Source organism: Trachurus trachurus (assembly GCF_905171665.1).
Source record: "Trachurus trachurus genome assembly, chromosome: 6".
Taxonomy (NCBI): Eukaryota; Metazoa; Chordata; class Actinopteri; order Carangiformes; family Carangidae; genus Trachurus; species Trachurus trachurus.
In genome coordinates this window covers 10,940,434-11,012,522 of record NC_139897.1, presented here as the reverse complement: position 1 = coordinate 11,012,522, position 72,089 = coordinate 10,940,434, and the positions used below count along the sequence as shown (strand labels likewise).

General features: G+C 42.1%; 2 protein-coding genes across 3 annotated transcripts in view; one reads left to right on the top strand and one right to left on the bottom strand.

Moving 5' to 3' along the window:
- Positions 1-9,350, top strand: part of alx4b (ALX homeobox 4b) — a gene marked incomplete at both ends in the record, with an annotated part of 15,509 nt that extends 6,159 nt beyond the window's left edge. Inside the window, 3 exon segments of the mRNA XM_083973261.1 lie at positions 8,388-8,407; positions 8,409-8,516; positions 9,030-9,350. Coding sequence (XP_083829387.1) covers positions 8,388-8,407; positions 8,409-8,516; positions 9,030-9,350 — 449 coding nt within the window.
- A 28,506-nt stretch (positions 9,351-37,856) lies between these two features.
- On the bottom strand, positions 37,857-70,798 carry tspan18b (tetraspanin 18b). 2 transcript variants are annotated; one of them, XM_083972893.1, is made up of 9 exons: positions 70,549-70,798; positions 50,205-50,287; positions 42,520-42,615; positions 41,269-41,463; positions 40,913-40,987; positions 40,287-40,385; positions 39,880-40,056; positions 39,128-39,211; positions 37,857-38,527 (listed from the first exon to the last, which is right to left on the bottom strand). In XM_083972893.1, exons 2-9 carry the CDS (start codon positions 50,205-50,207, stop codon positions 38,480-38,482), a joined length of 777 nt encoding a protein of 258 aa, XP_083829019.1. In that variant the 5' UTR covers positions 50,208-50,287; positions 70,549-70,798; the 3' UTR covers positions 37,857-38,479. The 2 variants fall into 2 exon arrangements, with proteins under 2 accessions (XP_083829019.1, XP_083829020.1); XM_083972894.1 differs by lacking the exon at positions 39,128-39,211.
- Positions 70,799-72,089: the final 1,291 nt, after the last annotated feature.

The window sequence follows — 72,089 nt, the reverse complement described above, 5'->3', positions numbered from 1 at the left end:
TCTTGGCTCCCAAAAGAAAGCAGTGTGTGATGGCAGTGTTCATCAGAACAGCGTGCAGAAGAGACAGCTCAGCATGCGGGAATACTGGAAGATGTTAGTGGCAAAGGATTCAGTGTGGTTAGTGTGGCAGAAAAAAACGAGAGAGAAGGGTTTGGAGTGGGAGACAGAAAAAAGATGTCGAGCAAAGGTGGAACTGTTCTAGTTACTGTAACGCAGTGTAAACAGGCTTTATGCTAAGCTAACTGACTGCTCACAGTAGCGTCATATGTACTTTGAATTCGACCTTCTCATCTAACGTTTGGTAAGAAAACAAATAAGCACGTTCCCAGAAATGTCAACCTTTTCCTTTTTAAGGTGGAACGGCCAGTTCAGATGCCTATGTAAATGTTGGCGCTATAGTTCTGCATAAAGCTTAAAGTCTCAAACTATTCCACCCACCATCCCACCATTTTCCCATCCCCTCATCTGCGCGCCCAGCTGCACCCTTTGCCTAACAGGATATATGCCTTGCTCAGGGGCATAATTGCATTTTCTCTTACAGATGCAAATGCCAAACAGGAACCCGGACTTGACCTGTCTTACTTCTTAACATTGCATCCACGCTCCTGCCCAGGGGTAGAATGAAAATATTGCACAGTACAGCTTGAGCGTAAGAGGCCAGTGCAAGGGGGTTGGTGATGTCAGAACATCTGCCTGCGTGGAGACTGTAAGAGGGTCTGACAGGTGGGCCACAGCAATATGAGGTCGTGAACTCCAGCTGGGCAAGCTGTGTTGTTCCATTAGCGTCTCAGTCGGGGCAGGTCTGAGCCAGAGAGCAGGGGAGGGCTGCCGCAGTTTTGAGGGGATGACTATTGACATCTCATTGTGACACTCTAGCCAAAGGCGTACTAATCCATGAAAACAAACATGCATGCTGCAGACAGCCACCGCCTAGCTTCATCACTCCGAAACTATTCAGTCATCAAACTAACCGCTGAAACACTTGGACCAGAGAGTCGTCAGTGCCACAAGGTGTCAACTCTCTTTCACCCCATGCACGGGATTTCAGGGAAATGGCAGGAGGTCATTACTGACATCACTCATTACAAGGATAGGAAGTGACAGTAAAATGCCCGCACATAAATATTAAGTTAACCATCCTCAACTCGATCTACTTCAGAGACAAATGTCGTTGGACTAAAGTAATGCTGGTGTCACACCAATCTGTTTGTGCGGAGGAGACCATTATGCGCTGGTTTCAGACCGATACAGTTTGGACAGGGTGCTCCCCGTGCCCATTCGCAGGAAAGGCAAACAGAGATCCTGACAGAGTGCACTGTTCTCACTGGCCCGCAACCAGAGCCCTTCAGCTTATTTATTCACACGGCTGTTTGTTTATTGAAGGAGAAGGGACAGCTTTCTTCATCTCCTTAAAGGAAACAAAAAAGCTGGCATGCGCCGACAGAAACAGAGCGAGGTCTGTCACAAAATGGACGTTCTTGAAATTGAAAGTGACAAACACAATGTTGTTTACATCTGAGGGGCAAAGCTGTGGCGTAAGCGCGGTCACCCCCGTACACAAGGCCCGCCATACAGGGCGGCGAGATGGAGTGTTTTTTTTTTTTTTCTCCGTGTGGCTCGGATTTCATGTGATGTGATTGAGAGATGTGAGGGAGAGGGGCCGCGACGGTTGTGTCAGGGGTCACGCCGACGTGCGGTGACATACCTTTCAAACAGAAATAGACGTTTCTTCTCGGCAACTTCGAGACTGGCTGCATGCAGACGAGGCCTTTGAACCTAAAAGTAAAACATTACAGAGATGATGTAAGCTTTAAGTAAATGACATTTCACTGGGTTGTTGTCACCTGATGATGACCAGGCACGACCACCGACTTGAAAGTGAGGCACTGTAGCTCTATTCAGCTGCAATATCCCAAAATCGGCCACTTATAGGACTGTTATTGACAACATGTGACTCTTTGTTCATTTTAGAAATGGTTGGTTTTGATAGCTTGTTTGAAAATAACATTATTACGGTAAGAATATGCTTTGGATTATATGCAAAGCCACAATCAAGAAGGATCCTTTGATTCTTCATGCTTAATATGGAAATTTTATGAATGGTACATTTAAGCCGAAACCAAAATTGTACTTTTAATAAACTTTAGAATCTAAAGTATGTGTAATGAAGGTTTTGAGCAGTTAATGTTATACTATAACACAAGTGGATTGGCAGCTTTCATCAGACCAACTTCTTTCAAAGCCTTCACCTTCAGTTTGTAATACAAGCTTCATCCATCATGGTCAATGTTCAGAAGCCATAAACACAAGCTGAAGCAATTTTTCAGTGAAATTACATAACCACAGAAAACATCATACACTGTTTTCATGTATGAGGGCTCCTGATGAGCAAACTGAACTTCATGTGAAAAGAACAAAATACAATAAATCAAATCTTCTATGCTTCTCTTTCTTCTTCTTGATTTCATACAGGAAAAGACAACAGCGGCCTGACAGAGTCTGAGCTGGCCCCAAGTGTCGATCCTCCTGGGATGGAAGGCAGCTACCTGAACCTAAAGGAGCCCGGCGTGAAGGGACCAAGCGAGCGGCCAGGCTCTGACCTTTCCAGCCCTCTGGACAAAAGCGAGGCTGAGAGCAACAAAGGCAAGAAGAGACGCAATCGCACCACATTCACCAGCTACCAGCTGGAGGAGCTGGAGAAGGTTTTCCAGAAGACACACTACCCAGATGTTTATGCCCGTGAGCAGCTGGCACTGAGAACAGACTTGACGGAGGCTCGTGTACAGGTGAGGACGGCAAAATAACAAGAGGTTACATGCAAACAAACCTCTCTCTACACTTACATAACCAAACAAGTTCTTGTTTGGTTACAAAGACACAAAGACATGGTCTGAAATCTGATCTCATTTGTCTGTGCATTCAAAAATCACTGTTAAAATAAATCTGCCATATGATCTGACATTTCTATGTTTAGGGGTTGGTTAGGTTTAGGCACAAACCCAATATCATAAAGTTAGTGTAGACTGTGACTTGGCGGGTTGGTTAAGGGCACAGAAACATTACGTTTAGGGTAAGGTAGGGCTAGGGGAGCTTTGTTGTCATGTTTACTCAAACAAACACACAGTTAAGGATCAAGTTCAAAATCAAGTTGAGTTTTGTTGACACATCCGTCAATCTCAAGCTTCTCACTACAGGGACAGAAATCTTCATTTCCTCTTGTTGAAATGACTCCAGCCACTAGAGGGCTTTGTCACTTGAACGTAAACTTCTGTCATCTTGAGCTGAAGTTACCAAACGCTGTTGTTCCGTCTTGGTAAGACAGCCTTAACATGCTGTGAGCTGTGCTGTATGACTGCAGTCGTCCATGTTTGCATGCAAATAATCACTCAGGGAACTGAGAGAAAGGGCTGGGAGAGCGAAGACTGGCATGTTGACAAAGATTGTTCGGAACAGCAGACAGCAAGGTCTATTGTTCTCCATCTCTCTTTCTGCCTGCCAGTTTTAGATCAGAGTGGGATGGGTGGGACTAAGGGAATACTCTGCACTTAGCTCTTACATGCTGCAGGCTCTGCAAAAGGGTCAGAGGCCAAGGGTTTCTCCCCAGCACTACCATGTTCAAACTATTCGCTGCACAACTTTGGAAGCAGGGAGGGAAAACACATGGAAAAAAAAGGAAAGTCATCAAAGCTATTTGGCAAGGATATAAAAAACACTTTGAGATGCCAGTTTCAATTTCCACGCGTTGTCCAAGACATAGTCAGGGACAGAGAACCTGGCCTGAACCTTGTGGTGGTACTGTAAAGTAAGTACATTCATGTTGTGTTCACACAGACCCATCTATTCCCCAGATGAATATAATTAACTCATCTGACAGGCACACAGCAGACTCTGTTGAGTCACTGTGAGGTTTGACCCATACTTCTAAAAATCAGACCCTAAAAATGCATGCAATCAAGACTAAACCCCACAATTTCAACTGAAGGTCCATCAAGACAAAGTCCAGGGATATCCAATTGTTGAATACAAAGGGGCACAAAACTTGGCAAGCGACTGGAGAATCCTTTTCATCTCCAAAATAACAGCCACTAAAATCCAGAGTACAGATGTTTTCTGCCAAAATGCCAATGTCAAGGTCCAATGGTTTCATCCTCAGTTTGATGATAAATGTCTTCATAAACTCTGCTGCAGTGTTCCATAATCACATCTGTGACTCCTGCTGCCACTATTTTATTTAGTACAATTAGCTCTTGGCCTCAGACTTGAACTTCACCATGCTGCCTACTTTTTTATGAAGAAGGAGGCTGTGAGTGAGTGAGTGACTGCTCAGGCAGTCTATCAATTGCCGTGGTCCTGGATGACAGAGATGAGGTGAGACGGCTGGACTTCAAAGCTGCTTTTGGAGTTGTGCACTCTGCCCTCCCTCTCTCCCTCTTCCTCTCCCTCTGCCTGCTGGCTCTGGAGCATAAATAAAGCTCTTTAATGGCTCTGTAAGCTGCCTTTTGCTGTCAACGTCTTTAGCAATTACTGTATCACCGCCAAGCACTTTGAGCTCCAAGAGCAGTGAGCCACCTTCCTTGCAGATGTCTGCTAGATAAAATAAACAAGACTAGTAAGTGTTTGCAGTTGGTAAATATCATACTTTTAGGCGTCATGATCAGTATATAAAAATGAGACATTGTGATTCATTTTGATCAAAAATTTAAAAAAAATCGTCCGAGGTAATTGAGATTCTGCTTGTTGAAAGACACTGTTAGGCTTCCTGCTGTACAAACTTTTATAAGTTGGGGAATAGGAGACATGGAGCTGCAAAGGACACATCTGACTTCATAATGTTCCCTGAATGATCTCTCTGCCAAACTATTTGGCTTGGGTCTCATTTCTACTGCCGTTCAAAGGCAGAGCTACATAGAGCAAAACGTCTGTGAAACACAACACACTCGGTACCCAGAAATCACGACAAAGGACATATAAGTGTTCGGACATTGTTTGCTTGTTTATGAAACATTTCCATTAAGTGTGTGAGAGTCCACATTAGAAGGCATTTGTTAGTGACTGCCTTTTAATTTTGTATATGACATAGCATGTAAATGTATGTGTTTTCAGTGTGTGTACTGTGTGTGTATGTGTGTGTGTGTGTGTGTGTATGGCTGCTCTTGTCTGCACGCCTCTGAAAGGTCAGAGGGGTTAGCTGCGGAAAGCCAAGGGCTTAGGCGTCAGGAAATTAAACATGAAATGAAAACAAGCTCCAGTTTGAACATTCTCCCATCTCACTTTCCAATATCCCCACTTCCCCTCGCTGACTTAAAAGGAAGGAGGGAGGAGAGAGACATGGGGTTGACTGTGGGGAGTGGGGTGGGGGATGCTGGGTTGGAAGAGGCTGAACTTTAACAGAGAGGAGGGAGAGACGGAGAGATAGAAAGATGAGTAAAGGAGGCGAGTGGAGTTATCATGGTCCATCACAATTAAGATGGCGGCTCTGTATCTGACGAAACCTTATATTTTAAAAGGATATTGGAGCGTTGAAATAAATGTACAACAATGACCTTACAGACAATTAACCTTAGCCACAGCTTATGTGAATGTATTACCATTACATTTTTGGAAAAATATTGGAACGATAGAATAATATAGGCCAATAAAAGTCCTAATAACATTTTTATTTGGTTCTTGTTATATAAATTGAGCTTCCATTTTTGTTTGAATTAGGAAAAAAGTTGCGTACGTTGGGAAGCAGGTTAAAAATCCTTTTGAATGTGCAATGGACTGAAAATGTTTCCAGTGAGATGGTCAGTAGGTTTAGCAAATTAAGATGCTTAAGTCAAAGGAAAACCTGCGGCTACATCAACCTCACACTCACACTATATCTGTGAGCATGTTTGACGCTTGTCAGTCTTTTGTGTCGAGGATTATGTTTGGAAACTTGTGATGTTCTGAGCTCACGAAACCAAAGAACCACCAAAGTAAAGACATGACAAACCTTAAACAATAATAGACCCCGGGGCCTCAGAGGAATATCACACAGACTCCACACCCCCCCTCCAAACATATGATATAATTCAAGGGGCAACAACCCTTCACCTTGACTTTGGGGTTCAGCCACAACCAAAGATATCATCTTACCACTGTGAGCTGTACTCTAATCTCGCCAGCTGACCTGAGGAATGTCAGAGTCAGACGACATTACTTTACGTCAGCTTCTCACAAAAACACAAGCGACAGCTACACGTACCGCAGGAGGCCCTACAAGGTCCTCTCTTTAAAAACCAACTCATGGTTTTACCCTGGTTGAAAAACGGGGCTCATACGGTTTTACCTCATTTGATTTAAAAAAAAATCTTTGGTGAAAAACAAATTTGGTGTTAATAATATCATGCATATAGTGTTCACATGGTAGTGTGCCACAGCTCATGTTTGTCACTAAACTCTATTGTGTTTAAGTTGACAGAGAGAGATGGTCGGAGAGACAGATGTGAGGGGGGATTTGAAGAGGTTGACTGAGGGGAAATTGCATGTCAGGGACTGTGAAAACCACAGGCTGATTGGGCTGGGAATCAACCCACAATCCAAGTTCAAACCCCAGTGTCGAAGTGGGATCGCTCTCTCTTTTCTCTTTGAAGAAGTTTCCCCCTTCCCTCTTGGGAGGATAAGATTCAGACAACCAACAAATAGATACAGATAAACATGTGGAGACTCCCAGTCCCGCCCCCCTGCTCGTCTATTCCATTGCATAGAAGATGTGAGAAAACTCTCTTTAAAAAAAAACAGATCAACACAAGTTACAACTGATTACGCAAGGAACACACAGATCTGTGGGTCATCGAAACTAACAATTACTTTTGCTCCACTACCAATTACCCTGGCAGTTACTTTCCAGTTAATCCACTTGATCTATTAAATGTCACAGGAGAGTCACAGGGCAAAATATCCATGATAACATCAACTAACAAGTTAAAATGTTTTTGTCCAAGCAACAATCCAACTACCAACGAGATTCAAATTATTGAATTAAAAGACCAAGTAAATTAGAAAATATTCACACCTGGGACCAGAGGGGGCATGTAATGAGTGAATCTTACATTTCATTAAAAACCAAGTTTAACAATTGAAGTACTGTGATGGATAAGTTGTTATAGCTTTAATCTATATCAAACTGCAGTACGCAGATGTGTGTTCATTTTTATAGCTCAAGTTAAAGTAGAACAGAAACCCAAGCTGCAACACCAGTCAACAAGTTGACGTTTCAAACCATGAGTGTTCACTAGTTACATGATCTTTCTACTCTTCATTCATTTTGATATTAGCCACACACCTGTAAAGTTTTGTAACTAGATATTGCACAGTTGCAATATTATCAAAGTAATAAAATGATACACAGACATATAAATACAGAATTAAAGGATCATGCCAAAAGATGAATACGCCTTACCAGAAGGGGGTGGTCAGTATCAAGTACCATTTTTATCTCTATTTGTCTAGTGAAGTACAGATTTACACTTACACATAAAAAAACTCAACAAAACTCCCCTTTAATGTGGAGAAAAGGTTTGAAGCCTGAGGAAGAACTCATTTAAAATATTCCTATACCAAACATTTTTCCTAAAAATGCTCCTTTTTCATAACCTTCCCTCACCCATCAGTCCTGCTTCCCTCCACTGCCTTTTACAGTTAGGGAGAAGTGGCCTAAGTAGCCTGCGCTCGGTCTGTCAGCAAGTCCTGAAAATGCACCCTTTCTGCAAAGTAGCATGTCTCTCAATCTCAAGAGGACAAATCACCCAGAATAAACTCCCCTGTATGCTACATACAATATTTAATGAGCCCAAAGACTGAGCCAAATAAGCAAATTTTGGGTCAAAAGTTGAACTATTTGTTTCACGGATTGTACAGAGGGATTCCCCACTGTAACCCACAGCACTGACATGTGGGGGAGAGCACACCTTTCTCAGAGTGATTTATGAATGGCTGCGGGCCCAGATGTGGATCTGTCGACGCTGGCAGCCTGAAGGGAGGCAGACGCCTGTGTATCAAAGGGAGGAGCTGAAATGCGCAGCACCAGGGGAGACTCACCATTTTTACATCAATAGCTCTGTGTGGACAGCACTTTAAAGACACGTCAAGTCTTAAAATCTGGCCCTGGACTTTCATGTGCTGCAGAATTTATTTGCTTCACTATCTTCATTTTATGTGGTTCAGTCTCTCTCTGTCTTGCTTAACGGAGAGGATGGCCCCATTTTGTAAAAGAGGAAAAAAAAAAGGACTGGGGGGCTCTACTGTATGTGATTTGAAAACTGTGAGACATATTTATTTACGTAAAGATGACATTTAAGTTTTGCTTGGAAGTGGCTGGGCTGTATTTTGAGGTTTTTCCTGATGGAGCATTTTCTTTGCAGGTGTGGTTTCAGAATCGCAGAGCCAAGTGGAGGAAGAGGGAACGTTTTGGCCAGATGCAACAGGTCCGGACGCACTTCTCTACTGCTTACGAGTTGCCTCTGCTGACTAGGCCTGAGAACTATGCACAGGTAAAAACAAAAAAACAAACAAACAATACACATCCATCCAAATCACACAAGACAGACTGCAATATAAACACTGTCACTTGCTGAGGTTGCTGTCCATGCTATTATCCCACAATGCAGTGCACAAAGGAAATGTTGGAGCTGCTCACAGATGGAAAAAATTAAAATAAATTGTGGATGGTTGGGAGAATGCAGCTAAAAAGTCTTGGAAAACAAACAAAAAAAGTATTAACTCTCAGGAAAAGCATTTTTGATGTGTTTTAGTGAAGTTAAATTGGCAGTAGCTTCCCATATAGTTGCACTTTGATTGAAGTCCAATGTCACACATACTGTATCCCGTTAGCATTCTGTTTCCTGTTTCCTTGTATAAAACTGTGGAGTATGTTGATAGTTTCTCTACTAACTGCAGACACAATTACAGCTGAGAATGTACTGTATAGAATGAAAGTGCTCATGGTACTACGTTAAGTTCATCATGAAGTTTGTTATTGTCACATTGCCGCTCTTGTCCTACAGATTCAGAACCCTTCGTGGATCGGGAGCAGCAGCGGAGCGTCCCCGGTGCCGGGCTGCGTCGTGCCTTGTGACTCTGTTCCCTCCTGCATGCCCCCTCACCCTCACGGTCCTGGAGGCGTCTCCGACTTCCTGGGTGTGCCCAGTCCGGGGAGCAGCCACATGGGACAGACGCATATGGGCAGCCTGTTTGGAGGCCCGGGGATGGGCGGGGGAATCAATGGCTATGATCTAAATGTTGATCCTGACCGCAAGTCCTCTAGCATAGCTGCGCTGCGTATGAAGGCCAAGGAACACAGTGCGGCCATCTCTTGGGCTACATGATGTCCCAGCCCAGTTCTACCCCGCCCCCACTGGGCCCCCTTCTCCGGAGCAGCCATCAGCGAGCGCTGTGGGAGAGGAGGGACTTTTTCCTGAGAGCACTAACGATAACACAGGTCAAATGAACAGGGAGAGACTGTGGAGATAACAGAGGCCTTTACAGCGGCCAAAGCAACCAAGATAACAACTGTGACTGTGACAATCAACAGATACTGAACGTGAGAGAAATACAGAGGTGTGACTTAGTAGATGTTACTTAGATGTTGTGTTCATTCTTGATTCCTTGATCTCTCAGGTCTCATTAACATATGGGGTTTGTTCTCCAATAAACTGGGTATCATTCACACTAGTGATCGATTTCAGTAAAATAAGCAATATAATAAAGATGGTTTACAAAATACCTTATAGATTACAGGGGTTCAGTGCCAAATCCAGCCATATCACACATATTCTGTTTTACAGGGTTAAGCTTGATTCATACAATTTAATTCCTTTAGCTTATTTTGTATACTACCCATCCTGACCCAGTCCACATTGTTGGTGTGACTGCCACTTTAAACAAGTTGCTCATACTGTAGTTTGAGTACTTCTATGAAAGTTCAGTATTTGAATTTCAAAAGCCATTTAAAAAAAAAGCAAGGCTACTGAGGGCAAACTCAGATGCAAGTGGTCAGAGTCTTTTGTATCAGAACAAACCGTCTAAAACAATAATGTTGTCTTACTCTGAGTGGGACATTTAAGACTGAGGCTGAATGCAATAAGTGAACAGTCTGACCTGTGCCAGTTTAGTCTGGGAGGAGGGAAGGCACTGGATTGGCAGTGATTTCAAACCAACGTGTCATTTCCTCCCCCAGGGCTGCCTCCACAGGTCCCCCCGCTAGGCTCAGGCCTCAGGTTACAGGAAACAGTGCGTCCACTGGCAGACGGGGCGCAGCAACGCACAGCAGCAGCCATCAACACCAACTAACCATGCCAGCTTCAATCAGCCAACAACAGGAATAGACACACTGAATTAGCATCAAAGTGAAGCCGCCCTGCCCCGCGAACACCACGGCACATCGCTGCGTACATGGTGAGGACACACTGCACACAAGCTGTAATAATCAATCCGTCGTTTAGACACGGGTTCAGCAGAGATGACTCTCGGATTCGTAGCGTGCTCACAGAATCTGTCGCATGCCAGAGACTGCGGGGCCGAATCAGTGGCCCTAATCACCCCGAGGAGCATTCTGTAATGTTTAGGTAATGTGATGACATTAGAGCTGGACTGCAGGAATGTGGTGAGTATGTCCAGTGATTGCATGGGGTGTCTCTGTGTCTTACCCCAGTGAAATAAGCTTGTCACCAGAGCTGGGCTGAGCACGTGGAGGCTAGAGACAGGCTTCATTAGTTTTTTGGCTGATCCCTCCATGACGCCCGCTGGGTTACATATCCGTTTTCTTCCTCCTATGTGGATGATGGCAGTTAAGTCTGGTCCTGCTCCTTATGGCTGGTTGATCACTGTAACATATGAGTGCTTGTTACAGCCCTCCTGCTTGAGAGCAGGACTGCAACTACTACTAGTATATTCAGTATTGATTCCACATCTACACATTATTTTCTTGATTAGGTGATTAATCCTATAAAATGCCAGGAAGTATTTAAAAATTAAAGTTTGTTTGTTTTTTAAACCCAACGTGACCTCTTAATATATCTTCTGTTGCCTAAAATAGGCATTTAATTTCAAAGTTTTCTTTACGTAAAGATGAAAATAATAACTTCTGTGAGCATCTAAAATTCTTCGGGAAAACATATTAGTGTCCAAGTCCTTGCCTGACAGCAGCAAGTAAGTTAGGTGACAACACAATGATTAGTGTTCATGCTCATAGTAAATTCTACACGGAGGCTATTTTGGCAGTAGTCAAACAAGTGGCATTGATCAAACACACAAAGGCTTCTACGACTGAGCCAAGACTCTTCAGTTAAGAAGAAACAGTTTGAATTAATGTAGATTTTGTTGGCAGTGAGAATTGAAAAACAGAAAACATCATCAAGATATCGGGATAAAAACAAGATGTGGTCATAATAAATGTATGCGTGACAACATGTGTGATTGAATTCCTACTTTGTCAAGTTGACTGTGCGTTTGCCTTCTCGCTGGTCCTCCCCCAGTGCTCCAATCCTCTGCAGTTCCATCCATGTTGATACTACTGAAATAAAGCAATTGAAATCCATGGTTATAATGTCGTGTTGTGTGAATGTGGACAAGATCAATGATGTTGTTCTTTTGCTTGTACATTTGTTTTGCTTATTTGTCAAATGAAGATCCAGAGATAAACCAATGAAGTATTACAGTAATATTGCCAAGAAGTGTAAAATTATGTTCTGTGTGTTATTTTGAAGAGTTGCTCTGGACTTTTACTGAGGTTAAAATTGCTTTCTAATTTTCATATGGTTTCAAGCAGCTTTTTCTATATTAATCAAGTATTTCTATTTCTGATTGTGACTTTATATAATGTGCCATTGCAATAAGTTATTGCACTTACAGTGTTGGAGAAGTTTTTTTGTTTCTTTCTTCTTTTTTTTTAATTTGTGACTTCCAATGGGACAGGAGTTTGTTGCTAAAGTCAGAGGTGTTTGGTTTGTGTCCCAACAGTCAAGAACTGTCTCCTAAGTCCGTCCACATGAAGCACCACAAACAGCACCACTGAGATCTGTTTAAGGCGCTGGACATTTGTTTGTACAAAAGTATCTTGCTGTCTTTGTTTTTGACAATGGTTTTGAAGTGATTTTGAAATAAATGAATCTCCAATGGTTACGTGTTTCCACTAGATTCTTCTATAATGGACTCTCAATCAGACACTTATTCTAACACATGGTCCTACATGAAATAGGAGCTGTTTTACTTATTTCTCATCAGAAATTTCTGAATAAATGTTTTAGCTGGAAAAGGTGATTTTACATACTTTACACATCAGGATTTAATTTTTTTTTTTTTTTTTTTACATCAGTCAGTGATAGTTATTGAGTTATTTGCATCTTTCAATTACATCTGATTAAACAGCACCCACATGATAAAGCATGATTATATTATGCCCTATATATTATACACACACAATAACTTCCCAAACAATGTAATTTTCACTCAAAGCAATAGATTTCATTCTGAGATAGCAGAAAACATGGACACAACTTTCTTTGTTCCAATATAAATAATCAAAAAAAATAAAATTCACATTCACATGAATGTTGAGTGTTTTCTATCACAAGACAGGACGCACTGCTGCCCCTTTTCAAAATATCAGTGATATCAAATGTGTCATTTTTATGGTTGTGTTTTTGACATGAACGAGCAAACAACATACCGTGTTAAACAGTGAGTTTTAGAGGCACTGGTAGGCAGATTTTATTATGTGTGGACAGATCCAGGCTAGCCCTGTCCCCTGTTTTCAGTCTTTGTGCTAAGCCAAGTTAAGTTTACAGCTGCAGGCTGTAGCTTCATATTTAATAGACAGATGTGAGAATGGAATCAATCTTCAAATAAGCCTGTTCAGTGAAACTTCAACTGTTCCTTGAATGAGTAGTTACAAATGATGTTCCTTCTGAACTTAGGTTGTTGCTAAATTAGTCTTAAAGATCACCCCCATTTGTTTTCCACTTCTTTGATGTTTTGATATCCATAAAAAAAATATATATTTGTATTAAATATTATCACAGCAGAGTTCTTCTCTCTCACACTTCTCTCTGGAGCTTTGTATTGGTTTGTCAGACGATCCTGTGACTGGCTGACTGTATTTCTGAGTGACGCACAACCAGGCCAACCACATGTAACAGCCTGCAGTTGTAGCCTGGTAAAACTCATGAGTAAATGTTAATGGCTATGGTCAGTCAGCACAGAAAGTAGCCAAACAGATGGCACTGTACACTACACTAAAATGCTGCGATATTTCAGAGAAAATAAACATGAACTGCTGCTCGCTCATGTCATTCTCCCTGGGAAGGCTGTACAATGATATAATGGTTTCCTGACATCCAACGATTGTGTGGTGTTTCCTCAACATTTTCCTGTCCTCGGTGATGGAATGAACTGTTGGTGTTGTGATGATAATAACGTTTAAAAGAAATATAGAAAAAGCTTGACAGCGTATTGGGTGGGCTCTGCAGGGCATGGCTGTATATTTGTGACCAACAGAGGGTCTGACAGCTCATTTTCAGGCAGGTTTTAAGCTTCTGTGTGCGTTTTACTGTGGACTAAGCATCTCGATGATAAAAAATTAGATGGAAATCTCACTTTTCACAATGAAGGGCTATTAAAACAGCCTCCCTGTGTATTGCATGGTCGCCTTAGTGATGTAAAAACTTTACATACAGTCTTGCCAACTACCAGAATAAGGCCAATGAATGTATACAGATACTCACAAACTGAGAGGAAATTACATTAAGAGCTTAATACAAAAAAAATGCATTGGCAAATTACACAAATATTTCATGTATCACTGACTCAAGATGAATGTGCATGTGTGTGTGTGGTTAAACATGGATGATATGTGATCCCATTCTTTTTTTCACATCAGCAGCTTCCAGATGGGATGCTCTGCCCGAGCCATTAGACCCAAAGTTAAGCCTAATAGTTTGAATGGGCCTTAAATACCTCCAGGTGGTCTTTGGCTAACGGTCTAGCTATAGCAGGGGTGAGAGAAAGCTGTCATGCAATACAGTATGCACCATCATTTTACACAGATGTTCTTTGTTTTTGCAATACGAGCTCAATCATGCAACAAAACAGTCTTCACCAAAACATTTTCATAAGCGCATCAAAAACTCTGTAATCAATCCAGCCTTTATTTCAAACTTTGTGCTGAATATCATCCACAGAAGGCACAATCACTAAGGACAAGTCTCTCATGTAAGACAAAGGGAAGGCATGGCCAGGAATACAAAAACAACAAAAAAAAGAGATAACATGTGCCAATTCACATCTTGCCATTGCTGTGGTCTTTGCCCTGCAAAGAATGTTGGAGCCCTCCCATCTCTGCTCGCTCCCAGCAACAATTGCCGTCTTTTCCACAGTTGTGCAAGAGTTTTACTGGAGAGCTCTGATCGCATGAGAATGTGAAAACTCAGAAGAAGCCTGCTGTCACCCACTGAAGCTTCCAGCTCGAATACTAGAACTGGAGATCATCAATAAGATTGCAATGGAAAGGTAGAAGAGCTGCTTCAGTGCAGGCTTGTACATGTCAGATGAAATACTAATCATACAACAGCCCTCTCCTCTTTTACAGTAGCCAATGTTTTTCAATGACAATTATGGCAATAACAATAAATATAACTTCTATATGAATTTTCAAAAGAACATTAGAAAGTTTTTACAGCATCAAAAACTATTACGAAAACAACCAAAACCAGCAAGATGTTTGTCTGTCTGTCATTGCTTTCTGACTTCTGTGGCTTGTCTGTGGTTTTAGACTGGTTCCTCTTGTAATCTTTAAGCAGACATAAACATATCCTTTTAATTTTTAAAAAGGCTAAATGATTTCCTAAACATCTTGGCACTGTAGTTTCTGGTTAAATTTCCTCCAACAGGACTAAATTGAGCATTTGTTGAGGTCTATTTAAGCTCCACATTTGACGTGCCAGTGAGTATTTACAGTGGCAGGACAGTCACATGCGGGATTCAATCAAAATAAAGGACAGTGTCCATATGAATGAAACAGCAATAGCTAGTGCATTGGTGTAGTGTACCATTATATTACTTTTGGAAAACAAGGGGGCTCTATATAAGTGAGTGGATTTCCATGAGAAGTAAGAAAACTACACAATGTAACCAGACAGGCTTATTCTTTAATAACTGATGATAAATCCTCTGGGACATAGCCTACTAATTATGACCCCTGTGAGACCACAGTACTAAAGCAGAGGGTCTGGGGTCACAGGACTGATAGGAATCAGAAACCTAAATGACAAAATGGAGCAACTAGTTAAAGAGACAGAGTGCCCCTGCACCCTCCATCTGTCTCAAACACGGGTACATGAGATAAATAAACACTTTCAGGGAGGAAGAAGAGCAGCCCACTGTGCCCTGAACAGCTCTCATTAAACCTAATGGGTCACGCTGCTCCATCCAGGCTCCACTGACACCCTTAATAGAAGCCTGCACGGTTAAGGGACCATGAAGACCATTAGGGCACTTCAAAGTTCACCCCACTACATTAGGGCCCTGCTGATATGGCAAAAGGGGACAGATCCAATTCCTCATTCACTACTTTATTTTTCCATCGGTTGGCCTGTCAATCAGCCTGCTCCATAAACAAGTGGATGCTTGAGCAGCTCATTAAGGGCCATCATTAGCAAGGCCAAGGTTGTAAATCAGAGCTTATATCAGCTTTCAGCAAGAGAAAAAAATCTTATAGGTTCTTATATTTTAGAGCTGACACTTTGGCTTACACTGTTAAATGATCCCATTGGTTTGAAAATAAAATAGCTGCCTGCACTGTAAATCAAATCTCTCCACTGACTTCTGGACCAGTGGAGGGACTCCTATGAACTCCAGAGGACTGGAGCCAAAGGAAAATGACGAGCACACTGACCAGTAAAAGAAGAAAAAAAAATCCCTAGCACACTCAGACATGTAAATTCGTGCAGGCCATGTTTGCTGCTATGAAACCAAAGTCTACCTCATTGAAATAACTTCAAGTGACATCTTGTTGTAAATCAAAAGAGCCAGCAGAGGCTTGATATATTGATGCTGTCCTAAGGGGCATAAAAGAGCAGTTTCCTGCTGAGCGCCATAAGTCAGCAGCACAGCTCCTCAGCACGGCTTTGTGAGGAGGAGCAGGCGGCTGAAGAGAAAGAAGGAACACAACATACATCACTTTATCCAGTAAAAAGTCCCTCATTACAAGAAATGCCAGTAAACAGTTCACATTTAGCTACGCTTTTGACACACATAAGAAACCAATCCTAAACAGCACGAGTGTACAACTGATCTGAAAGCAGTGACATCTGTTTTTTTTAGCAAGATCTGCCAACAAAGTGAAGACAGAAGAAGGAGTCAAGATGGTGTTGTCTGAGAAAAATAATGTTATTGAAGTAACGTTTGCTGGGACACTGCTTGCACATTTTACTGTAGGTCGTCTACACTCTGAGGGATCTGATGGGTCACTGTGTCAGTAACAGGAAGTTAAGTAGAAGGAGGACTATGGGCATGAGGGGAGCGTGGATACCTCATTTCCCTAAGTGCCTTCTAATGGGGTCTCTGGCAAATCAGAATGAATCAGTGTGGGACATTTATTAAGGTCTGCAGAACAAGTAGTCTTCTTTTTCTTCACTTAATGATGGCGTACACGAAGGACGTACTGTTTAAAAGATGTTATAACTTGTCTTAGCCACGTCCCAGCACTGGACCAGACCAAAAGGAAACAATATGATTTGGCAAAAAAGAAAAAAAAGCAATAGTTACATGATTCATGAGCTATTATAGAGCATTACCTCGAACTTGGCTCAGTGTGACTCTGCTGTGTTTTTCTCTCAACGCTCCCTGTCACCTCCTGAGAAGAAATACACTGATTCTGAACAACAGTAACTAGTCTATCATCTCCATTCAGCAGTGCATGAAATTGTTATGAAGCTGCTATCTGAGAGTTGCCAGTTTTACTTTTCTGTATTTTTTTTTTTTTTTGATTCAGTGAGTAACCACAGTGAAATACAGAGGGGAAGAAGGTTAAGTTGTAAATTCAAAAAATAATAAAGGTTAGCAACCCCTGGTTTAAGATGCGATAGAAAAGCACTTTTGTAAGCAGCAGGCGTAGAATAAAAACTTTCAACAAGCGCGCTGTGAGTGTATCAGAGCGAGGGTCTTCCCATGCCTGAGAGGGTATCAGCTTACTTTGTTAATCTGTGGTCAGTCTGCAGCCTCTCCTCTATTTTCCCATCAGCTGGCATCAGAGCCACCAAACAGCTGATGGCATGCCAGCTGCCTGACAGGCATCTCTGCGGTCCGTTACCATGGGAACAGCCTCATGACGGCGCACATCATTTGCCGACTCCCACTAATAAAACTTCAGTTTATTAGAGTGTGGAATTGTCTAGTGTGGCTTTTTGACATGCTAACATAAACAGAGAGGGAAAGGATTTAAAGCGGTACCGACACACGAGAGTAGGTTTGGGGAAGGCTAAAGGAGGTGAACGGTGTGGACGCAACCGCTGGGTTACAGGGTTAAATCAGCACTCGCGCACTGTTGCAGAGCAGAGTGTTGTTAAAGTAACAGGCAAATATAAAAGTGCATATTCTCAGAAGCATTACATATAAGGCTAGATTGGTTTGAATTTATAAACGCAGTTATGTTTTGTATTTACTAGACACATATGGTAGAGCAAAATAATATGACTGATAAAACAGTCTTGACTGTCAGTTGGCATGCTGTGACAATGAAAACACACCACGCTGATGCCTCTAGTTTATACTTTGCCCATGTGCAGCCTTTTAAACTTTAAGAGTCAACATACTGAAACCAGCAGCCTTTCCGCTGACTCCCTCCACACACTCTTCAACTTCGTTATCAGCCTGTGTTTCTAACCCCCTCAACCTCTCAGCTCCAGAGCAGCATTTTGTCTCTCTCTTCTCCGCAATATGCTTCCAATTATGAATCTTGTGAATATGGGGGTGGTGAAGCATCCTTCTGATTTATCGTGCACTCAAGTCCGGCCTTGTTCTGTGCATTTGCACTAGGAGCCCTCCTGCGGCAGAGCTCAAAGGTCAGACACACACAACAGTTGACCTCTCGCGGACTTATGTGCACTGGATCACGGCGGACCTGATTGACAGGCAGAGATGACAGCTCCAGGCCAAGGCCACAGGGCGAGAAAATCTGGTGTGCAATGAGAACCTAAGCACTGCATTAGCCTCCAGCTGTGAGGAAACTTTGCAACACAGAAACACAGGGCGAACAGAGAAAGTGAGAAGAAAAAAAAAAACTAAAGAGATAACTAATGGGGAACAATGAAGCGGTCTCAGTCACTATTTGGCTGAAGGCGAGATGCTTTACATTTTTCTCAGTTACATTTCTCTTACAGTTTTCTCCGCTGTAACCATAGAGCACTTTGTGGTCTTCTCACATGGGATAGCTCAGGCCATCTATTTGTAGTCATCAGTTAAATCCAAGTCCTGCAGACTGAAAACACATGCTCCACGAGTGAGTCACAGAGCGCTGAAGATCTCTCAAGACGGCGGTGATGCTCGGCCTGAGAAACGACCCATCCCTACAGACTAATTTCCTTGCCTTTCCAGCTCACTTCCTGTTTCACACTGGGTCATGGGCACCGTACTGCGTCATAAAGGCTGACTGGTCGAGTCCAAGGCCACTCGTGCTGTGGGACTCGGTAGCAGTAGGACAATTCAGTTGTTCTTTACCACAACAACACGGCCCGACTGTTACAGTGGGCTGCTCACCCCATGTTTCATATCTCAAACTGTGTTGCTGAGTGAACTGTTAAGATTCTCACATTTTCACTGTGGGTTTTTGCCGTCCCATCGCAGCAGATGTGGATCGTCTGCCGCTGGTATGGTTTCTGTTGAACGGTCCTGAGGGGCGTCTCCAGGCCCTTTAACTCCCCACCGGACCTAACACCTTTCACACTGGATAAACACAACACAAAGGAGAAACGTAGGTTTTATGTCGGAGGGTGGGTTATTACATGCAGGAAAAGGGGACTCTCTAATTCCCCTGGGCGGCTAAGCACTCATAAATCATCAAGCAATGAAAGTTTCCTCTCCAAACAGGGGGGGCTAAAACAAACTGAACACGGAGCCCCTCAGCCCCACCTCACCCACCCCCCATCCTTCACTCTCTTCTCCCTTTTTCCTGGGAGGAATTTTTATGAGGAAAGAAGAGATGAAGTGGTGCAAGACTACACTGGAGCAAAGAGGTAAATACGACAACATCAATCCCTTGCAGTGACCCCAAACTGGGAAAAAATCAAACATTATTTTAAGTGCTTTTACACAAGTTCCTCTCACAGCAGCAGAACGACTGCAAATCCCACCACTGTAACTGGTAACATATTGAGAACAAAGAAGTGCTCTCAAATGTATGTTGTCCTGTGTTTGTTCTTCCGCTAAGATTCGTTACTATAGACAGGGTCCAAAAGTTTGTCCAAGTATTTTTCCGGTGGCCACAATTAAGATGGAAAACGCTGACATAATCAGAGATACTCTGAGAGGAGTTTAACCACAAACTGTCGATTCATATCACAAAATCTAAGCAGGATAAATCCTCTATTTCTGATATTCTCCAGTGAAATGAAAGCAGTCTTTAACATGTGTGATATAACAAACAGATCGAAAAAAAATCCTCACAGTATGTCAACACACAGTCTTTGTGTCAGATTGATTTTTACCAGATTCTAAAACTCAGCTGCTTTCAGTTTGATTTCATGGCTCCAAATTTGATTCAAGCTTCATCATCAATCAATGGCTGCACTATTACAATAATAATAATTTAAAAAAAACACATACACATACACACCAAAAAAACAAAACAAAAACAAAACGACGACAGCATATTATCTGCCATCACAATCAGAATCAAGTTTCCAAACAGGTTTTTTACAAACAATAGGAGTTGTTTTGGTGCATTATAATAAACGCAGTATATGATGCCAATAAATATAGCTATGATGCCCCTATGGGTTGCTCCTCAGGGGTATTGTGTTAATACCCCTTGTTGTATGTGATGTGACACGAGCGTGCTGGAGAGAGTAAACCACCAGGATCAGGAGCTGACCACCAGTAACACTTAGCAGCTGTTAAATACTCAGTGAGATCCTGACCTGCACCAAGGCAGACACTTCAAATGGGAGGGAAGGAGGGGGGGGGGGGCAGTGACAGGCCGACTGCTACTGGTGCTTACTTTCTGATCAGCAGGTCAAACACAAAATGTGCCTAAAATACCAAAGACACACTGTTTTAATTTGAGGGTCTGGCCTTATAGTCATGTCAAATTTGCTTCAGTCAACACTTGGAGTTTGTAGGATAAAAATTTCAGCCCTCTTGAGAGTCGTTGCATCGGAGTTAATGTTGACAGAGTCAATGAAAGGGCAACATGTAAGATATGTATACAGATGGTGTTATGTTTTATTAGTGTGGCAAGCACCTACATTTACAGTATTTCTCATTTTTAATCTCTGAAAGTGCAAATCTATACTTCATTTCTAAATACTTCAAAAAACCACCACCTAAATTTAAAATAATGATGAATAAATATTTGCTGAAATCCTCATGTTTACACCACAAACGGCCTCAAATACAGAGGCCCCTTCTTGAAGAAACTTCTCAGGAGCAACTGGTGGATGGAGGAGCAGTAGTAGGAATGCTACTGCCCTCATGTGGTGAATGAAATAATAGCTGTTGCAGTGTTGGCTTGAGAATATTAACATTTCAAGCTGCCAGTTGCAAAACATATGAATATTAGTTTTTATTTTTATTTTCAGTGAGCAGATGACAAATGTATCTTTGAGGGTCAGAGTCAGAGAAAAGGCACAGATAGACGTCATTTTTGGTTTCTCAGAAGTGAAACATAATACGTAGGCTTGTGAGATTCTGTAATTGAGTTTTTTTTGTAACATCACTGGTTACTGTCTTGTGACTAGTCTTGATTGCCCACGGCGTATGGTGAAAAAAAAAACAGCTGCACTTTTCTCTTTTTATTTGAAGTGACTGTAATGAGCTTCAGTGTATGGTAATGAGGCAGGGAAACTGTGAGAGGTCACCTTGAGCGTCACATATCTATTCATACGTTTCCAAAGTCTAACAATGTTAGCGAGCCTGTAAGGAAAACTGGAATCACACATTCTGCCGTGTTGATTAATTCTAATCTGATCTAATTCTAATTCACTAGGCTATGTGTCCAAAAAGTTTATATATATATATATATAACACAACTGGGGTAAACATGAATTTATCCCATGTGAAATAATGAAAATAAAGAAATGCACTGCCATAAATGATGATCATTCATCCAAGAGAATTACTGAGTCATTATGTGGAATACTTATACAGTTCCAACAGTAATGTTCATAAGTCTGCATAATAAATTATTGTGGTCTACGATACAAAGAAAAAAAAAGCTAAATCTGAGTTTGTAAGTAGCAAGGAGTGCTTAAAAAGGCAAACAGACAGAGTCACAGCCTTCTCTTGAACCAAATAACTGACACCATTGATGGCATCAATCCTACATGATAAACTGATGTAAGCTTTTCTCTCATTAGCCTAATGAGAGATGCATAGTTTAACAAAAAATACATCTAACTGCAGCCCACAATGTCAAACATCTCAGTCTCAAGCAGTCTGAGAAACATCCGTTTACAGGGTAACAGTCACTCACCTGCTGCCACGTGCATACAAACATAGCTCAACCTGCGTTTGCCATCAATGTTGTGGATGTTGTAATGATGATCCACAACTTATATTATTATTTAGACACCTTTGAATTCCTTCACTCAAAGCAGCATGCTGTAAAGAAGCTGGTGCTCACTCTGCTTTGTTTTTAGTTTGAAATGAGTCCCAATTTAGCCAGAGTGCAGCGCAAATGAGCCAAAAACTACACTGCAACTGCTGTGCAACTGCTGAACTTAGGATGTCTACCTGGAGATTTACTATTTAAGCCAGACTCAATGTTTGCCTTTAAGAAACCAACCCCATGGGTGCTGCATAAAATTAAAGATGGAAAGAACATCTTAGCAGAGATGAGTGGAAACAAGCTCCAACTGAGCAGTGTGAGGGGGTTGTGGAGAAAAGGTGGCAAAACATCTCTGCATGCTGGCAGCCAGGGCAAACGATGGAGGGCAACCAGGAAAGAGTGAATGAGTAACACCTGTTTGCTTCACTGGGAAGCCTATGTGCTGATATACATATATCCACTAGACTTGGTACACTAATTTTAATGTTACATTCCAGCTACTTCAGCCATGCGCCCACAAATATCCATGCTTCTAACAAGTAAGAAAAAAATGAATGAGGCTCCACAGAGGCAGAGCAGTAGGCTGCGTACCATCTAACACCTTCTCCAACACAACTCTTTTTTTTAGCCTGATGAGGGAGCTCTTAACATCTCTACGTTGCAGAGGCTGACAAGCCTGCATGACAACGCATGCTCCTTTTCCAATTCAAATATCATCTTAATATAAATAATTTACATTGAAAAAGAATTTCAGATTTATTGTAGTGTGAGTTAAAGGTGATACCTCAAAAGAGAGAAAAAAAAAAACAGAGTCCCCCAATTGGGGGACTTTAAGACATGCAGAACAATCACAGAGCCACCACTGCACAATTATGAAAGAATATAGTCATATTAAACAGCAGAAGCTGGGCTACAAGGCTACAACGTGTAAAAAAAAAAAAAAAACATGTTTATATGACTCAAACACAGCCCAAACACTACTCAAACAAACAACTAAACATCAAACTTCATGAAGCACCTCTGTGTGGACACAGTCGCCACATTTCTGGCTCTCTACTGTACATTATGCAAAACACATTAGCTACCACTCATCTGAAAGAGCCGCCAAACCTGCTACAAACATCGGGACGTTACGTAGCAACCGCGGCTAACACAGAAGCTACACAGAAGCACAGCAGAGGGAGAAGCCAACAACGAGCAAAGTCGAGCAAACACAGACACTGCTTGGCCAAAACATGGTCGTACATTTCCTCTTACCTTTGCTGTTTTGCCGTGAAAAGGTTGTTTTATGGGTAAATCCCATAAATCACACAATCATCACAATATTTCCAGTTGAACCAAAGATATTCAATAAATGTTTATAAACCGTCTTTGGCTCAGCTCTGGCTCATGGCTGCTAGAGCACTGTAAAAGAGAGTAACGACAGGCATTGGTTCAATGGAAGCGCCTCCTGATGGCGAAATATGGGTATTGCAAAAGAACGGACAACTCTGCATTGTTTGTGAATGAGCAAGTGTGGTATTTTCAATAATTTAAGGGCATTTATAGATCACCCACGTTAATAGCATCATTGAGGACCCTTTACAGATAAACATTAACACATAGCTAGGCGAGTAAAAAAAAAAAATAGTTGTCTACATTAATGTTTCAATCTACATTTTTGTAATAAACAAATTATAAGTATAGTTTGATATGACCAAGACACCTAAAAATAAAAACACGGCCGTTTTTATCAATTTACAAGCATGTGGGCAACACACATAGCCTACATTGGAGTGAATGGGTTTTCTGGGCGCTTTTGCAATACCCATATCCTGCCACTCGGGGCGCAAAACCCTTACCAAGGGAGTCAATGGTGTACTTAATATAATACATCCATGGTCGCTACTCTCTTTTCCAGTGCTCTAATGGCTGCCAGTGCTGTCGATCACACCCACGTGGGTCTAGCTTCATTCTATTGGCTCTAATGGTTCGAATGAGCCGTCAATCACTCAAATCGACCAATCCGCTGCAGAGAAACAAACCCACCCAAATAATAGTCCAGGCAATTTAGCTCATTTTGGACCCAAAAATAGAACTGATTGTCACAGAAGGTTTTTCACCATACATCATTTCTATGAGGTGTCCAGAACAACATACTAAAAGTCCTAAGAAATCCTAGTTGGGGAAATATGTTTAATTTGCATCATTATTTACTGTTTATACAACAGTTAGTTCCGACCGGTCCCAACCGAGCAATTTGATTGGACAACGAGACATTCCATAGTGCTGATATACAGTATAACAGCACTGGGACTTTTCACAGACATAATCACTCCGCTGTTCAGCTGGACAGGAGCTAATCAGAGCTACGCTCCTCATTCAGGAGCTGCCCCATCTCTCTGCTGCTGCTGCTGCTGCTGCTGCTGCTGCAGTAGTTTTAATCGGACCTGAACATTAAAACCTGGACCTGACCTGGTCCGTCTAATTGGAGATAAATCTCTACTAAACCCGGCTGGAAAAAAAATCGCCGCGGGGGCAACTACGTTTTGACGGTGATGTGTTTTGATCATAGACTGTAAAAAAAATATATATTTGATATTAGCATTAGCTGTTGTTAGCCACGTAGCTCAGCTACTTAGCTTCAACTGTGTTTATATTGATTACATAGATGATAAACAAATGTAATACGGTATCGATAACGTCTCTGTGTCTTCACGCTGGTCCTGTTGCTCCGGTGCTAATCAGACACGGGCTCAGAACCAGAACCAGCACTGGAAGCAGCTCGGTGGAGAAGCTTGTAGCTTATGGTGCGTTCCAGGCAACCCGTAACTCGTATTTTTCCGACCTGTTCCTATGGTTACCTGTTAGAACGTACAGTCAAACTCGTAACTTCCCACCTGTGAACTCGTACTAGATCGATCTACTCCCAGTTCCTAGTTCGTAACTCGTAACTTGCCTGGAACGCTACAAACTCGTAACTGGTGACTTGAAGTCGTGACTTACGGGTTAAAAAGCCTGCCTGGAACGCACCATTAGCAAGCTAGTATGAAATGTTTACGTGTTGCCTGGCAACAGCCTTGTCTCCCTTCCAGTTGCGGAACTATTTCTGTTGGCGGAGCCAAAGAAATGATTAAATAAACAAACAAATCATAATCTCTTGTAGTTTATTACGGTTCTAAAATGCGCTCGTAGCACGGTGTGATTATCTGCGGCACTCGGCCGCGAATCACAGCCGTGCTGATATACAGTACAACAGCACTCCCTCTCGTGTGATATTGCTTAAATAACGTCTATGGTGCCGACAACAATACACCCAATGGGGCTATTTTTTTCCTTTATTCCTATCACAATGAAACTTTACATGATGAAAGTATCCATGAAATGTAAAATTTTTTGTATTACAAGTTTCTTGGAAAATGAATTTGAATATGCAAATGAGCATTACACTAATCAAATATTCCCAAAATACACCCAAATAGGCTTATTTTTTTCCTTTACTCCTACCACAATGAAACTTTACACAATGAAAGTAGACATTAAAAGTAAAAAAATTTGTATTACAAGTTTCTTGGAAAATGAATTTGAATATGCAAATGAGCATTACACTAATCAAATATTCCCACCCGAATAGGCTTATTTTTTTCCTTTACTCCTACCACAATCACACTTCACACAATAAAAGTATACATGAAAAGTAACATTTCTGTATTTCAAGTTTCTTGGAAAATTAATTTTAAATATGTAAATGAGCTCAACACTAATTGACTTATGGTCAAGAAGCCATAAAGCTGCAAGCAGCAAAAACAGGGGCCAAATAACTTAGTTCTTAGTCCCGCTCATATGTTGTTGAACATAACAGCATATTTAATATAACATCACACACAGTCATTGAAACGACTTTGATGAATTCTGACTTTCTTCTGATGTTCTCTGCAAACTGGGAGGAAAGTCGTTAGGTAAGGCTTGTTTGCTAATAAAAAAAAAGAATTTAGAAAGCAACTGGCCGGAGACAAGACTGTGCAATCAATTCTTAAGGTCAATATAGGTCTTTTAAGGCAAGTGACGTGTGTATGCATAAGTCAAGTGTGGCAAGTGACAGCACTCAGTGCATAGGTTAACTTATTGAATGGACATGAATGTGTTAGTTATTTGGCCCCTGTTGCTGCTTGTGGCTTTATGGCTTCTTGACCATAAGTCAATTAGTGTTGAGCTCATTTACATATAAAATTAATTTTCCAAGAAACTTGAAATACAGAAATGTTAAGTTTAGTTTAGTTTATTGTTTTATTGTACGTGGACAGTCCCAATTAATCAACTGCATTAAATACAGTAAAAAGGGCAGCTTTAGCCAGCATGGCTAATATCCTGCTGTAGTCCCCGGCCAGATGACAATGGGCATCCTAAAAACAAACAACAACAACAATATATTACAACACAATGATTAAAAAGAATCAATAGGGATAGGATAGAACAGGTAGGCATCGGTACAATCATGCAAGGACAGCACATACAAAACATACAAGAGCAGCACATGCAATATACCAGTAATCACACACAATAGGCTACATCAGCACATACTGTACTACATACTCTGGGATGCAGACAGACAGGGGTGCATGCAGACATCACATAGACAGATAAAACACAGACAGGCAGCATGATCATGACGCAAATAACACAATATCTTAGTGGGTACAGGTGTAATTATGAGCGAGCCATATTTTTAGTTTGGATGTAAAAGTACAGTATGTATGTATTTCTTTAATATGGGTAGGAAGTGAGTTCCAATGTTGTAATGCTTTAACAGAAAATGATAGCTGGCCAAATGTACTTTTCCTGAATGGGACTGTTAAGTCACCACGAGTGGCGCTTATAGTGATCTGACTAGTGTTACTGCGTTGGTTTATGAATGAGTTCAATGGTGGAGGAGCTAAACCATGCAGGATTTTAAAGACCAGACAGATGTTCCTATATTTTATGATATCCTCCCAGCTCAGAAGCTTATGTTTGTGTTAGATGGTGCAATGATGTGAGCTGTTCGGTTTCTGGTCCAAAACTTTAAGGGTTTGCTTGTACAGCGTTTCCAAAGGCTTCAGTGTTACTTTTCATGTATACTTTTATTGTGTGTAGTGTGATTGTGGTAGAGTAAAGGAAGAAAATAAGCCTATTCGGGTGTATTTTGGGCATATTCCATTAGTGTATTGCTCATTTGCATATTCAAATTCATTTTCCAAGAAACTTGTAATACAAAAAATGTTACTTTTAATGTCTATTTTCATTGTGTAAAGTTTCATTGTGGTAGGAGTAAAGAAAAAAAAGAAGCCTATTCGGGTGTATTTTGGGCATATTTGATTAGTGTAAGGCTCATTTGCATATTCAAATTAATTTTCAAAGAAACTTGTAATACAAAAAATGTTACATTTCATGGATACGTTCATTGTGTAAAGTTTCATTGTGATAGGAGTAAAGGGAAAAAATACCCCAACAGGGTGTATTGTTGACAGCACCATAGACTTTATAGAGTAAATAACTTTCAGTATGTTGTTCTAGACACCTCATAGAAATGATGTATGGTGAAAAACCTTCTGTGACAATTAGTCTGTCGTAAAACGCCTGGACTATAAGCTGCTCTCAGTGCAGCAGTAGGCAGAGACTGAAATCGACATGTTAGTTACAATCGGTTCCTTCCAACAGATTCATTTTCAGTTTATGCAAATTGTGTGAAAATAAAGATTAAACAATGGTTTATAGCATAGACATATATGGTTTATAGTGGCAGGTGGTTCCAAGCTGTGCCAAAAATGGACATTTTGGAAAGTTCGCCCGAATATTTTAGTAGCCTAAAATCTCAATAATTTTGTCCTGCTTCAATTAATCAGAATCAGCCACTGCAGAGACAATGTCCATATGTTGTACTATGATTTTATAGAGGGTTTGAGCTTCATTAGCATTATTCTAAAGGACACTCATCAAAAATATGATATATTTTTTAGGCGAATATTAATTTTATTAAATTTTTTCTGTGTGTCATCTTCATTTACTCTTCACCAGTAACACATATACTGAAATTTACACATCTCAGCAATTTCTAAATCTGTTCCCTTTACTATGACACCAAAAGTATTCAAATAGACCTTGTGGTTGCAGAGATATAGGCTACTCATTTTATTATGGATATGCAATTTTCGAGAAAATGCCTAAAAAATAGGCTTTGTTTATCCTGATCAAAGAAAAGAATGAATGTTGCAGAAAAAAAATGTTATCAAACAAAGTCAAGGAAGTTTACAAACGAGATACAGTATATGTAGAACCTGATAATGTAATAAATCCCTGATAATGTAATAACCCCAATAATGTAATAAAAAATTTCACTTGAGTGGATTGAAAATGTAGTAATAAAACCTGATAATGTAATAATTAAGCAATATCACACGAGAGGGAGTGCTGTTGTACTGTATATCAGCACGGCTGTGATTCGGTCGTAGGCACGAGGCCACAGGCCGAGTGCCGCAGATAATCACACCGTGCTACAGCACGACCTCGAGTGTGATATTGCTTTTATACAACAGTGCTACGAGCGCATTTTTAGAACAGTAATAAACTACAAGAGATTATGATTTGTTTGTTTATTTAATCATTTATTTGGCTCCGCCAACAGAAATAGTTCTGCAACTGGAAGGGAGACAAGGCTGTTGCCAGGCAACACATAAACATTTCATACTAGCTTGCTACTAGCTACTAGCTTTTCCACCGAGCTGCTTCCAGTGCTGGTTCTGGTTCTGAGCCCGTGTCTGATCAGCACCGGAGCAACAGGACCAGCGTGAAGACACAGAGACGTTATCGATACCGTATTACATTTGTTTATCATCTATGTAATCAATATAAACACAGTTGAAGCTAAGTAGCTGAGCTACGTGGCTAACAACAGCTAATGCTAATATCAAAACACATCACCGTCAAAACGTAGTTGCCCCCGCGGCGATTTTTTCCCCAGCCGGGTTTAGTAGAGATTTATCGCCAATTAGACGGACCAGGTCAGGTCCAGGTTTTAATGTTCAGGTCCGTTTATAACTACTGCAGCAGCAGCAGCAGCAGCAGCAGCAGCAGAGAGATGGGGCAGCTCCTGTATGGGGAGCCTGGCTCTGACTTAGTAGTCTAGTAGGAAGGAGGGGTCCCAATGTCCCCGAGACAAACATTTTTGAAACATGGTTTTTTAGGACCCTTAAGGTGTCTACTTAAGATTTTTGCTTGTTGCCCGGGACAACTAATGTCCCATGGGTGTTTTTTGGCGGCCATTTTGAATTTATGTCCGCACGAATGGCGAAAACGCCAATTTTCATAACTCCTAAACCAGACATCATACAAAGACAAATGAACACACTTTTTCTGATAATTTTAACACCAGAAATCAAATGAAAAGGTCACCGAGATGATAAAACCACTCTTTATCAGAGAAAAATGAACTCCAAGTAGTATTTTTGTATAAATTACTCAAAAAAAGTTCGGAAATGTTTTTTCAGTCCATAATTTCTCCCTTTTAATATCTCCGGTTGGTGTTGTCTTTTAGACCGATAGAAAGCCGGATTAGTCATGTTTCCAACGAGGTACAACTTGTAAGGATTGTGCATTCATGGAATGCGCAACAAAGCTAAACGTGTGGGAGCAACCAATTTAGAATTCTGAGAATTTCACACCAATAAAACGCCATTTTTCATAACTCCTAAACCAGACATCACACAAAGACGAATGAACACACTATTTCTGATTATTTTGACACCAGAAATCAAATGAAAAGGTCACTGAGACAGTAGAACCACTCTTTATCAGAGAAAAATGAACTCTCGTGTATTATTTTAGTATATATTACTCAAAAAAAGTTCGGAAATGGGTTGGGAAATGTTATTTCAGTCCATAATTTCTCCCTTTTGATAACTCCGGTTGGTGCTGTCTTTTAGACCGATGGAAAGCCTGATTACTCACCTTTCCAAGGAGGTACAACTTGTAAGGGTTGTGCATTCATGGAATGGGCGACAAAACTATACGTGTTGGAGTGACCAATAGAATTCTTAGAATTTCTCCTAAACCAGACATGATACAAAGACGAATGAACACACTTTTTTCTGATAATATTGACACCAGGAATCAAATGGAAAGGTCACCGAGATGGTAAAACCACTCTTTATCAGAGAAAAATAAACTCTAAGTAATATTATAGCAAATAATAGCTACTACCTAATTGACAGCTAAAACAGGTTCAGGGTTCCTATACGCAAGTATGGAAAGTATGAAAATATATGGAATTTGATTCCCAGGCCTGGAAAAGTATGGAAAATTGAAACTATTATATTTATCTTAATACATATCTTGGTCTTATCTAAAGTTGGGTTAATCTGTCAAAAAATACGTCATGAAGAGGAAAAAAAAACATATATAAGTCGCACTGGTCTATAAGTCGCATTTATTTTTCAAACATTTAATTAACAGTCGGGTCTCATATAACTGCCAGGGCTTTGTGTACACAAACAAATAAAGGCCCCCATCAAATAGCCTACAGGCCAGGTCAAAAAAGAAAGAAAAACAACTCTGTCAACTGGAACAAACTGGTGAGGATATGATCAGAAACTCTTTGTGGACTGTCTGTGAAGATTGACGGGAGTGAAGCCGACCTCTCTTCTGCTTCAGAGAGGGACAGCCTTGCACTGTCGGACCTGGGTCTCTGCTCCGTGTAGGAGCCCGGTCGGGACTGGAGCAGAGACCAAAGACGGACTGCAGAACACGCTGTGAAAATACTCTGAATTGACTTGAATGGGAGTGAAGCGCTACAGTGCAACGGAGACAGAGACCCAGGTCCGACAGCGCAGCGAGGAGAACAGCACATGAGGAAGATGAAGATGAGCTACTGAATGAGGAAGAATTTAGAAATAAAAGCCTCCCTGCCCTCTTGTGGTCATAGATGACATAGTGTATATTTTTGATGTATAGGCCTAAGTCGTTTTAGGTCGCATGGCCAGCCAAACTACTAAAAAAAGCGCAACTTACAGTCTGGAAAATATGGTAGCTATAGCTACTATCTCCTGGAAATTACTTGGTGACATCCATTTTGGCAGGGAGGGAGGCGGGTGAGCAAAGTCCACTCTTGACTTGCAGTAATTGTTCTCCTCATTGCCCAGAAAGAGTTTGAAGTTGGCTTCATCTGGTCTAGTATCTGCAGGCAGATTTCTCCAAATGTGTGAGGTAGAGTTGTGAGAGCATGAAAGAGGGCATTCCCATCTTGGATGAAGATGACATCCTTGGGGTTAGGGTACTACTTCATCAGTGTTTTCATCTAAGAGGAAGGCAACATGCTGGCTTTGTTGGTCTTGGCAAAGAACCCTTTTCCAATGACTCCTACCAACAAGACTCCATCAAGGGACAGGAAAGGCTGGTGTATGGCTTCTCTGAGAAGTTTATAGTGCAGGGTACAGCTACAAAGAAGCCCCAGGACTTCAAACTCTTTCTGGGCAATGATGAGAACAAGAAGCAGCTCTGCCAGTTGATGCTCAAGGTCTGGGGGAGTAAGGGGGCAGCATCTTGGCTGATGAAGTGCGAAACAGCTACTCTCATCATATAGCTCCTGTCCAGCTGAACAGCGGAGTGATTATGTCTGTGAAAAGTCCCAGTGCTGTTATACTGTATATCAGCACTATGGAATGTCTCGTTGTCCAATCAAATTGCTCGGTTGGGACCGGTCGGAACTAACTGTTGTATAACTTCCCAATAATGTAATAAAGTGCATTTCCCAATAATGTAATAGGCTACACTCTTAACCAATAATGTAATAAAGTATTAACGGGAGGTTATTACATTATCAGGTTAGCCTTCATTTCAAGGGACCTGATAATGTAATAATACTCCAATAATGTAATAATTTTACAGGAGATCACCCATTACTTAAAGTCCCTGGAAAGTGAAATTGGAGTTTTGTTTCAAAATATATTAAAAGTGTTCGAAATTTATTGATAAAAACATGCAAAAAGACTCATTTCTGTGCAGTGGTTAATTTTAGAGGTTAGGGTTTCACAGTTTCACTCAGCTTCAGTGGTCTTTGTTTTTAAGGGCAGGCTTACAGAGGGGGCGCCGTGACGCACTGGCGTCCCTACTTTCATAACTCCTCCCATGTGCACAGTAATATTATAAATACTTCAAGAATGCCAACGAGCGTCTGCTGCCACTATACCCCTAGAGCTACCAGCGCCGCCGGAGCTACCAGTCCACTAGCTTGGTCTATGTCTTAATAAAATGTCATGCAGACTTGTCAGGTCATTGTAAAACATTTATTTATTGATGTAAATGTGGTGTTATTTGAACATAGTCTATACAGATCCCAGAGGCAGCGCTGCTCTTATGTGAAACATGAAGCTCCACTTTTAATTCAAACAGACTAATGAGACTGCCACCTTGGGACCAGCCGGCGCCCGGTGGCAAAACTCTAAAAGCCCAAACAGCCACAGTCCAGGTGAACCTCTGCAGTGTCCGCCCCACAGCTCACCGCCACAGCAACAGCTACACCGGCAACAACACTGAGGGCCACCGCCCTCGGCAGACGAATCTCTGCTTGCCCTGATAGCGTTAGCTCGGCGGCTAGCGCTAGGCCCGTCGTCCTGTGCTGACGGTGGCGGCCCTCATTGTTGTTGCGGTGTAGCCTTCAAGGCTCCCGCTGCTGTGGCGGTGAGCCGTGGGTCCGATGCTGCAGTGGCTCGGGGTGAACGGGACGAACGGGGCTAGCCGCCGAGCTAACGGTTAGCGCCGGGCTAGTCGAGCTAACGCGTTAGCGCCGGGCTATTAGCCGCCGAGCTAACGCTATCAGGGTAGCGGTGATTCGTGTGCCCCCAGCATATTTCCCTCACTGCTCAGTGTGTATCCGAGACATTCAGATAAGAGCTGGACTCAGACTCAGGCTCAAGCCCGTAGCTGCTCGGGTACGATGTGACAGTTAGCAGTAGGCCGTTTGATTGACAGTTGAAACTTGACGAAGCTCAGCAAGTGGGCGGGGCTTATGTGCCTGCAGCAGACATCCAGAGCTGCGAGAACTGCCTCATTTAGTCATGATTTTAAAACCTAATTTCACCTACTAAACGAATTTTTCTAGCATCCAAAATTGGCAGGATGGTTAATAGGACATATGTCTGGGATGTGATTAACTCAGAAAACGAATCCAGTGTCACTTTTCAGGGACTTTAAGTCTGCGCAGCAGTATTTGTCCATATAATGGTTGTGAATGGATACCACTTTTCTTCGTCCATAAAGACACACCAAAAAACATCCAAATACCTCCATACTGCTGTCTGTAATGTCCCTCTTGTTTTGAAGCCCCAACATGAGAAGTTGTTCCGCCGGTCAGTGCAAATCAGGAAGAGCAGTGAACTGAGACACTGGGAGCTTCCGCTATAAACAAGCTTAAAATATAGACTTATTTAATTTTTTTCGGAAAATTTCTCATGTCGGGGCTTCAATACAAGAAAGACATTACAGACGAGCAGTATGGAGGTATTTGGAAGTTTTTTGGTGTGTCTTTTTGGACGAAGAAAAGTGGTATCCATTCACAACCATTATATGGACAAATACTTACTGCTGTTACCCCCCCGTAATTCAGAGAAGGCACGGAGGACTCTGAAAATTCTCACAGCCCTTAGTCGACATGAGGGTGAGTATGAGTGAAATTTGAATTTTGGGTCATTTTCTCCAAAATCACCGGCCCGATTTCAACCAAACCTTATTCGTTGGACTCCCCCCGGACCCCCAGATGATATATCCGAGTTTGGAGAAATTTGAAGAAATTTTAATTTTTGGCCAAAAAAAAACAAACAATTTTTTCAAAATCGCCTGCGTGGTTTTTGCTCATTTTCTCCAAAACCACCGGCACGATTTCAACCAAACCTTCCGCGTTGGACTCCCCTCGGACCCCCAGATGATATATCCGAGTTTGGAGAAATTTGAAGAAATTTTAATTTTTGGCCAAAAAAAAACAAACAATTTTTTCAAAATCGCCTGCGTGGTTTTTGCTCATTTTCTCCAAAACCACCGGCACGATTTCAACCAAACCTTCCGCGTTGGACTCCCCTCGGACCCCCAGATGATATATCCGAGTTTGGAGAAATTTGAAGAAATTAATAATAAAAATTAATGTGATAAAAAATTTCACTTGAGTGGATTGAAAATGTAATAAAACCTGATAATGTAATAACTTCCCAATAATTTAATAAAGTGCATTTCACAATAATGTAATACACTCTTAACCAATAATGTAATAAGACTAGCGGCGTTCTAGAGCGCAGCTGATGGGGATCCTATCAAAAACCTTTAAAAGGCCTCTCTTGTCACAAATTTTGTCTAATCTTCTTGAAACGTTGCCAGGTGATATTCAGACCATGACACACAAATGCATTCAGCATCTTCTTCAAATTCAACGGCGCTTAGCCGTGACAACCAATCAAACTTGACATTGAGGTAGCCAAACAGGAAGTAAGCCCATTTCTCAGCAACCCTCAGCAACATATCTCAACCAAACTTGGTATATAGACTCATGTCATCATCCTGGGGACACCCAAAACATCTGGTGACCTTTGACCTCTAGGGGGACACATATTCTGTCCAATCTTAATGAAACTTAGTGTCCCCTTTCTCTGCTGTCATCCCGCTGTCATCCAGCAAAACTCTCAGCCCACCTCCACCCCTTCTCCACCTCCATCTGACGCCGACCATCTTCATCGGGATCTTCGACCAGGAGTCTACCACCACCAGTGTAGTCCCGGGGGGGATCATCATCTTCAGATGCAAGCTATCACCCATAGATCAGTACACCACGATGATCTACTCCCCGGCGTCTAAGCGCCAAAGCCTATTTGTATGCACAATAAATGCAATTTCACTTTCCAGTCTGACTCTCTTTTCCTTATTAGTCGGTCCTGATTGAAATACTTTAAATGTCTGCTATACTGTCAGACCTCCACATACGTACAGTTTCTAAACGAAATTTTGCTGCCATTTTGAAAGTTGTTAAAATCACATTATCCATTTTCACATGTGAAACTTGTTTAAAGTGCTGATGTAGTTCTATCTTGTTGCCATGGCTACTCTGGCCTATTGTTGCTTGACCCCTTCATTGCTGCTTGCAGCTATATTACTATTATTGTCTTTAAAGACCCACTCCCGTGAAAATCGTGTTTTTTGAGCTTTTCACATGTTCCTGTGGCATTTTTCTTGTGTTAGAGGACATATCAGCAGAAAAGGAAGTGCAAAATTGCATTTCTGAGTTTTTCTGCCTTCAAATTGCTGTGAACCAATGGCAGACGCAAACTGGCAGTTTCAGGGAGACTGGAGCTGACGTGTCACAGCTCCAGGGGAGGGCACTAGTGCTACAAGCTCCCGCCCCGCTCTGCATCTGGCTCAGAGGTGAAAGGGTTGGCAGCTCGGTGTAGCTGTCAAGGTATAACAGGTATAGCTCACCTGGTAGAGCAGCTTGCACTGTGAGCAAGGACTATGCTCCAGTCTGGGATCAAATCCCAGTATGGAGTTTTACGCTAAACGCGCTGAATCTGTAATTGTACAATGTCTAGCTGTCAGCAAGCGGGGGGTGGGGCGCGAGGAGGTGGCTGGGCGGGTGCAGAGCAGCGCAGTCTCCGCCCACCCTCCAGAGGTGCATTGCTAATGTGCATGGCTAATGAGCTGGTTTTAAAATGACCAAAAAGAGTCGCGGGAGTGGGACTTTAAGAAACAAATAATTCACTTTCTATTGGCCCAATTGAGCAATGCATAATCCACTTTTGAATTGTTTTATGTTGTTTTTTTTTCATTCTGTAAATTAAAGCAGAGGTAAGCGATCCGGTCGTTTTGGCTAACTTCTTGTCAGCCGATGGAGTTAGCAGTCCCCGCCCTCGTCATGGATCTATTGGTCCTCGTCCCTACGTCACCACATTCACGCGCATCCCTTGGCTGCACACACAGCCCTTCATGCCGTTCTCTCTCCTCATTGGATAAAGGTTGTAGGATACAAGGAAAGTTTTCTCCTCGGCTTACAGCAGAGCAGAGTGACTGACAGACCCGTGTTTCGGACCAAACACTCTATGTAAGTGATTGCTGTAGGAAGATATAACTATTTAAGACTAAGATTAACACAAATATTCCGCTTACTTGTGCTTTAAATTTATGTTGAATGTTTGTCTTTTGGAGGACCACTTGACAAGCCCTTAGGGTTTTTTTTGGTTTCTCCGGCACATTTGCTTTATCTACACTTTGTATGTTTTTGTTGTTGTTGTGTTCCACTTTTTAATATGCTGTTTTATACATCTTTTATGTGCTAATAAAATACAATACAATACAATACGGCCTGGGTTATAACACAAGCAGAGCTGAGACTTACCTGGACAGCCTTTTACTGACACAGCCTTTTTAGGACACTTCCTCCTCTCCAGCCGTAATCACACCAGTCCTGCAGCCATCACCTGTGACTGAGTGACCACATTTCCACCATTGGTCCGCTGGATCCAAGAAAGTCCATTGGCCAGCGGCTCTTTCATAAAATATTGGCGCAAACTCTTCTTTAAGGGCAGGCCGAAGTGTTGCCAATGTTGTGCCCAGGACACTTTGTAGTTCACAAAGACAATATATAAACAAAGCATCTGGCTGTAGGCTACCGTGTATTTGTGACAACTTTAATCTAAAGTTGGCGGGAGACAGAGAAGCCGCTGAGATTCTAAAGTAACCAAGTAGCCTATATAAAGTTTCTTCTTCAGGTTTTATTGGTAGTTGGTAACCGTGCTTTTCGCTGTAATACCGCCACCTACCGGGCTGGAGTGTGAAACATTTGCTCTTCAGGAAAAAAATTGAGAAAATAGGCCTAAATTATCTTATCAGTGTGTGTGTGTTTTTGAGACAGGTGGTCCAGGCTCTGATACCTCCACAAGTAGGTTCCCAACAGTGAAGATTAGCTCAGTCTAATGATGATCTGAATAGGCCAAGCTATTTATAGCAGCACAGCAATAAAAGCCCTGATAAGAGGTGTTTTTGTCCACTGATACTGAAATGCAAGAGGGTTTTTAATTCAAAGTGGATACATAAACTGTTTTAATTAGGCTTTATTATCAACATAACATCTCAAGGTGTAAATGTTTGTATCTTATCTTTTCTCAGTATGGAAATATTCAAATACATTTCACAAATGGTGGCATTCATTTCATACTTGTGGTTATTGTTTGCTTAATTATCTTTTGTTGCTGTGTCCAATCTCTATTTGTTCCAGGTGTTCCAATGACTAGATGTCCAAATGCAGTTTTTAAACTATCTACTTGTATACCACCTTACCTTTTTATTCTTACTGTATGTTGTACACACTCAATATGGATTTTCCTGCAGGAAAAAAAAATCAATGCACTAATGCACTCAAGGTGAAATCAATCTGGTTACCACAACAACACTTAGAGCCGAATGTGAATCCTGTCTGCATTTTATTATTTGGCTCATCAATAAAATTAAACCATAATGCATGTTTTAATACCTCAAATGTCAAAAATGCGTAGCAGAGAAGAATAATTCGATAGTGGAAGAAACTGATAACCCATGCAGAAAATGTATAATTTCTGACAAATATCTTTGTCTACAGTTTAATGAGAAAATGTATCTTATAAGGAGGCCAGATGAAAAAAAAAAATACTATGTATACAATACAATATGTTTTTCTGTTTTTCTTATCAAACTGTAAATATCTAAAAATGAAATGTGCAACCTGTATAAGAAAAAACACAAGGACAGTCATTTAGAATGCCATTTATGTCATTGACTTTTCAAGAATCTAATACAAATGCATACAGATACATTTCACCACCTATAACCACATATAGCCACTAATGCAATAAACATCACCATACGATTAGAAAAAGTATCAGAAGTCACCTTTCAAGCTTGGAAGGGGTCATGAAGAACCACAAGCTCACATGCTCACAAACTAGTTCAAACACATTCAGGAAGAGCATTCAGTATCTACTCACACACTCACACGCACACACTCTCTCTCTCTCACACACACACACACACACACACACACACACACACACACACACACACACACACACACACACACACACACACACACACAGAGCTTATATAATACAGCATTAAAGAAGAGTGGCTGTAAAAAAAAAAAAAGGCATGTGGACGGAGGGGTCGTGTTACACTATACAGTAAGTATGGGAAAAAGGTAACAGCCAAAGTGTACATAAAACACATTTTTTTTTACAATTAAGCCAACTTTACTTAATATAAATATTCTTCATCCAAAAGTCAGTGCAGTGCCTTCTGCTCAGGCTTCACCTGGTCCTCATGCCCGGTCCACTTTACACCCAGTCTGTGCTAGACCTGGTCCACAAATTTCTGTTTCGACTACACACAGCTCTTTTTTTACATCAGTTTGGTCTCTGATTCCCCATTTTCTCTATTCTCGGTTTGTGTGTGTGTGTGTGTGTGTGTGTGTGTATGTACTGTATGTATGTATGTCAATATGCGTGTGTGTTTGTGTGTGTTTTATGCCACCCAGTACCTCAAAAGTCCAGCTGTGAAGTACAAGAGTTTGTTTTTACCTATTAGCCAATAGAAAAAAAGGTCAACAAATTTACAAGTGTCCATTTTTTTGTCTTATCTCCTGAAATCCCTTTTTTTTAAAAGAAGTTCACAGATGGAGCAGCTCTACTGGATTCCCCTGAAGAGACACATTGCAAAGACCATGGCAAAGAGCTGATGAAAAAAAAAAGAAAAACAAAATTGTTAGCACACAGAAAAGGAGGCAGATTGTTTTCACATGAAAGTGGATCTAACACTACAGCAGCAGACTCAAAGCTCATTACAACAATTCTCAAAACACCTAACCACCATGATTTACGCTTCAATTTTCTGCCCTATCCTGCATCTACATCTGAAAGGAAAAATACTGTAGAAAAAAAACAGTGAATGGCTCAGTTCAATCCTGTCTGTGGAGGTGAGAACAAAAGCAGTTTCGTTTTTTGCCGCACAATTTGTTAAAAAAAAAAAGCAAACAAAAGCTACTTCAAAACAATGATAAATGGTTTTCATGTATTTTTTTTAGGAAATTATTGTGTGTGCAACTCTGCATCATTGACTGCTGGGCAAAGCAGCTCAGCCTTTTTTTTGTTGCTGTAACACCAAGTCTCACCACTAGATGGCGATCTTGCCATACAAAGTGCACATAGTCAGGGAAATATCTGCAGCTTAATGCAGAATTCCTCACTTGAAAGTGAAATGGACAATATCTTTGCTGCAGAGGCAAATCAAAGGCAGCATATGTGATGGTTTGACTAATATGAAAAGCTTTCATACCTCAATGGTCAACACCACGATGGCAAGTGCTCCAGCCACGTAAATGTACAGTTCAAAGTAGTCAACTACCGCAGAATAACAGCCCTGTGGACACACAACAACATGGCATTGAGCTGAGAATCAATGGGCTGTAAACTTGCAGAATTAAAAGGACAATTAAAGTAACATCACAGCTTTAATTGAGTGAGGCTTTGAACAAAGGCCTGGGTGAGTGAGTGGAAAAAGGGGCCTCAAGCCGCACAGCCTTTTAATGAGGCTTCTTTGTGTGAATGAACAGACAGAGACACACATTGTGGATATCTTGCATTGTTCTAGTGGCTTGAAAAACAACAGGTGGAGAGTGCAGTAAAAATCCTGTCATATCAGTTTTCACAGTAATTACATTTCACTGCAAGGCTTTCTATACACCCATGGAGGCAGGGATGTGGCTGTGAAGCACACCTAATTGACACTTATTCAAATACTTAATACTTGTATTTTTGCACACGTTTATGCTCCACAATTTACACATTTATACCCACACACATAGAGGCATACACTAGTGTCTTCACATTATATCACATAGTAAGATTGTCTCTCATGACACCCAAAACATGAAAAAAGCACTAATCAGCTATGGAGGAGTCAGCTAGTCCCTGGATGTCATGCCTCAACTGTCTCCTGCTCTAATTAAGCCTGGAAGTGGTTTGGAAAGAGGAAGAAGAGTGGGAGAGACAGAGAGAGAGATGGTGTCAGTGGATGTCAGAAGTTACCTTGTTATTGCGGAACATCATACTGCCTGATAGGCACTGCTCCTGGCTGATATGGGCCAACTCCCCAGCCTGACTGGCGTGCTGGCAGCAGGCTTCTGGCACCATATGATTTGGGTTGATCAGCCTGAACAGACTGTCCTTAAAATCCTCTGGGCTGTTCACCCCACAGCAGTCAAACTGAAGGGAAGAGAGGAGAGAATAGCAGGAGAACCCCTTATTGCTGAGTGCCTATTTGTGCACTGGCCTGTGTTCCACTGCGTGTGTGCAACAATCCAGCATGAAGATTGACCTAAATGTCTGGGATTTTATCTATAAAATATATCCCCGGACGCAGGCTGCAACCAGACTTGATGAGTTGGTAGAAGCTACAGTATGTGAGCTGTCTGCTATGGGTGCTGTGGCCTTACTGTATTCATGATGGCGTTCCATGTGGAGGTGAAGACGTCAGTGTTGTTGTAGCCCTGATAATGTCTCTTCAGCTCCTTGGTGAAGTACTCCCTGGTCAGCTAGAGCAACATCCAGAGAGAGGACAGGTTAGTGTCACCACACAGATGGTGTCTGTTTCTCAGCATCATGGGCACAAGGGCTGAGTGTCATTATAATGGCGCTGATTACACATCAAAGACTGTTTTCGGGTTTTGAAGAGTGCTACTGCAGGTGTGGAAAAAATGTATAATGCTGTTGGATAATGTAAATAACATGGTTTGGGAGGGGAACAGAAATGATGACATCTCCAGTTCTGCTACATTGATTTTGAGCAGGTTTCCAAACCACCCAGTGGAATACCACGAAGAATCTGTCGAGCAATCTGCAAGTTGTTGAAGCACCGTCATAAAATAATGATGTCCAAATAAACAAGATTATGCCTTTAATCAGAATGTGTCTGGTCGAGGAAAAGTTGTATTAATCCAAGCAGGCAATAAATGCCAGATTTTAGTACTTTGATACTCTGCGTTGTGGACAGACTTTAGTATGAAATTTTAACACTCAGCCCTGGTGAGCACTGGTGATCAAAGGTGGAGAAAACACTTACATGTTCCCGGAATATGAAGGCCAGGATGGCAGCAGCCAGTTCTGCTAAGAAGATGAGGAGGATGAGCATGAAGAACTGCAACAAAAGAAAAAAGGCAACGAATGAGAGACAGTAGTACAAGTATCAGAAAAAGTGCATGTCAGTCACTTAAAATCACATTTTGGCTGTGCCTGCTTCACTCAGCATTAACTATGCATGAGGCTTGAGGCATGGAGGCAAATAGAAGGGCATTTTGCTCCTTAGGCTTTCTGTTTCAAGCATGACAGTCCAAAAACTGACAGACAGAATAATCAACACACATGCACACAAACAAGATCAGTAACAGAACTACATTTTAAATTTGTTGGCCAACTCACAAAGAGGAGCAGACACTTGTTTTCACGGATGGCTCCACAGCAGCCCAGGAAGCCCAGGAGAAAGAGCATGCCGCCCATGCCAAGGATGATGTAGACGCCGGTGAATAACAGAGGGTTGGCTGCTACAATTTCCCTAAACCCTGTGGGGTCCACCAGTACCCACACCCCCACTCCCAGGAGGAAGGAGCCCCCCAGCTGATGAAGAAAAGGGAAAGAAGATACCAGTTAGACAAAACAGAAATTGGCTGCATCTTAAAAATTAATTAGAACTCAGAGGACAGCTCAGTGTCCCCAGTGGCACATGAAACATCCAACAAGATGTCATATAATGGATAGTAAATTTCTGTTTTTTAAAAGGACATAATGCTGGTGATGTGAATCTCTGAAAGACTGGGGTGAGAGCTGAGGCAGAGATAAAAGGCTGAGGATCTACAGAGCCACAATGCCTCAGTGGGGCGGGTGGGTGGCGACATCTACCCTGCTTCACCTAACCCCCCATCCTGCTTTAAGAAATGCACAGCACTGCAGTCCCCATCCTCCCTTCCACTAAAACCCTATCTGCAGCCGCTGTATGGTGACTCATGTGATTAAGAAAAGAAGGTATTGAAGTAACTTCTAGCACAACCCCCACTGGCACAGGGAGAGAGCTGGCCTTTTGCAAATGATCACCGTGTCATCTCAGAGGCAGAGGTTGTGGTATGAGGAGAGAGGAGGTAGCCATTTTCAAATGCTGTGATGTTACATGAATGTATAATTGCCAAAGAAAGACAAAAAGAACATAAGACAGTGGCTGTGACGGGGTGATGCAAAGAGCCAAGTTCACTCTTTGCTCTGCTGGTTGCATTATTACCTCGGCCTTGAACACCCATGTCTGCGTAGAGTCTCTAAATGGTTTGGTTGCGCTTAATAAAGCAGGAAAACAGACAAACCTTCTTACTCTGACCCTCCCCCCCTTTCAGGCTCAGACTAACAGGATTACCCTTGATTGTCTGATCAAGACTGATAAAGTCAGGTGCCAGTCACAAACTCCACATGGCACAGTGTGCCTCAGATGTGTGTCAGCACACTAAAATCTAATCAAAAGAGAATTTGATAGAATCAAGATTGCCTCCGTCTAATGAAATGCAAATGTGGCTCCATTAGTCAGTCGCGCAGGGGGCAGCCAGAAGACCATCTTAAATCGTTAGATTGACACTAACCTCGGAGACGGCTAAATGAAGTGTCTTTGAGGGAGAGATGAAAAATACTTACAAAGATGAGGAAATTGAAGACAAACATGAGGTACTTGATGCAGCTGAGACAGTCCCCCTCCATGGTTGTCCCCCGTGCTGAAGCCTCTCCCTGCCCCTGAGAGAAAACAACATAAAATATGGCACTTAATGAATCCTGCAAGATGCTCACAGTATTCCCATCCTCCTGCAATCTGAATAGGCACTTGGATGAAACTGCCAAGAAAATAATACTCAGTGAAAACCTGTTCACATTGTTAATGAGTTCTGCCACTCAGACATACGACACACACACTCACACATTGCACTGTCAGTTCATTTGGTCTGATTCCAACAAAAAGAAACCATGAATTATCTCCTCAGGCGCACTGTACCAGCCATAGTTCCTTAACAATCGTAAGAAACCATACAAGTCTGGGCCACACAGCCGCACCTGACACAACTCATCTTACCACACACCGTGACAACTTATATAATTTTAAAATGTGCTTTCAACAGTCAGATTCAGCCTGATTCCCTATCAGCGCTTCCTGTCTCCGGACAGATGGGGTGCCTGGGTTCAGTGTGCCTCAAGGGGCTGTCTATCTCAGAGCTTTTTAAGGATATGAGTCCTGACTTGGACTCCATGCGCATTAACTGACAACATATAGCCTTTACTATGGAGCTTCCTCTTAATGTAATGAGGAGCGGGAGGCCTGTGCTCCCCTCAGACAGACCTCTATCTGACACAAACACACTTTCCCTGATGAAGGCCTGCCCTGGAAGCACTCCTGGTTAATGAAGAACACCTCTCCTGCATTAGGATACAACATGGGTGTCTCCGTATCCATGACCCCGTACACCTATATATATCTGCTGCACCACAAAGGCTTCATTGAAGCATTTGTTTTGCCCACCAGGCTGAAAATGAACAAGTTTCCCCCCCCAGAGGGAGGATAGGAATCATCTAAGGATTCATCTCTACACATTCTGCAAAAACTGTGGTGGAAACAATCTGTGGGGCAGCTATAATTGCAGTCTCTGTGAAGGGAGAAAATTAATTATTTGGCAGAAATGAACCGGCACTCTTTGCTTTGTAGTTATGATTATTAATTTACTCTCCCATAGTGATAGTCAGGATTGAGGATGGGTTACAAGCGGATTAAAAAGTGATTTCTCTGAAGAATCATAAATATATTTACACAACTACAGTAGGAAAGTACACACGGGCAACACCAAAACTGACAAAAACAACATTTTAATGGCTTCCTTTCAGTTTTTTTGGCAGAACTTTACAGCACGTCCGTCAGACGTAATCTCATAATCTTCAGGCAGTCTTTCCACTGGCTGATGCACTGTCAGAGGACTCCTCTGGGTGATCTGTCTGCTTCTCTGAGGCAGTGGTGAAGCCTGGGTTATGATCGACGCCAGCTTTGATTCCTGTCTGTCTTTGAAGGGGCTCTGCTGTCACTCAAGTGGGATTCAGCCTTGACCCTTTCACCCCGGCTGCACACAACTGATTCAGAAATTCACACTTTCAGGTGCAATAAGCCTTAACCTCACCGAACCACTCGAGTGGTCGTTGCATATTTTACAAAGAAATAGAAAAGAGCGTCAGTAAGAAAGCTATAAGCCATACCCCATATCTTTACAGTCGGTTCTATTTTTATTGCAGTATGGTTGCAGGGTTTGTCTGCTCTTATTTTCAATGTGTTTCTTTTTTTTCAGTCTCTGTGTAGGCATGTGTAAGTTGCCGTGACAATAAAATTGAACAATACTAAAGATGTGAAGGCAGTCTTTGTCTGCTGTGGGAGCGAGTTAACGTACAATGAGAACATTTCCTCCCCTCACCCGCCTGAGGGCTTATTATTTTCCTCTCTCTCCTCCTTTCCTTCCCCAGACCCAGGGAAATTGATTTAGAGCTATGGTTAAACGCCTCCTCTAAATCATAATGATATGCTTAGGTATTGATCACCGTCCTAGTGGTACTCTGAGAGCAACCAACAGCCTCATTGCCCAAGATGGGTTTTAATTAACCCCCCCTTTCCTAAGTCCCACTGAAAGGCCTAATGATGGCACAGGAGGTCTTAATTGAGATTTGCATACATTACAGTCTCTGAGAAAAGCATCAGAAAGGGCCCTTTCTCATCACTCCTGCTCTCCACTATTCGTCTTGGGCCCCCATGAAGACTGCAAACTGTATTTATTGCAGCTGGGGATGAAAAGGTGGAACGCGGAGGGGGGAGGAAGGGGTCGGCTGGAAAAACTCTCAGGGCTCAGCTCCCATCTCATTCTCCAAGACCAAATGTCTGATTTCTCTTCCAGCTTTCACCCTTCTGCTCTTCACTCTCATCTCAGGGTCAAACCAACTATCAGATCTGGAGCCAATTTTCTTTCTTGCATTAAAATGCATTGGATGCTTATGAATGAAGTGGACTAGCTGAACTCCAAATAACAAGCCTATGGTGCAAAATCGGCATCGTATAAATCAAACTGCCACAGAGACCCCAGAGAAAATGCAGAGTAAACAAACTGGTCTTTCCCATGACTCCCGTGGGATCGCGGGTCCTCATCGATCACAACCCCGTGGTAGAGATCAGACCACTAAGTCTCTGAATATTCTGCAGAGCACTTTAATGTAGACAAGGAAAATGTGGTTCACACCCCAGGAGCTGCAGCCTTACAGCACCAACAAATTACTTCCAGATTAAAGGCAGATCCTCCTCAGGTGTGCTGCTTTGCTAAGCTAGCAGTATGCCAAGATAAGGGGTGGTCTGGTATTGTGTTTGTATAGTCTAGCAAAAAAAGCACTCATTATAAACAAACATGACACACATAGCAGCAAGGAATAGTGCACCGCTATCTCTGCACACAGTGTGTTTGTTAGCAGGAAATAATGTATGTATGTCCTCAATCTGACAATCTAAGTGGCAGTCTCTGCCCTGAGGTATCCAGTAAATACCAGCTCCATACTTCTGCAGCGTCTCACCATTACTGACATGAAATGCCACACGATCCATTGTTTACTCCTGGTGAAGACCGATCCACAGCCAGCCTGGGATATGAAGCCCATCATGGCAGAGTTTGATAGTGGATTAATGAGAACTGATCCTAAATCAACTTTGCAGTGCCAACAGAAGCCAGAGCCCTGTAATGAGGGCAAAAGCATCTGACCTACATTCTTCTCAGTATAAGGATGAGGAATTCTGAAACACTGCTACAGGCCTTTTTTTCATGCTCAACTCAGAAAAGCAGAGGTCTGTCTGACCAGCATCTACACAACCAGCCATGATGGTCATGTCAACTCACTGTAATTAAAAGATAAGGAAGACATAGACCCACATTGAGAATGCTCCATATAGAAATAGCACACCCTTGGGTGGTTCTCCTTGAAGTTGACACTTTTGGCACGATTAATGAAGTGAGCCCATATTCCCCTGCTCCACTAGCCCCCGCCCGGACAAATCGAACAGCACGACAAGGACACTGTGTCTGCTCCTCGCCAGACTGCCGCCACCCTCTGCACCCCGAATAAACAGCCAGTTCACTTCAACTTAAGCATGAGCCTGCATATCAAATAATCATTAATACTGAAACCCTGTTGAGATTTTAAGGGTTGCAGCTTGACCCCTTTAAATGTCATTGACCCTCTAAATGATCACCTGTAATTGAACCCTTGGGACGGCGCAAATCATCCGCTGCTTCTCTGACACAGCTGGAGCAGGTGTGTTTTTCCATCCACTGTATACCACTCTAAAGCTCTCCGGAGTGTGATAATGCCCTCTGACAATGACACTAAGGGACCACACACATGCCGCATCAGCCTTTACCTCAATTAAAAACCCATTTTCATATTTTCCTATGACTTCCTAAATCAGTCGCAGCAAGTAAACACCCCAAAAATTCGAATAAAGACAGGCTCCTCTGGCAGTGAGCAGGGCTCCCCTGAGGCACACCATGTCCCTTAATGAACCTCCAATTAGGAGAGAATGAGCCCTGGGCTACGCTGTCACACTGAGGAGCTTTGAAGTGTACTGAATGCTAAACAGCTATAGCACTGTATGCTGCTTTAGAGGGCATACAGCTTGAAGACAATAGGGAACAACCACAGAAAGAAAGTGTACGAAAGTAGCTCAAAGGCAACCCAGCTCACAGTGTGTGTGTGGGTGTAGCTCGCACAGAGAGCAGAGCATCCAAACTCAGCCGGGTTAGGAAGTTCAGAAAACCTCCAGGCTGGTTGCAAAGGTCCTAACGCTGGTTAGATGCTCAGGTGGAGACAGACAGTGGTGCACTTTTAACCCTCACCTCAGGCAAGTTCAGTTTAATATACAGTAGACACACAGGATTGGTGAACACTATCAGCACCTGCACATTATGGGCAATGCTAGTTCACTCAAAAAAAAGAAGCAACCACTGATGAATTCGCTCTGACTTGCAAAGCCATTTATCATTTAAGTCCACTGTTGCGATACGTGCTGTGAATCCAAAGCACTTCTTATCGGAGCCTGTGAGTGGCGCTCTCCTGACCTATTCAGTTTGGAAATGAAATGAGATTGTGTGACTCCCTGAGGGTAGAAGTCCTCTGACCAGGCAGCTGACACACTCCTGAACAACAGGCTGATTAACTAGAGACGACTCCTCGGATGAACAAATGCACACTGAGAAACACACTGACCATGTGTTGTCAACAGCACTGCGGGCCACATTCTTGACATCCCAACTGGGCGCACAGCCAGCTGTTGGTTCAGTACTAACAGTTGCTCATACTCCTACAGTGAAATCGATTCTCCAGCTCCTTAGATAAGAACGATTGGAGGGGGGGAAGGGCACTGAGAGCTTGTTGGTTAATTCAAGCAGAGGACATGTGATTGAGATGAGAATTTTTTTTTTTGGCTTCTATTGAATACTACTGTGTTTGTGTGTGTGTGTGTGTGTGTGATGCTCACTTTCTCAAAGCAGAGATTCCCACTTAATTGTGTCGGCACCTCTATCTGGCTGAGTGAAGATACAAACTGGCCGCGTGGTGCTGGATCAATACCAGGCCCAGGCACATGGTCAATGATGCATTGATCCCCTGGAGTTCCAGCTCTTAGTCTGCCAGTTGTCTGGTAGTGAGTGAATGTGGTAGCAGCACACAATGAACACATAAACACGTCTTCACCGCCACTGCCGCCGCCTGGTAGGACTAAGCTCGGGCTTTTCCCACGCAGTGCAGTGGAGGATGACACACTGCCTTTGGGGCTTTCCACAAAAATGAGTTACAACTCAATTCAACTACAGTACAGGCTCAATAATTACTGTGACAAACATAAGGGGGATTACGTATTTACTACACTTCTACTCCTAGTTCTGACTTCTTGTCTTACTCCCTCTCTGTATTTTCTGCACAGTCCCATGATCTTGGACAAAATCCTCTTGCTTTGTCAGAGTTATGAAGAGTGGAATCGATATCAGTTCCTTTCTTGACAAAAAGTTTGAAAAATCCAATCAATAATCTCACCACCCAGGCTCTCCACCAGTTTTTGACCCTGAGGCAAGAGACAATTAAAAATGTTCAAGTTCTCTCCGGACCTTGTTTTAAATACTGTTCAGGCCGAGGCTGCTGTCTTTGGCAAATCTCCATATAAAGAGAGTTTACATCACAGATGGCCTCGGAAGAAGTAAACATCGGGAGATTCAAGGAAAGACAACACTTTTAGCCTCAGGGGACTAAACACAAAAGGAACATAGAGAACACAACAACCCACACACAGTGAGTTTGTGTGTGTGTGGTGTGTGTGAATGAAACAATGGATCGAAATTGATACTTTCTTATGGCTCCAATACAAAATTTTGTGAAATCCACTGGGTTTGATTTTAGTACATGTTGGAAACTTTCCAGCTCTCCATAAGGACACTGGTCTCCACGGCAACCCGGATGTGGGGTGAGAGTTGCCTTTGTCTGCAGAGCCGTGTTTGGAATCTCCACTTAGCACCAGTTCCTGTTAGAAAACAAAGGGGAAGCAGAGCCAAGCACTTTGCGACAAGGGGACGGCTCGGCCAGCCATTTGTCTAATGAGCGATCACTCACACCCTGTTGCAAGGCCATATGTTAGTTTGAATACAGCAAGTTCCCCCGTGTAGGGGACCCAAAAGCTGTTTTATCACTTAGTGCTGACTCCATGCTGAACTCGCACACACACACACAGATCTAAACCTTCATACACTCAGCTAAAGTTCAACGAAAAGGAAGAAGAAAAACAGCAAAAATAACTGTGTAACCTACTTTGTGTTACAGGCCGGGGTTTCAAGCGCAATTCAAAGATCAAAACAAAGCCTTGAGGATAAAGCTTGTGAATGTTTGCGTTGCTGTGGGAGCCTCAGATGAAAGAGATACCCACATATAATGGAGGCCCCAGTGCAAATAACAACTTCATAGAAATAAACCAAAAGTGTGTTAATGCTTTTGCATGAGCAGTGCAGCACAGAATTCATGATTCTTTCATTGTACCTTATAATTTGCTGCAGCAGAAGCACCTTGTGCTGTATGTGATTATTAATGCAGCTCTGTGATTGGGAGCCTGTGCGAAAGTGGAGCTGCTTTGTTGAGAAAATGATTGCTCGAAGGATTTATCACAGAATTTAAAGGATAATTTTGGTTTATTACAACTTTGGACTTGTTTTCCATTTATATTCAACAAAACAATTTAACCACAAGGTTTATTTAGAAGCTTTTCAATCTTACTCCTTTGATGGAATTTGCCCAGTTACAGTTGTGAGTGCTAAGATTTCCATTTCCTTCTGATGAGATTGTTTTGCCAACAAGCCTACTGTTTCTAAGATAAAGAAATGACTTCAATCTCAGCTTTGCATGAAAAGCACAGCAGCATTTATTCAAACATCCATATGCAGATTAAGCAGTTTATTTTGAGATAACATGTGGACATTTTGTGAAATTAACATAAGACTACTTACAAACTGCATTGGATGGTTACACCTCACTGTTATAATCCTGTGTGTTTCAGGGTTTAATTTACTGCACTTGTTTCTTAATTGCTGCAATTGCTTTGTCATGACAGGTCTCATCAATTTATTAGTCTAGTAAAGTCTATAAAATAAATAATCATAAAAACTGTGTACAAAACTCAGATGACCAGAACCAAATTACAATAATTAAAATTATTCTTTAAGACACATTTACAAAATCGAAAAAACTCAATATTCTGGTCCTTTTACATATTGCTAGCTCATGTAACACACACCATCTATTTGTCTGGTTGGTTGCTTTTATGGGTCTGACTGACTACTACAGCTGATGTGTCTAGGTCTAAATTCCCCTTTAACCTCTCAATCTATACGTGTCTGCTGCTCAGCCGTGCCTGGAATACTAATGTTACACATGCCAATGCAAATCAGAGGCTAACAAAGACCAGTGCTGGCCTGCTTTAATGGTAAACGAACAAAAGCACTTGTCTGCCTGTTCGCAAGACCAGCTTCAAGCACCGGCTCTCGCCAGCACCGTGCCTCCTGTTGACAGTGACAATGGCTTTGCGCCTGTACTGTCAGCACCTCCCTGAAAAGAGTCTGTCAACAAGCTCTTTGGGCTATTTCTCTCGCTGATTTAACATGTGTCTGCTGGAGTGGAATCACTGCTGGATTTGGTGAAAATCATTCATGGCAACACCCCTTCATTACACATGCTGTGGGAAAACTGGAAAAAAAAAAGATGTTCCGCACATACTAACGTACCATGTGTATCTGCTTGTGCCTCCTCTTTGTTCAGATGAAGCTGGTGATTTCTCCCTGTTTTCCTCCTCGCCTGTTTTCATGGGCTGTTGGACAGAAGCAGAAGAGAAGAAGCAGAGGTCAGGATTGAGCTAATGAGATGAAAAAACACCGAGGCGCAGGCAAGGAGAAAGAAAAGTGGCACATTTGTCTTCGTGTGCGTAATTCATTTAAGAAGAATAAGACTGGGAGCTCGAAAAACACAGAAAATAAAATTGTAGGACACTTAAAATGACGGAGTTTGCATTCATTATGTATGAAGCTCTCGCTCCCAGCAGCGAGCTAATCTAAGATTGCAACAGTGTTTTATCTGTGTGAATATTTCACTTCTTAGCTGGAAGGCAAAATTAACAAGGACAGACTAAAAAAAAATGACTGCCTTTAATAGTAGAGGTCTACGCCTGTGTTCTGTATAGGTAAGATTTTAATTGTAATAAGACTTGAGAATCTATGTTTCTTCTTGCTCAGTTAATTATCATTTATTAGAAGACCCTACACTCCAGTATCCTCATATAGCTTCTGATGTGACCTTGCTGAGCGTCTGAACTCATTCATTATTCACTGGAAGTAAAATACCTTACTTTCTTACCACACATTACTGGCTTGTATGGTACAGCTCTAACCAAGTGTGTCTAATGAGCATAAATGCTTTAAACTTTTCCCTGTTTCCAAACTGCTCTGCAGTGTCTCCCAGCTGAAAATAACGATATAGCAATAAGAGCCAATTAAACTGCTGATATTCCAGCCTCTATGTGCAAAAATAGTCAGCAGCACAGTTTTGACTGACAATACTTTGGAGCCGGTTTCAAAGCACTGGCACTGACAACTACAGCATCAAATATGGCGAGAGCTGCCTACGGAGGCATGAACAGCATGCAGCTCTCGCCACATTAGATGGTGAAATACAGGCATGGTATTCTCATTCTGACAGCGGCTGTGGATGGAGAATATCCCAGGAGTATTCTGGCTGATAGAGCCAGCCACATCATCCCGCCGACACACCATATTGCCAGCAGACATCAGATTCACCAGGACGCAGAGCCCAACTGACAGTGGCAGCCACACGCCCTCCCCCATACAGAATACACAGCCCTGATTACATCTAGAAAAGGCAATCAAAGTCTGAGAGAGAAAACGGAAAAATCTGAGAAGTGGAGAGATGCACCGGAGCGATACACTTCCTTATCACAGAGACTTAAATTCAGACTCTATAAAGCACATGCTCAGGGAATCCGTAACATCTCCACAGTGGCTACACATGCATGGGGAGCCAAAGGATGTGCAGCTCACAGAGAATCATTTACAAAAATATTCACCATAGCTTAGCAAGCATATCCCCAAGCAATACAACACTGTAATCCCTTTTCATTTCATGTCAGCCCACAACAATAACAGCAGCAGCAGATAGGTGCACAATCACCATCATCATCATCAACACCATCAAGTCTGTAATCTGCAACTGAGCAACAGAGTGGTCAAATTTTATCCTGCAGCCTGTTGCAGAGGTAGTCTCCTCTGAACCGCTGTTTAGAGAGCCATTAGCCGGTGGAGAGCAACAGTGTTGAGGGTCTGCATTATAATTTTTTTTTTCCGGTTTCCATGGAACCCTTTTTCACGGGAAAGTGGAGCACCAATAGGATTGCAGAGCCTCATTGAATCGGTTATGGGGGTGAGAAGAGAGATGAGCGCAGACGGCTGAGAAGGCACAACAATAGGACGAACCCTCCAGGGAGACGGGAAAGGCCAGGCCACCGAGGGTCCAACAAAGCCAGGGAACGACTCAACACTAGAGAAAAGGTTTCATCTACATCTCCTCAATGGATTTCCTTTTAAATAAATCTCTCTCGCCAACTTGTCATTGACATTTAAGCTCACGAGCACCGTGAGCAATTCAAACATCAAGGCAGTCACTAATTGATTAGCCTCTGCAGATATTTCAGGCTCTGACATTATTATTGCATCACCAGCATCTATTCTGTGTGCCAATGGGTAGCGCACTATAAATTCTGCCTTTCTACTCACATTATATACTGTAGTTATCCCCCATAGTTCAATCAGTGTAACAGCAGAGGAGACTGTGGTAGACATGGAAAAATAAGAGGTATCACAGTAAGTATCAAAGGCATCAGTAACAATCCACCACAAGTGCCTGTTGGATGATTGAACGGTCTTAACTCCTCCTCCCCTACACGTTTCCAATGTAGGATTTTCTGTAACTCTTCAAATTGATCCAAAATTCACATCCACTTCACACATCGACTGGCCAGTAAGTGGATGTTTGAAAATAAACAGAGTTCAAACAACAGTTTCTGTCACTTTGAGAGTAAGCACACCAAGTGTAATGACATAAATGCCTTCCAGGACAAACCATCAGACGATGTGTGTCTTTATCCTCATAGTTACATGATATCATATCTCATCCTTCTCTGTGACAGTCGGCATTTTACTCCACATTTGAGTCAAGATTGTAAACACTTCAGCCTTCAGGAGTGGTCAGGTGTCAAATCAATTAGTTCTTTTCTGGCTTACTTATATCGTTAAGGGTCAAATATGCCTAAAATTAAGTGTGTGATGAATTGTCAGTATCTGGCCATCTTAAAACCGGAGAGGTCGCATCCAACTGTTGTAAGTTTAAGACGTAGGAAATCCATGAAACACGTTATCATCATTTTGTCATTGGCCAGATGTATTGTTTTTCAGCGTTGACACAGCTACAGTAGCCTACTGCTGCTTTTCATATTCACAACCAAATAGACATGACCTTTTGATGAAACATGATAAAAACCAAAAGACTGCATGAGCCATATGCTGGATTCTTTGCATCGTGTGCCCTCTGTGACATCAGGCTTTTCCTTGCCATTCTAGTGAGTCATAAACATTTTCGTCTTTTGTCAAATACGCACATTATTCTGGAGCACAGCCAAGCCTTTACTATGGTATATGTGCATCACTGGCTAGGGACGCATCATTTGTGTGTTGTCTTTGCTTCCATAAGTCACCACATCCTGCCAATCTGGTGGGCAACCTTGGCTACAATGTCAGAGGTCACACAACAGCAGGCATGCGGTGACACTTCCTCTGGGGACAGGAAGTGGACGGGAAATGAGGAAGGAAGTGACAACTTTTCCATCTACACCTTGCAGCTGGGTTTGACCTCCATTTCTCATCAGACTTGACAACAGCAAACCTCTGAGCCTCAGAGCAAACATGAAATTCAGACAACATAACCTATGGGCCTTATGCCCTGACTCAAATCGTTATAAATACACTTAATAAAAGGAAAAACCTACAGCTAACAGGATGTCATCTATCCCCAGTGATCTCTAGCCAGCTCTCGACACAGTCCACATACATCATGATCTAATATTATAGAAATAAGAAATAGGGCAATTGCCGGCCGCCATATATCTCCTGAACATCTGCTTTAATGAGGGCAATTCTGAGGCAGAATAATCGCTGTACCCCATCTGGATTTATCGATCTGACAGTGCGAGTCAACCACCAGAGATAAAGATAAACCACCACGATGGAGAAACAATCCCCGCTCTGATCAGAGGGCAGTGCACAACTAATCACTCACTCCCTCACTCTGGCCACTGTTAACCCACAGTTTCTTTTGTTCTCCACACTACAGTATTTGCTCTCTGGGTTACACACCAGGCAAGAGAGCATTTACTCATTTGAACTATACAATTATTCCAGCTGAAAGATGCAGACTGAACTCATTACACATTCCTCCGTTTTCTCTGTGTTAATCATCCTGGGCTAAATGGAAACCTGATAAGAATGCAGCCCTTGGAAACATGGTCGGGGGGTGTTATTTTGATGCTGATGAAAGCTGACACCGTCCACCTCCTCGGTAAATCAGAGGCAAACATTATCCAGGCCTCTTCTCTTTGTAGCAGGCTCCTCGGGCAGCAGCCTGTGTCTCTCACCTCTGCAAAGATGCCCTCATCAAAGGTTGTGCTTAGTGTCTTTTCAAACATCTACAACCTGCTTCTATTACACAACAGCAACGATTCTCTAGTGACACCATGATGAAGAACAGCTACCAAACAACTACTTGTTGTTATTTTCTTTAACCCGTGCCTGTCTAATTTAACTAACCACCTCATACACCATCACACTTTCCCTCTACTTCCCAGGCCCCCAAGGCTAGCCCCGTGTCTCGGAGGAGTAGGGGGCCTGGGGGGCATCACAATACCGCTTTGAAGTTGAGCGATTAAAGAGGAAAGACCTGTCGAATTGGGATGATGGGGCTATGGTTGAGAGAGGGGGAGGATCAGCGTGAGGGACAGGAAAGGCTGTGAATACTGAGAGCTCAGGGCCCAGTGGGACACAATTAAGAGCAAGGCTTTTTTTAGTGAGGGTTACAAAAACACAGTAAGGATACCAGCAGTGCAGCCTTCCAAGCCAAGGTAAGAGTTCATTACTACATACACACAGGAGGCTGGGGCTGTTTAGCTCTCGCCAGTTTGTTCACCATCTCCACAACCTACAGGCCCTGCGAGCTGCCGAACAGCCACATGATAACCATTTCCATTCCAGTTAAATCCTAAAGCCCGGTAAACCTTGAGAATCGTGCAGCTTACAGCTCACAGAGCCTCCAATTCAGAGAGGAATTGAGATGAAGATCCAAGCTGTCTGCTCAAAGACCAAGTTTGCATAGTCGTCCCCCAAGATGCTCCACCCTGTTTAAACAAATATGAGTGCACCAAAGACAACATACCAGATTTTCAGTCAAGTTAAAAAACTGAAATTGGTGTGAATTCACACATATATACTACATATATACTATTCACACATACTACATATATACTATTTACTATTTTCTATTATTTTCATATTTAATATATTCATTTTTTTTATTTTATTTTGTCAATTAGTAGATTCCTCTTCTGAATGTTCTATTGTCTGTAGCCCTAGAAATACAAAACTGGTTTGACAAAGTAACAATGTATGGAAAATAGTGACATACGACAGCTACAACACAATAATTAATTTGATGTATTTGTGCGTTAACACACCTGAAATCCTTTGGGGATTAGTGGTATGCTCCACTAAAACATATGGTCTCTTGTATAATATTTTCCATAGGACAGTGAGTGTACGTAGAGATATGTAGCCACTGTTGTCCTATAAGTCAAACCAGCCACTTAGACACGTGTTAAGAGCATACAGTACACATCTGCTAACCATTTTCAGGCCTCATTTCAGTTTTGCTTTAATACCACAGAGCAGTAGGCTGTTCTGTATATTTGTGAAAATCAAATTCTGTAGCAAAGATTACTTTAGCAATGATCATTACCACAGGGTCTAAGAGGGAACTGTCTTTACCTGGAACATTAGCTGTAATTGTGAAGATCTGTCCTTAATATGCCCTCACCTTGACCCTCCTGCCTTTAAAGACGCTGATAAACAATGTGCGAAACTCTACTCTAACTCTCTCTTTGCAGAAGATACAGATGAAGTGAAAACACATTCTTTGCACAATGGGGCCAGATGCAACTTATTTTTTACAAAATTAAAACCAGTGGAGGGCATCTGAGTTTGCACTCCTCTTCTAAAATAAACCATTTTCTCATACGCAAGAAAACTTGCACCAAAGCAGCGATGTCCTACTTTTGTTAATGTCATCCTGGCTCCATGGCCAGTTAAATATCGACCATACGTTATACAATAATGCAAATGAAAAAACAAAAACTTTGACACAACTAAGATTGGTGTAAAATATGAACCCCAATAAAGAAACATAACCATAAATTGGGCTGAGGGACACTTGGATCCATGCCTGGTAGTTCAGCCCAAGCTCTGAGGCGCAGTGGGTCTGGTTCCAATTGCTGATGGTTTTCACTGCATATCTTAGTGACCACACCCTGAAAAGCTAACTTATATATTCTACACTCCTCAGACGCTGATGGTGATTGATTGATTCCAGAAAACAATTTTATTTGGCATATTTGAGGCAAAGTTTTGTTGTTTTCAGCTATGTTCAAACATGGTAACACAGCACTGAAAAGGCTGGTTGGAAACTACACATTTACTTCCTATGTTTACAAGCAAAACATGTGGGTCACATTACTCAACAAACGTATCAACAAACATGAAGAAAGATGCCAGGATTACTGCCTAGTTTATATCCCAGCTCTGGTGCCATTTTATTTCAACCCTCCTGTCAGGGCTTTGTCAACTGTTATAGCCAAATTTCCACTTAAACATGTTGAGCTAAGTGCAGAAGAAAAACACGGCAGAAAAAGAGTTGCTTTATCTGAACATCAAGACTCCAAAACACATGACACAACTTCAGAATTTCTCACAGTGTTTTACAGTGGAGGTAGGCCACCTTGTCAGAAACAAAGACCACATTCACTAAAAATGAAAACACTTAATACAAATAACCTTCAGAGAGAAAGAGAAGATGGTAAATTTTATACAAAAAAATTATTGAACAGTCATTGACTTAAACTGGCTGAAAGATGAAATGTATTAAAGCAGAAGTAAGCGGAATATTTGTGTTAATATAAGTCTTAAATAGTTATATCTTCCGACAGCAATCACTTATATAGAGTGTTTGGTCCGAAACACGGGTCTGTCAGTCACTCTGCTCTGCTGTGAACGAGGAGAAAACTTTCCTTGTATCCTACAACCTTTATCCAATGAGGAGAGAGAACGGCATAAAGGGGCGGTCCTCTCTGTGTGTGCAGCCAAGGGATGCGCGTGCATGTGGTGACATAGGGACGAGGGCAGGGACTGCTAGCTCCATCGGCTGACAAGAAGTTAGCCAAAACGACCGGATCGCTTACTTCTGCTTTAAGGTCTGGTCCAATTGTAAATATCTAAGGATAATATTACTCTAACTGCATTACTTAAAAAAAAAGTGCCATTACAACTGAATTTAGCACCTTAAGAATCAATATTGTATTGTATCGTATCGTATTGTATTGTATCAAGGATTCTAGTTAGTGATGTGGTTTGTTGATTTCAGTCCCAAATTGAACATTTGGTTGTATGGGCACTTTCAGATAAATTAGACAGTAATGTTAATCCTATACAAATTATTGTGTGCATGTTAAAGTCAATTACTCATAGGTCAGACTAGTATACACCAAATGTAATGTAAAATGTTATCAGACATTAATAAAATAGGCTTTTAGCAGTTAACTTCTCTGCTGTGCCACCCACATACACAGGCGTGAGTCAACATTACAGACAACAGTGGCACTAAGTGCTTTTTCTGCTCCAACAGTGTAAGGACGCACAGACATGTGCAGCCAAAAAACATAACCATTTTATGGTAAGTTCAATAAAAATTTAATAAACTCTTCCATGGGGTTTTCCCATCTAAGCCTTGTGTTGTAAATTATGTCCATTTCAGACCAATCAAAATTTGAGAAACAGTTTAAACTGCCAAAAAGACTGGAACTAGAACAAGTTTACATTCCAGTATCAAGCACAATAAGCATTATTTGACTTCAGAACAGCCATACTTGTCCTCATTGAAACATTAAGCAGAACTCCATTACAAGGATGGAAGCCAAGACACAAATATTTCACAAGCTGTATGGAAAATCAGAATGCAGTAGCATAATATAGTGAGTTCCTCCATACAGGGAGATGGTAGTCTGTGTCTTTGAGGATTTGGCAGAGGGCTGTACAGGAGCAGCAGGGCAGGTGTCCCACTGGGTTACGAGAGCCAGAAGCTTTGCATCTGGATCATTTCCTCAGCCCAGAGGGCCTCCACACTGGGACCTCCTCGTAAAGCTGCACATGTGCCAAAGAACCCCAAATCCCTCTGAATCCTTCATCTGCATGAACTGCGTGCGTGCCTGTATGCAGTGGCTGTAGTGATAGCAGGTAACAAGCTGTGACAAACTCACAACATCACAGAGGGAGAAGAAACAGTAAAAATGACTCTGCTTTTTGTCTCTCACACTGTCAAGTATACTCACACACTAATGGCCACACAGCCTGCAAATGTGTTTGTGCATGAGGTGCAAAAAAATGGTTTTATCACTCATATTTTTCAGCAGAGCAGTGTGTGACTGATGGCCAGAGGATTACTGGAGCGGTGGAGGATGAAACCAGGATAAAGAGGAACTCTCAACTGAGTGAGTAAGATTTCTGTCCACTCCAAAATATCACTGAATGCACTCCTTTCCACACGGGTTCACTCTAAGCTCGGTACTACCTGGACAAGGGGTTGAAAGATATACTTTGAGGAGATATCCTGCCTCTGAGTGAGTCCCAAGAGGAAGCCAAGAGGGACTGAAATGTGGAAAAAGGGGGTTGGACATTTTCCAGTCTCGTGAAAACGCAGCAGCGCTTTAAGAAACATTCCTGCGATCGACTGAGGGAGCCACAAGCGAGGAGACGTCAGGAGAAATCATGCTTGGCTCAACACTAAAAGCACTCAGAGAAATGAGATTTAATCTGCTGAGCTTAGAGAGTATTAGCCAGATGTAAACAGTCAGTACCAGCTGTGAGAAAGTTAACTTCCACAGCTCCCCTGCTTGGAAAAACAATGCATAAAACATCAAACATTACCAATGACAGAAATTCTGCAAACACAGATATTTAAAGCCCAAAATAAAACTTTCACAAGGCAGTTGTGGGAATCAGGCTGTTAAGGTTAACTGGCCACAATGAAACACTTTCTCTCAGAGAATACTCTGCCTTGAGGCCAAGCTGTGGGAAAGGGAGTTTATGCAATTACATCACATTGATTTATGGGAGACAGAGGAAAGATGGGGAGAGGATGGAAACTGAGCTGCTTGGAGGCGGTCCAAGATTAGGTCCCCAAAGAAACACAAGTCAATAGGTTTATACCACAAAACATGATGGATCTGAGACAATTGTGTGGGGATGAATGTGGTCAGAGAAGTGCTGGCAACACAGTGAGGTCAAACCTATCGAGAGTCATTGGTTTTGATTTAAGACTCAAAACAGAGAACCATTAGAACAGCCATAATTGTAATGCAGAGGCTTCTCGATGAACCTGCTCATGGAGCACATGCAGCTAACAACTTCAGAATAGCAATGACACCAGTACTGAGCTTACTTTCAATTTGTCCCAACTCCAGGGAACTGATGACAACTGTCTTGCTCGAGCAGATGCTGCTGATGCTGTCTTGAGTTTTAATTGGGTTATAATGATGACATTGTGAGTAACGCGCCCAAGCGTGCACTGCAACGTTTATGGGGAAGCATATCTCCATCAGCCCGCTGTGACAAGCCCTCCCACTCTGCCTGTGGCCCATGGTGTTTTTCCCTTTTCTTGCTTTTCCTTCCTGTTTAGGGGCCCATTGGGTCCAACACACAGCACCCTGGTATGGTTGTGATTTGGTTTTGGGTTAGCATTATTTTTTTTATCACTTAATTAGACATTTTACACTTGAATGCATTCATGCACTTACCTCACCCCTGATATTACTGATATGCATTTCCCACTTAAACCTGTGCTTTCAACTTTTGCTTATCAATAGAATAAATCATCTATAATAATTTGACAACATACATATGCTTTTCTTTAATTATTTGAGTGTTCTGCCTTTTGTCGTGGATTCTGAGTTGGTTCACAACACCACCACAAATCTAACAGTTAGGCTACAGATAAACACATGGGTTGTTTATTTGCACTCACCACTTCTGTAAGAGGACCACCAGCAAGACCACAGCTGGGATATTTACAATGAAGAGACACCGCACTTTAGCTTATTTAAACATTTACATGTCACTTGAATTCTGAATACAAAAAACTGCAAAAAAGAAATTCCACTTGTCTTGTAGATGCACGTACAGCAGTCCTGTGAGCTGCAGCAGAGCGACTGTGTGACTGAAAAGCTAATCTTGTGTAGAGGTAAGAAAGCGTTCAAAAAATTGCCATGGATGAATGTTGCAGATTGTTACAAAGGCTTGAATCTATTCAGCTCTATTGTCTCCATAAAAAAATATATATTGACAATGAATCACAACCAACGCATGAGCCTACACAAGAAAGGAAAACTGTAATTCATTAATTTTCACACCATGAGACTTTTGTTGATACCAGCCACCAAACGGTGAAGCTCAGAACAAAGCAGAGGGAGATTACAGAAGATATTCATTAGCATGAGTGAGTGAGCGAGCGAGTGACTCACTTGACTTGTTGCTCTCAAAATGTATTATTTCCTCATTTTCAGCAGATCCTCAATCCTTTCTACAATGCCCCTACAATTTTGTACATTGTCCATATTCAGTCCAGCCATATACTTAGATTCGGGCGAGTAGCCTAATGTTTAACTTTTCAAAACCTCCAGCTGTCTGAAAATTCTCAAGCCTCTTGGAAACACAACAGACCCATGGTTCGGGCCAAAAGCAACAGAACAAATATACACACACAAAGCACTGGCCAAATATTTAAAGGGGGTGTTTTGAAAGCTCGCGGTATAGACTACGTTATCAGTGGTGGGCGAGTGGGTGAAGTGTGGGGGGTTACTGGATGTGGCAAATACATAGAAAGCTTATCCAGAGATGTTTTGAGTAAGAGAAGGATGGACATCTGTTCCCTATTAAATAAAAAAGCAGCTTGTCCAACTCCAAACTGCCTGCAGAGATAAGCAAAAGTGGTTTGGGTAATTGCTCACAACATTGGCTTTCCTCTCCTTCATTGTTTTTTCACTTTAATGTCAGAGAGATCAAATGAGATCATGTCCGGTTACTGACTGAGACTAAAATTTATGTGAGTATGAAATAAATTAATCTAAAAGCTGTTTTTATCTGCATTCATTTCTTGTTTTATTGTCTGTCCATCGGTTTGAAGCCACCAGTTGAAGAGATGGATCTTATTGTTGTTGTCTTTTTTTCCCCCTTTCTTTTTTGTGTGTGCTTTTGCTCTGTGGCTTCACAGATCAAGCCAAAAGAACCTCTACACATCCAGGGGCTTTCAGAGACACCCACAAAATTACTTTGGCTTCAGAACTGGTGCTGAGGCATTTCACATGGGGCTCCGACTCCTGCCAAGTGTTATCGGGAAAGATGATCTGGGCCCGTTTCTCCAGGGTGAAAACTCCTGGAGAAATGCCTGAGCTGCCTGTTTTGTCCTAAAACACTCCACAGTCTTGAGCGTCACACCCAGGTGGGCAATATTAGGTTGGACGACTTTGCTGCTGTCCCATCGTCCTAATGTGGGACAGGTGACAAATCAGTGGGAAGCCCTCCAAGATCATCACAAAAATGTAAAAGAAAAAAAATCCCTCTGAGCATCTGTGCTATGTTTTTTTAACACTTAAATCAATGAGCACTGTAGCCAATTTATTTTCACATAGTGGAATGGCTGCCCAGCCTGTGCTATCTCTGACGAACACATGTGAAGGTGATCCCTGGATTCCACTGTCAGAGACGTTAGGACTGAAATACATTTCATGAAAATATCAAACTCCTTTAATATATTTCAAATGGTTAAACAGTGGCTAGCTCTCCTGTGCAGTGGATTCTGCTTTTGCCCTAAGCTTCAAAGAAAAGAAGATGCAGCGAGGTACGGATTAAGAATGAAATAAAAAAAAAGGAATTATATTTCATGGTGTGCATGTGTTTACCATAATAACTTTTTGCATAGAAATCTTTACAGCGAGGAAAATAGCTCTTTAACTTAAAAAGATGTCTATTTTTATTCCTCTCCTCTTAGAAAACCACATCTCTTAAGAATCCCTGGTGGAGGTTGATCCACCGAGTTCATTAAATGGAGCACATTCCCCTCACAGTAATGGGAATGAGGTTTGCTTGTGGCCGTAACACATAGGCTGGCATTGACCGACTGTTTGCCCAAAGGACAGAGGCCGTGTTTTAGTGCAGTGACCCATGCATGCTATCTCGCGTAGCGCGCTTTTAAAGTGGTGGTGGGCTAAAAATTTCATAAAGCGGCATCAAAAAATCATGAGGCAGTGAGGCGCTCAGTCTTCGCTGTCTAATTGTTTTCCCCTTTGAGGAATAAAAATAACAGTCTACAACATGTACATCTGATCTGCTGTGAAAAGCCAATTATTCAGTCAGACATGTAGAGGCTGGTTGGACAAGTCACTGTGAGAAACATGCAGTCCGAAATCTCCGCGCAAACTGCTCTGGGTGGCTGAGAGAGGCTGGGGCGCTTGAATGACCACAATTGGTTTTATTGCTGCGTTGTAAGCTGCAGTTCAGCGCCTCTTTGTGTTGCACTTTCAACCACGTGTGGTATATTGGTGTCATCCTGGGCAATAAATAGGAAGGGCAGAGAAGAAACACCAGCAGAGGACCCAGCAAAAAGCACACCTGTATCACACATGAGGGCTTTATATGGCCGCACCTATGTGGCTTTGTGTGGCTTTACCTCAGATGAGATACCATGCAAACAGACAGATGACCCTAGTTTATAAACTCCAAAGATTTTCAGTTTCTTCGCTTTAACAAGCTGGAGCGAAAAATGAGCGCCAGTACTGTATCTCCGGGGCTTGTGATCCTGGCAGGAGAGTGATCATTAGCCGGCCCTTCCCCCAAGTTTCCCCAGGTAGAGGCTGGAGCCCGCTGTGGATTTTTTTTTAATCAAACACTGATCTGTTCCCCTGATGCTGTGAAGGCTGACAAGGAGCCCATATGTCTAATAGACGTGTGGAGAATCCTGTCCTGTGGGAGGGACTGTAACACTGCCGTTATCCCGCAGGAGCTGTGGGGTGCAGCGCCGTGGACAAGGTGTGTGGGCTTCAAAGGAAGCAGAAAGCAGCCGGCGTAGCGTAAAGAAAAGTACTAACCGCTCTTACTGACGTTATATTTGAATACATGTGCACATTATCAGATTGAAAGAAGGGAGAAGGAGAATCACATTAGCCCAGTTACGTCTACAACATTCACTTCCAACTTAAAATAAAGAAATCTCTGCTTAGGTAAGTTTTTTCCCGAGCCATGTTTACTAGTCAAATGCAAAACATTTAGCCTAGATTCAAGCACAGCCATATACTGTAAATATAAAACAACCCCAGCTCTTGTTGAGTGCTGCCAACAGCACCCATGCTGCAGGGGAGTTTGTGTGTGTGTGTGTGTGTGTGTGTGTGTGTGTGTGTGTGTGTGTGTGTGTGTGTGTGTGTGTGTGTGTGTGTGTGTGTGTGTGTGTGTGTGTGTGTGTGTGTGGGAGAGCTTCATGTACACTTGTGTTTGTGTATTTGAGGTTTGTACGGTTATCACTGACTGCAGACAGCAGATTCAGATGCAAACCCAAATCACGCTCAAAATAAATCTCTTTGAGGTACTCTATAATTCAGCCACACTGGAAAAGCCGAGACAGCAAACAAGACGACGTCATATTTACCAACCACCAGTCCTCCCTGTGTCCATAAATCTGGTAAAACGGCACCATCTCAGCTTTGTATCAAGACCTCATCATCATCTATGAGAAAGTAAATTAATGAGCTAACAGCTTCAACATTCAACATGCATTTAATTTGTATAAAATGATAATGTGCTAATTATCTGGGTCACCATTAACAACCTCCTGTCCATCCCTACAATAATTTGTGCCCTCTAAATTACCAAATCAATTTGTGGTGAGAGCAAGTGTTTGTATTTGCGAGGCACAATTATGATATCACATTACACTGTGTAGTCCATCGTCAGTGATTAAAAATAAACAGGATATTTACAGGAGCTTAGATCCCCTTAAGGCTGAGGAAATAAAAATGCAGAGCTGAGTGTGAAATAAAATAGGGCACATTAAAAAAAAAAGCCCGGATGACTAATGAGGGTATTCTTGTAAAGCTATATTCTCTTATTCCAGAACTTGGATGGAAAGAGCGGGAGCACTCGAGGAGGAGAACCTGGGTCTTGAGGGGCGGAGCAGAGGACGGAGAGCTGGGACACAGTCGTGGCTGGGGCAACAGAAAGAGAGGAAGACCAGAAGCTGGGAGAGAGTCCCATTTCATCAGAAAAATGCCTGAGTCAGGAGACGGGAGAACCATTAGGCCCAATGAGTCACAGGGAGAGGCTGTAAAAACAGATCTGGGCTGAGCTCGGCTCTCAGTACCAACCCTGAAGGACGACAGCCACTGGAACAGTAGAGCGGTGGCACACAATGAGGTGAAATGGCTTTTATGGCCAGGAGTGTATCTCCTTACTAGGAGGGACTGATGTCAGTAACTGTTCAGTGAAAGCACATGTGAACTCTATTTAGACTTAATCCACTGATATCAACCTATTGCAGATACATCAATGTGGGTGCATCTGTTGGTCAGTAGGTGACAATGAATTGCAAAACAGAAATAACGCTTTGAGGCCATGTAGTTTGTCTGCCAGAGGCATTGACAAATAGGCTTTTCCACTATAAAACATGCTGCTATCTAAGGGATCTGTGTGTGTGTGTTATGTTATATGTTGTGGGTAACGATAGGTTTCCAGAGAAGCTGATGTAACTACAGATTAGGGCTGCAAGTAAAAAATGATTGTTTTGATTATTACTCACCCTCCAGTTATTTCCTCAATTAATCTCTTAATCTCTACTTCCTAAAGCCAAAGATGGCAGGTTTGTTTTGTCTGACAAACAGTCCAGTACCCAAAGACAATGAGCTCACAGTAAAAAAAAAAAAAAAAAAAGCAGCAAACCATCAAAGTTGGGAAGCTAGAAGTGGATTTGATGATAGATTTTTGCTGGAAAATTCAAAGAAAAGAACATTTGATTAATCAAAAGGAGCTTAATTTTCTGGTGATCGGCATCGGCACTGATTATTAGATTCACCATCTTGGCTCTGTGAGTTAGACAAATGGCAAAACATGTTCAAAACTGGACCTGACACTGACACTGGATATCCGCAAAATCTGACACCCATGCAGGTCAGCTTCTGTGCAGATGGAGAAGCGTGTACCAGCCCTAACATGGAGCCTATTCACAGTATGTTGTCGGAAAATCCAGACAACTGTGATGCTCTTTATCCCACCACACATCTCGTCCTCACATTGAGCAATACAATTCTCCGCTTGTGCTGATAAAAAATCTGAACATTGGGTCTTTATCAAAAGCCATGACAGGAACCAAGTAATTTCAGCAAGAAAAAAGGCAACAAGGGAGAATCACAAGACTTCTTTATCTATAAAATGTTAACATTTCCCCAAATATTATCTATGGTGAAAAGCTCCAGTGTTGGGCAAAACAATCACAAAAGCTCTTCCTCTCTGGTGCTATTGGATTAGCATCCAGCTTCTTCCTGCCCATGAGTGCCAACCACACTGAACCTGATGTGAGTCAACACCATTGTGTGAATTTAACCAAAGAACGTATTGTTCATATATTGTCCATTTTGTCCACAACTAATAAAAAGGGTGCACTGCTACAATTTCTTTTCTACAAAGTTCTCTTAGGCAGCAATGTTCTTAAACTTCAGCATCATTCAGTGGATCAAAGTTTTGCTCCAGTCTATCTGAAGCCTGGTGGTTAATCTCCCTGCACATTAGCCTCGTGTCACCTACCTATCAGGCCCAGACTCCTGGGCAGCCTAAGCCCCTCTCTGGGCTTTGACTACATCTCGGGGATAAAAAGAGCACAAGGTGATGAAGAAACCTGCCAGCAAAAGCGAGAGGATTTACTCAATGTGCTTGCTCTGTGTAATGACCAGTGGGTCCTCACCAGCAGCCTTTAATGGACACCTGAGTGACACAGTTTATTAGTTCTGAAAAACATTATGCAGTGGAAAAAGATGGCCGGGGGGATTTCAAGATAGATGTGATTTAAACATCCTGAGATGAGTCCAAGTGCGCCTTCGGCTAAACGCATACCAAGCTCTGAGCCCGCCTGAGTGCCTGCTATCTGCCGAGCTCAGCTTGTCAAATACATACCTTTTACCTCATTACCTGCTCAGCACAGCCATTATTGAGGGAAATGGGGTGAATTCAAGATAACCACAAAAGATTCTTGGGTTGAGCACAAACAGTCAGCCTGCTTCCTCCTGATAAAAAGGAAGCGTCAGCATCCAGGGGCCCCTCAGCTTCCTGCTCTTGGTGAACTCTGAGGCCGCCCAGCTGCCCCATGCTTAGGTCACGCACTACTTCCTGGACCATATGGAGGCACGCAAGAGACAAAGGCATGCATGAATGTGTGAGTATTACTGGATTATACAGCATTTTTTCTTGTCTTCATGCATGGAAGTGACAAAAAGTTCAACTGGAAGTGATTTACACTGAACAACGAGCCCCACCATAATGGCTTAGGTTTTAATTCATAATGTAGCATTTATAAGAAGTATAAACATGTAGTAAATAGTTGTAAAATAAAAAAATGTAGTTGTGAAAATGTAGAAAGTCCTCAAGTGTTCCCTTAAACTGTTGTCAACAACTGTATCTTCCGGTGAAGAATACATACAGTAAGTGGAATCTGAGACTGGTACGCATATAATAGGCCTATATAAGCTACCTTCATGAGGGAAGTTTGTATTGTTCATTATTGTATTGTTCATTCTCTGAAGCCACGCCTTCACCTTTCTGCGGACGTGGGTGAAGACAACCAACACGCATTGCCAGAGCTACACTGCCATCCACCAGACTGGAGTGTGGCTTTTCCGCGGACGTAGGTGAAGACTCTGATCACGAACACAAGAGGAGGGAGAGGGGGAGAGAGACGGCAGCTTGATTGGGCGTAGGCAGAACTATGAAGGCATCTGACTGGTTTTTCCTTTTCGGAGCAAAAAGCATGGATTGGTCAGAGTTTTGTCAGTCCTGCAGCTGCAACAAAGGTCTGATTATTTTTGTTCCTTTTTCTGAATACACAATGTATTGACTAGTCTCAGGATAGAAGGACCATTTCACCCAGTATAACAAAACGTGTTTCTGGACAGGATTACCAACTATAACTTTAACTGTTGATCATATTAAGGAGTCATTATAATATTTTGGGAACTTTATATATACTACTCATAAATATGGATATGGAGTTTAAGTCAAATATTATCATTGCAGCAGTGGTTACCACAGCTGAAGTTCAGACTCTGTTGAGTTTTAGTTACACTCCTAATTAATAATTAATTTCACTAGTATCACAGAGCAGGGATGGGGAGGTCCACCTCACATTGTTACTGAATATGAGCCCGAACTGACTAAACACAAGTTTCCATCCAAATTTAGCACAAATTCTATCCGAATTTCCAGGAAATCCGCTCTCCCATTAATGCACGTTTATCTGCTAATGTTGTGCAAATATTGGGAGTTGAGATAATCATTCTCCATTCGGGTGCCATAAAGGGGACGCAATCAGATGACATAATTAAAAGAGCCCCAGTCAAATCTCAAACAAATGAAAACGATGTGGAAAATGAGATGGAAATGTGACATTTATGTTTGTTTCATATTTTAATTTGAAAATCGCTGCGCTCCCCTCATTACTCAACACAGATCTGATGTTTTCGTCTGCCGCAATTTTCATCTCCTCACTGGAGCAGAAGCTTCAGTGGATATTAATCATGCATGTCATGATTCATTTTTGAGTCTGTTTCCATTGTGTTTTGGTGCTCCTTGCTTTCATCGATACACCAACTTTTTCACATCATCAAGCTTTAACAAACAACTGAAAGTCTGGTTTTACACAGTCCAGCAGAAAACATCAATCCACACTGTTTGGACATTCACAACATTCAACAACATACACCTTTGTGTCTTTTAAACAGCTGATGAAAAATACCCCCTTTCGAGAGTAAATTATTTCTGCCTGCTGAAAAGCAAATTTCATTTTCTCATGTCTCCTGACAACAAAGATTCTGAACCCATTACTGGCTGAGGCCTCTGCATCACACACATTAAATGAAGGGTCCTCTAGCAATCGAAAAAAGCAATTTTCTCATTGAGCCAATAGATACTCCATTTAGTTCCGGGCTCTCTACGGACCATTGCTGCCGTACTGGGGCTGATACAGGGGAAAGCGAGTGTAGAGCGATGACCCAGCCTCGTTTTCCCTCTCCCTTCCTGCTCTGAACCCATCGATATAGATGCAGGCGCACTCTGCACTCAGGATGAAGAAAATGAAGAGGAGAAAGGATGGAGACAAGACAAAGAAAGAAAAATAGAAACAATGATAGGCTACAGAGGGGGAGATGGTAAGAGAGGAAGGAGGGAGACTGTGGTGAAGCAGGAAGAATCTGAGATGAAGATAATAAAAAAAATCTGCAAATGTGATCAAAAGGCCAAAAAAGGAAGAGGAAGAAAAAAATGAGAGAGCAGAGAGCGGAGGCAGAAATCGGAGGCACCCATGTGGAACTGCAGATTGATTAATCTCAGGACTTTAATGAGCAGTGCTCTGCCAGGCCAGGCGGCATCAAGTCAGTCACCCCGTCCTTCCCAGCAGGAGCTGCCATACACTGCAATTCACACTCTCCTGTCTCTGCCAAGGAGGAGCAGTGAACTCACCACACACACACATGTACAAATGCACAAATACATACACACACTTTCTCTCTATCTCACACTTCCTCTGCTATTCACTTGTTTGTGCTGTTCGCTTCTTCGCTGGCACAGTGAATGTGTGATTAAGAGCAACACATTATCAGAGGCACTATTAAAATGAGCGCTCTGATCACCAGTAGCAAGTCTCACACCAGGTGTTCTGTGTCTGTAGGTGGAATAAATACCAGTGTTGGCTTGTTGGAGATTTGAATCCACTCAAACATGCTCCCCTCCTAATTGCTATCCTCCGCAGCCTGCCGAGGAAAGCCAACGCATCGTTGCTGACCTTTATTCCCTGTGTAAATTACACTGTAGGTTTACAAACCCTGTTGTTTGCATTTTTACTTGTATCCTGCAGACATATCTTCTGTGTCTGTGCAACTCCACTATTTCCCAACACTCATGTGAATCAGGCTGAGGAGAGAAAGGCTTCAGGCGAAGTTTAGTCATTCGTGTTGGCAGCTGCTCCAAAAGCATCAATACTACTGTTTCCTCTTTTTTTTTTTTTTTTTTTTTGAAAAGGCAAATGTTCATCCACAACATGGTGAACAAACACGCCTCTGTTTTCAGTTTGTGTGCTCCTCTCTCTGCAGATCTCCCAGTCATTTAGGGCTTTGGAGAAAGGGTGTAACAAAGAGGCAGACAAACAAAGAGAGAGAAGAATCTTTACATGATGCAGCAATATAGCAGCTGAAGTCGTTAATCATGACAGAGGCTGATTTGTCAGTGTGTCCAGAGCTGCTGGGCCGAGATATGATTCTTCTCTCCTCTCTCCTGCACACGCACACGTGCGCACGCATACACACACTGTACTGTAGCAGCCTCAGGGAGATGGAGAGCCTCAGCGACTGGTTGCGACTTTAACTTAAGGCAAGTGAATCCAGCGCCACACACACTCCCCTGGACACTGGTGTGTGTTAATGGGTCCCTGGGAGCTCATCTCCTCTGGCCAAATCTGATTATAACCTGATTTCCAGGTTTTACTGTAACCTGAGTTCTGTGCAACTTTCTACTCTGAATCTGCACTTTTTCTGCTGCTGATGCTGCTGCTGATGCTGCTGCTGTCCAAACTGACTATCAGACTTTATCCCTAATAGCAATAATAATAATAAAACCCGAAAATCAGCTTGCAGAAAATGACATGCTCAGCTCTTGGTAATGAACCTTTTGCCCTCAGTGTTGAGTACATTTAAGAGTCATGTCTGCTCCACTGGAAGCTCAGACAGGATGAGGAAGGAGAATGAGAAGGAGAAGAAGGTGGTTTTGGATGATACATCCCTCTGATTAATTAAAACTGACAGTGAACTCCTGCCCTACAGCGAAGGTAGCGCCCAGAGACACCCATCTGGTGACCCCCATAAAGCTCTGCAGCCTCCTCCTCCTCCTCGGCTGAGGCTGGACCCCCGTGGGAGGATGCCAGCCTGGAGCCTGACACACATCGCTCCGGGTTGCTCCTGCTGTCAGGTTTCTCACAGTGTGGTCTACTGTCAGGTTAAAACCTGTACGTTTAATCACCACTGCACGTTCATGCGCAAGAGTCTTTTATTCATTCCTTAGTAAACAGAGGGTAACTCCAGCCTAAATGGCGTTAACAGTCTCATAACAACTAGATTTGGCTTTTGCCTCTTTTTCTTATTATTTACTTCATCTCTATGCATGTTAACGCGGTTCCTGCAACTCAGCTGAGCACAAAATGTAACTTGCAGAAACAAAGTGACCTGAGAATCCAACACTGCGCACAACATCGTCCGTTTCACGCTGTAAATAAACCAGCTGGTTCGACAAAAAAAAAGACACAATACACTGCGAACTGCGGTCTTTTTCTCTTTGGTTACAAACCACAACATCTGAGTTGGAGACACTTTTCCGGAGCAGGAACGCGGGGTCTTACCTCAGTGCAGGAACCTCTGTGGCTGTGTCGAGCTGCTTCCCTGCGAGAATGTCACTAGAGAGAAACCTGCGACTGTCTGATGAGAGTTGCCAAGACAAAACAACAAAATGCAGAGTGGGCTTCGTTGTCCACGGAGGTGAATTGAGCCCTGTATCGTCCAACTAATAAAATCCACCAGTCCGGGATGTGCGCTCCCAGTGTGGACAGGCGTGCAGCGCTCAGGACGGACTGGTACGCAAACAGTTTAGTGAAGTCAGTGAAGCTGAGCGGCTCATCCTGCTGCCTGCTCTGCTCCGGGGGGCGGAGACTCTCCGCAGACAGAGGCTACGCGCCTCCGGCTGTAACCTCCACTATTGTCACTACTGACCTCACAGGAGAGTGATAAACACAAAGTCAGTGTTATTTTCATCATTCAAATACAGGGCAGAATCAATAGGTGCAAGAGTGATCTATTAACTTATATATTTCACAGTATGTTCTTTAGTTTTTCATCTCGAAGTCCCACATTAAAGCTACCTCTGTAATAATAATTCATTTTATCTGTGAACTTAAAACAGTCAGTGTAGTGCAGTTGTCATATAAGAAGACTTCAAATGAGAAAAACAATGAGTCAATGAAATTGGGTTAGTATTGAAACCTGAGGCTAAAGCGTACATGTGTTTTAAAAATGGATTTAAAAGAGGATAAAGAGTTTGCCAGACTGATTTCCTACTTGTTCCACAGAGTGGAGGCTTCAACAGGAAAAGCTCAGGACCCCTTTGTCTTCAGCCTGGACTCTGAACCATTGGCTGAAGACCTTAGGTCAGTGTATGACCTTTGTATATTACAGCTGCATTTTACATTTAACTTTTATATTAGGCTACTGTTGAAAATACCTTAAATAATGTTACAGAAACACACACATAAGAAACTGTGCACATAAGTAAAACAGGACAATAGTCACATCAATCCAGATTAAGTGTGATTAAATCTTCTTTCATTCACTATAGGCAACAGGATCAATAACACACTCATGTGAGTAGCCACTTATTTTAACTTAGAATACAGACATGAAATGGGACAAACAGCTAACCAATGTGTAAGTAAAAAAAAAAACTGCCTGTCAGTCTGAACTCAAGAACAGGGAAATAAATGTTATTTCCTAAAATTACTTTAAAAAACTTTTCAAATACTAACCATCTGCATTAATAAGTCTATTAATCGATTGATCAATCAACAGGAGAATAAATGAAAACTATTTTCCTGATCTACAGCTACATACAGACATCACAGACTGTGTTGAAATTATAAACACTTTCTTGCTTTATTTTGTCATTTATAGACAAAACAATTAATCATTGTGTCAGATTAATCCATTTTGAAATAACTGTTGCTGCTTTACACCAAAATCCAATATTTTTCTCATGTGATTTTTTAAAATCTGTCTCTACATTAGTCTCAGTAGGAAAATGCCTGTAAAGTTTTCTTTGTACACGTGGTCATTTATGTCAAAAAGCAATTATCTTTTACATAAGCCAACATCCAACCTCTATGCATGAGAC

Coding starts and splice junctions, on each gene's coding strand:
- tspan18b (XM_083972893.1), bottom strand. Junction 40,386..40,912: donor CCTTCATATTCCGGGAACAT/GTAAGTGTTTTC, acceptor ATGTTGCTCTAG/CTGACCAGGGAGTACTTCAC. Junction 38,528..39,127: donor TCGTGGTGTTGACCATTGAG/GTATGAAAGCTT, acceptor TTTTTTCATCAG/CTCTTTGCCATGGTCTTTGC.